This window comes from Amphiura filiformis, chromosome 5 (assembly GCF_039555335.1).
Source record: "Amphiura filiformis chromosome 5, Afil_fr2py, whole genome shotgun sequence".
In the NCBI taxonomy this organism is placed as follows: Eukaryota; Metazoa; Echinodermata; class Ophiuroidea; order Amphilepidida; family Amphiuridae; genus Amphiura; species Amphiura filiformis.
Genome location: NC_092632.1, coordinates 20,396,252 through 20,457,199, shown reverse-complemented (window position 1 = coordinate 20,457,199; position 60,948 = coordinate 20,396,252). Strand labels below are relative to the sequence as shown.

Genomic DNA, 60,948 nt, shown 5'->3' with positions numbered 1-60,948 from the left:
AGCAACTCTTCCTCTTTTTTGTTTTTAAAAACCCGGACTGTTGGGGATAAAACTACGATGTCCCATACCATGGCTGTCGAATTCCTGGCTACCGAAGCTTGTTACGATCACCACTCGTCACTGATATCGATGAATTACCTTCCTGATTTGAGCCTTAATTATGAGTAATACACTCACCACAGACGCCAATAACACTCTCAGATGAAACTTGGATCTATGTTCTTGCTCCTTTATATAAAAGTAACTCAAACGATTTACTTTAAACTTGATTTAACGATATGATGATGTACAAAAACTTTAGGCTTCCGAGGGAATCCGCAACCCCATTGCACACAAAAATATCACTCCATGTCACTCCAAAACATGTATGCTCACCACCACTGAGGGCGTACATCACAAATTGCAGTGGGAAGGCTGACTCAATGCCATCGGATTCCTAAAAATATCAATTAATCTACTCAATCCAATAATTATGAAACACTTGAGGAAATGGCACTAACATTCCGGGCGCCTTTAATTTATGCTGCCTGCATACAATTACCTGACAATAAACCTAAAGTGCCATTTACTCGGGCATTTACTATCTATCACATGAAACTCAATAATGAACTCAATTTTTAGATAACAACTCTACTTTTGAAAACTCTAAAAACTAAAGCAAATCTGACATTTCACCTGGAAGTGTCCATGAATCAACTTGAAATTTGACAAAAATATGTTAATTACTACAAAATTAGCCTGAACAATAATATTGAATCAATCAAGTTTGGAAAATTATCCACAAGCTTTGTACCAATTGGCTTATTTGGCTTCAAATACATGTAAAGTATATTGATCATGACTGAACGTGTAACTTAACGTACATGTAATTATCTCAGAACTGTCTGTGAAATAAAAACAAAACTAAGTGATAAATCTCACTGACCTTTCTTTTGTGTGTGAGACTACAAGTGTGTTTCTGAAATACTGAGCAACATCTCAAATTTTGAATTTCAAAACAACTTTGATGACTGAAAAGGCTAATAAAAGCACAATATGACTGTTTGAATGAAACAAACTTGACTTTTACAGCTTGAACTAAAATTCCTTTAAATGTGAACTTGTGAAGAAATATAGCACACACTAATGTTGTTTATCAGTTTAGCTCCTGATCAATACTGCAAATTATACTTGAAATTAAACAAATTTACACATAGAACTGCCTGGGTACAGCCATAGCAGCCTTATGGTCTCAAATACTAGTAACCATGGTCATTTATCCACTTGGAAAGTTGGCATGTGCAAATTGTGTTGGAATTTATCCAATAATGGCCCAAAACTGCAAAACATTAATTTTGGATTCCATGTGAAAGTGGTTGCTCACTCCTAATTGTAAAATGTCAAACCCTAAGGCAGGTCACATGGTAAATGTGGCACTTGATGTTCCTTCGTGGTGATGCAGGTACTAATAGATTGCAGCGCTTCCATGTTGGTCACATCCTGAACAGCACATTATCTGGGTACAACCATGATAATATATTTTGAAACTATTTTGGAGCGTATAAAATACTTAGTGTATCACCTGTGCACAACCATAGTGACACCTTTTCACAATGAAGCATACAATGCTAACAAAATTACCTGTGCACAACCATGGTAACTTTGAATTATCACCTGTGCACAACCATGATGATAAATTATTGCATTTAATTTCCAACTTTGCACATTTTGCCAACAAAATGGGCCTTTTTCATTTCACTTAAAATAATAATAGCTGATCCTTTTTTTCGCGTTTAGTTTCATGCAGTCACTTCTGCAAATATAAATCAGCTATGTCCTTGTGTTGAAAATCTTGGTTCGAATCCAGTTGTAACTACCAACGCTGAAAATTTCAGTTCCTGACACAATCTAGCCATGCTGGTCACTGCTACCCTCGATGCCGATCACACATGCTATCTGTTGAGCTACAGTTGAAATCTCTGGATTTCTCTTGGGGCTTCTGCACACGAGTGATTGATGCCTGATGAACCTCGATGACTGCTGGTTAACTGGAATCCAAACTGCTGGATGATAGCTTCAGATTTTGAGAATTTCATTTCTCCTTCCTGTGAGTCGGCCTTTTGCCAAGTGTGAAGTACTGCAAGTGTTTATGGGACATTTGCTTCCCAAAGGACATCCCGTCCAGGAGGTTACCAGGCGCCTCAGCTCGCCTTATCTTCAAAATCTAGAGCAGAAACTTCACAACTTAACATTTGGCTCCACTCACATAATTGGTAATTGTCATATAGTGTTCACTTCATTTGTGCATGAGTTTTGTCACAGTTGAGATTGTAACAATAAAATTGTCACATAGACTCTCTTTCAGTTCATCATCTCAACTTCATCTCGAACATGCTGTGACACTTATTTGCTTTCATTCGCTGTTTGCAGTGTCTTTGTTTCTGGGTACTCTGCTTCAAGTAACAGGCACAATTTAGCCACTGGTCTGACTAATGTTGTAGATCTTGTCTTAATTTCCACCTGTCTAACAAATCCATTCTTGTCTGGTCTGGTTGCTGTCACCTTTCCCATTGGCCACATATTCCTAGGTTTGGATCCATCTACTACTAGTACGATGTCACCGACCTTAAGATTGCTCTTTTGAAAGAGCCACTTCTGGCGCTCTTGCTGCTGTACAAGGTATTCTGATGTCCAACGCCCAAAACAAATCAGACATGTATTGTACTTGTCGCCATCTCTTTTGGCATACTGATCTGTTTTTTCTGTCAAAGTTGGTGGAAGTGTCGGTTTGCCTTTAAGCAAAAGCAGGTGATTGGGGGTAAGTGCTTCAAGATCTCCCGCATCACTTGAGACTTTAGTAATGGGTCTGCTGTTTACTACTGCTTCAGCTTCACAAAAGAGTGTTTGCAGAGCTTCATCAGTCAACATCTGCTCCTTGGACACAGACATCATCACCTTTCTGATGGTCCTGATCATCCTCTCCCAAACACCTCCAAAGTGAGACCCTGCGGGTGGATTAAATCTCCAATCTACATGATCTTGTAGAAGCTCACTGTGAATCTGTGCTTGATTCCACTTGCGTATTTGTTCTTGTAGCTCCCTTTTAGCACCTACTAAATTTGTGCCGTTGTCTGACCATACTTCCTTGACTTGGCCTCTCCTTGCAATAAAGCGGCGTATTGCACAGATACAAGAATCTGTTTCAAGTGTGTCAGCCTTTTCAATGTGGATAGCTCTAACAGCTAGGCAGGTGAAGACCATGCCGTATCTCTTGACTACACTTCGTCCTCTCTTTACTTCTACTGGTCCGAAATAATCAACACCAACTCTAGTAAATGGTGCTTCTTCTGGGTTCACTCTGTATCTTGGAAGATCTGCCATTTGTTGTTCGCGACCTTTGCTCTCTGTTTTCTGCAAGTAACACAACTTCCAATTATCCTTCTGGCAGTTGAATTTGCGCCACTATCCAGAACCTCCTTTGTAAGCGTGACAGCATATGATTACGCCCTCCATGTCCTGTAACTTCATGGATCTCACGCATTACCAGATCAGTTATACAGCTCTCCTTTGGCAAAATCACAGGGAATTTCTCATCTTCTGGCATAGCAGCTCTGGCAAGACGACCACCGACTCTTAGTAAGCCATCTTTCACAAAAGGGTTCAACTTGGATATTGAACTTATCTTCTTCAACTTCACACCGCCTTTACCTCTTCTGCTACCAGGACTACTAGTCTTGCTTTTCAAGATCGCTATCTCTTGTGGAAATGCTTTTCTCTGTGCAATTCCAATAGCTGCCTTTTCAGCGCCTTGCATGTCAGACACTGTGAGTGGCTGGATACAACCCTTTGAGTTTTCTGCTCCTGATCTTTGTCTGATGGTTGGCTGGCATTAGAGCCCTTTGTGCTCAAATGAGCTTTCTTTCTTTCTCTGCTCCTCTGAATGAGTTGTTTCTTTACCTTCAGAATCCAAGCGATTGCTTTCTTCAGGCGGTACCATGATGAAAAGTGTTTCATCAACATTTCCACTCCATTCATTTCATCTTCAACTCTATCCTTCACCTTCTTACCTTTCACTTCATCATCATCCTTCACGCTCACAACAGTCTCTTCCTTCTGACTCTTTGTCTCTTTGCCATCTTGTACCATCATCACATTCACCTTCTTCACTTCCATATCATCTTCCTGAACACCCTGGCCAATATCTTGACATGCTGGCCATTCTTCTTCTCCACTCCAGAGAAACTTAGGACCTTTCAACCAACGATCAGTTGTGAGGAGTTGGTCAATTGAGAGTCCTCTTGAACTATCATCAGCAGGGTTGTCTTTAGTGGGACATACCTCCACTGCGATGCATGTGAGCCATCATGGATCACTCCAAGTCTATTGGCTACAAATGTCTTGAAGCGTGCAGCCTCATTGTTGATGTATCTCAAAACTGTCATACTGTCAGTCCAGAAGACTGTCTTGTTGATTGGAATATCAAGTTCATGCTGGATCATAGTGTTCACTCTCACTGCAACTGTTGAAGCATTGAGTTCTAGCCTGGGTACTGTTACTTGTTTCACCGGTGCAACTCTTGCTTTGGCAATAACTAAAGCACAGTGAATATCGCCATCTTCATTCTCAGACCTCAAATAACTCACAGTACCATAGCCCTTCAAGCTGGCATCCATGAAGTGATGCAATTGTGTTGACTTCACCTTGCCAAAATGTGGTGGCTTATAACATCTGTCAACTGTTAGATGTTCCAACTTTGGTAACTCTGCTATCCACTGTTGCCACATTCTGAGGTGTGCTCCAGGAATTTCTTCATCCCATCCAATCTTGAGCTTGCATAATTCTTGCATCAGTTGCTTTGCTGGTAAGATTGCAGGACTGATGAATCCCAGCGGTCGCATACAGAACTGACCACTGATAGTATTCCTCTTCGAGTAGGTGGGCGGTCTTTCACTGTTATTTGATATCCATATTTTTTATCTTCAGTGGACCACAACATTCCTAGCACTCTTTCTGTGGGTAGATTTTCAGTGCCCAAGCCTACGAGTGCCATGTCCTTGGATCTATCTTCCTCAGGTATAGACTGAAGCACTGTGCGGCTGTTGCTTGTCCATTTAGTCAAGTTGAACCCGCCGCCTTTACAAGCCTTCTTTAGATCACTCACAAGATCAACAGCTTTTCTTCAGATTTAACTGATCTGAGCATGTCATCTACATAGAAATTATGTAGCATAGAACTTGCAACTACTTTGTCGTACTTGACTCCAGCTTCTTCTGCTGTTCTTCTGAGAGCATAGTTCGCACAAGATGGCGTACGAGGTGGCTCCAAATAAATGGACCTTCATGCGATAAGTCTGCAAGGGTTTATCTACTTCTCCTTCCGCCACCAAAGGAAACGCAGGTAAGTTGCGATCACTTTCCGGTACCTGAACCTGGTGAAACATACTTTCAATGTCTGCTGTCACCGCAATGCATTCTTGTCTAAATCGCAGCATCACTCCTACTAATGAACTAGTAAGATCGGGCCTTGTAACAACTCCTTGTTGAGTGAATGTCCCATATAGTTGACTGCACAATCATAAACAACACGCAATTTGTTCTTTCTGGGTGGTACACCCATGATGTGGAATGTACCACGTTCTGCCAGATTCACCTATTTCTTCTTCTTCAGGCACCTTCTGGGCGTATTCCTTGTTTATCATGTCATTTACTACAGACTTGTAATCCGCATGAAACTCAGGGTTCTTGGAAAACCTCTTCTTCAGATGCGCTGCTCTCACTTCTGCTTGCTGTCTATTGGTGGGAAAATTCTTGTTGTGATCTTTGAGGGGGAATCCTATCTGGTAGTGACCTTCAATGAGTCTAGTTGTGTTGTTTACATCAGCTAGAAACTGTTGGTCATTCAAACTCTTCTCTGGTAGGTCTTCAGTGATGCGCTCTGTGAAATCATGGTTGAATAACTTCACCAGCTGGTGGTCGAGCGTTTCTTCCACTCTTGTTCTTGTTATGGTAAGCGGTGACGATGATTTATTGTTCATCCCATACACCGTCCAGCCAAGCAAAGTTCTGCAGGCATATGGACCATCATTGCTGCTATGTATCACTTCCCAGGGTTCAAGACTTGTGGCACATTATTCCCGATGAGCAGACCTATGTGTGCATTTGCTTCATCTTCCAATCTGGTTAGACACACTTTCTCTAAATATGGCCAGCTTGAAATCTGCTCCTGAGTGACAACATGATCCATACGTGCAGGAATTTCCTCCTTGGTGTATACCTTTGGCAGCATCACACTGTTTTTCGTGTCCATGTCATAAATTTCCAGTCCCTGTAGGATTCTACTATTGACCTTCCTGCTTCCAGTCATGGTCTGAATATCTAACGTAGTAGACCTTCCTTTAAGATTGAGTTGCTGGCTTAAATTAAGTAGTACAAAATGTAGCATCGCTACCCAGTCTAAGTATGCATAAGTTTCCACAGTGATTCCTGTAGAACTTGATCTGATTTTTACAGGAATGATGCACGGCGATGAATTATCTCCGGCGCCTGTATGATGACAATGACATACACCAGCATTTGTCACCTTTTCTTCTTTATCCTTGGGTGCTGTGTCTTGCTTCTTGGATGCTGTGTCTAGCCTTTCTAGGTGAAGCACTGTTGGGTGATTTTATTACACTTGTTGCATGATAATTTATTCGGCATCGCTTTACTGATGTGCTTTGCCTTTTTAAGGCAGCCAAAGCACATACCTTGCTCTTTCAGATACTTCAGCTTTTGCTCGCTGGTAACTTCATTAATTTGAAGCAGTTGTCCAAATTATGGTTCTCTTTCTCACAGTAGTTGCAGGATTTTTATCTGCCTTCTGGTCTGCAGCAGTATTTGCAGCAAAACTTTCATCTGTACTTGTAGCAAAGTTCCTCTTCACTTTAGGCTTGCTATTTGCACCTTTATAATTATTATTACCTTCTCTATCACTTATTTTCCCAAATGCAGCATTGTTCTGGATTCTTGCTTGTTTCTCAACAAAGAGGGAAAAATCCTCAAACCTAACCGGACGACCCACATCTTCTTCAATATAGTCTACTCTTTGACGCCATCTGTCCTTCATCTTGTAAGGAAGTTTGCCAACAAGCAGTCTAATATTCGCAGTGCTGTGCAGCTCACTAGTATAGCCAAGAGACTCCATGGTATTTTTACATTCCATCAAAAACAAGGACATCTCTTGTAAGCCTGATGAGTCTTCATTGGTGATATTAGGCCACGCCTCATTTTGGAGAGATATGCTTCCGCAATGCGATGTACATTACCAAATCTCTTCTGAAGCAGCTTCTTAGCCTCTTGATATTCGGTATCATCTTTCATCTGCAAGCAACTTTTTACCAAACTGTTGGCTTCTCCTCTGGTAAACTGCTCCAGAAATAGTAAACAATCTTGACTGTTGGTTCCTCTGTTTTCAATAGTGTACTCAAAGTTCCTTATGAAGGAAGTGAACTGCAGGGGGTCGTTTGTAAACGGCTGCAATGTTCGTTTTGGAAGGCTAGATCTCACATGTTGTTCTAGCAGCATCTTGGTAACCACATTGTTGTCAACTTGACTGTCTATTGTCAAATCTTGCTTGCCAGAAATAGGCCTCAATTGCAATGGTGTTGAAGTAGCAATCGGTGATGCTGGCATTTCTTGTTGTTGACCTCTTATTGTCAGATCCGGCCTGCTTGGTGCTGGATTTATATGTTGTTTGCTTTTACTATACTGATTGCCAGTAAAAGGCCTTGCTTGCAATGGTCTTGTCGTTAAATTATCATGACGATTTCCATTGTCTGTTATTGAACCGTCAGTTTGCCTAGTGTTGGGTGGTGCTGACCGTACTGGATTTTCAAGTTGTTGACCTGGCTGGGGTGGTTGGTGTATTTCAACTTTTACCTCTTTCTTCGTGAGCGAGGGCTAGGTGCTGTATTATTTTCACTGCGGTTGCAATCCAACCATTCTTGTACCAAGTCCTTGGATTTCTTACCCTCATCCAGTGATTCTTCTAGACAACTACTACGTTTGTCCTCAGTTTCATATTTCTCCAACGCAAATAATTTGGCGTTTTCAACGTTTATTTCTGTAATGTTAACTCCAATACCTGACGTTGCTGTTCTAATTCTTTCATCTTAAGTCTTATACCCTCTTCATTTCTTTTGAATTTTCTCCTGCAGCTTGTATTCTTCCATCTCAAGTGCTAACCTTTTTTGCAATGCTTCTTCTCTAGCTTCCATTTCTGCTTTCCTGGTAGCTGCGGCAATAATAGCACTTTCCATACTTATTGCTCTGCTTTTTATTGATCTGGAAAATGTGCTCTTTGAGCCTTTTGAGCTCCTATTTGTTGCCATTTTGACTCTTGCTTTTTGTTGACGAGTCCTTTATTTTGTAAATTCAGATGATGTTACCACAGCAAATCGTGTCTGGTACCGTCTGGCTTATGTACTACATGACCTGTGACCTCACTCACAACGTGGGCAGCTGTAGGCTGCGTGACACATACGTGACAAAATGACACGAAGTTCTAAAATTGTTCTAATTTCACTTGGTGTGCTTCAAAGTTAAATCTAATCTGATACTCAGTTGCCTTATAGCTTATAGCTTCTTGTTGAATATCTTCGAGCATCCTATAACAGTTTTTTGTACTAAAATGTTGGGGATAAAACTACGATGTCCCATACCATGGCTGTCGAATTCCTGGCTACCGAAGCTTGTTACGATCACCACTCGTCACTGATATCGATGAATTACCTTCCTGATTTGAGCCTTAATTATGAGTAATACACTCACCACAGACGCCAATAACACTCTCAGATGAAACTTGGATCTATGTTCTTGCTCCTTTATATAAAAGTAACTCACACGACAACTTTAAACTGGATTTAACGATATGATGATGTACAAAAAACTTTAGGCTTCCGAGTGAATCCGCAACCCCATTGCACACAAAAATATCACTCCATGTCACTCCAAAACATGTATGCTCACCACCACTGAGGGCGTACATCACAAATTGCAGTGGGAAGGCTGACTCAATGCCATCGGATTCCTAAAAATATCAATTAATCTACTCAATCCAATAATTATGAAACACTTGAGGAAATGGCACTAACACGGACTATAGAGCCGAGGACGAGAGACATGTTTTTTTTTTTGGTTTTTTTTAATAATAGGCCTAGACCTAGTGGGCAATTATAGCAGGCAGCGTAGGAGCATAATATAATTATTTAGACTAATACTAAATACGACACCTTCGAAGTATCTTGAAAGCAGTTATGCTGAAGATCCCAATTAATAATCTACATTTCATTGGCAAACAGACATGAACAGTCCGCCATCAATGAATGGCAAAATATGCAATCAATGATGCGAACCGTGTGTGGAAGGATAATAAAATGTGAGTTAGCGCGAACACGGTGTATGCTAATATACGCAATTTGACGCTCATGTATCAGCGCCATGCGTAATGCCGTCGCGATAGCTGATGCGACCACGCTTCGCAAAAGTATTTTCTATTTACCTCTTCGGAATTAAACTTGCTCAAAGTTAGAATAAGTGCAATTTTCTAAGGCTTGTAATTTTTTTTGCCCAAAGCAGATTTTAGACGATTTTTGTTATACAATACTACAATATATTCTACACCCGCTGGTACAAAAATCGTCGATTGAGGAATTAATTCTACCTAAACTGCTCTCACTCCCTGACTAAAGAGCAACTCTGGTCTTAGAACTTTTCATGTTAAGGTGGTTCGAAAGGCAAGGTTTAGGGAAATCATGAATTCCAACATTTTTGCAAATATCTCCAAAACCTTTCATGATACAATCTCAAGTGAGTTTGTGCTTATGTAGGGATATGTTGGCCACGTTATGAAGGTAATAAAACCGTTGCCATGGTAACCAAGCAGTGCTATTGGCTTCTGACCAATCACTTTGAAAGTTTTTTTTTTTTCCTGTTTTTTTTCGCAAATGACTTCATTTGTCCCAATAGAAGTATACTCACATGTTGAGTCATGTTCCTGCACACCTCCACTGATTTTCCCGTAAAAAAAATCCCAGTGGAGGGGGGGTCAAAGTGAAATTTTTGTTTTTTGGCCAAAAATTCCATATTACTTACAAACTTTTTACGGGAAAATCAGTGGAGGTGTGCAGGAACATGACTCAACATGTGAGTATACTTATGTTGGGAAAAATGAAGTGATTTTTGAAAAACAGGAAAAACCAACTTTGAATGTGATTGGTCAGAAGCCAATAGCGACTGCTTGGTTACCATGGCAACGGTTTTATTACCTTCATAACATGGCCAACATATCCCTACATGAGCACAAACTCACTTGAGATTGTATCATGAAAGGTTTTGGAGATATTTGCACAAATGTTGGAATTCATGATTTCCCTAAACCTTGCCTTTCGAACCACCTTAAGAGCAGCTAATCTTTGGAATAACAGGGAGATTGGTCATTATGTAATCATATTTGTCATTGTATATTTACCAATTTCATTATGTACGTACTGTAAATGTTATTCCATTTTTAGCCTGTACTTTTATTTATATTCTTTTAAGAGTTATACCCTGTAACAGGCCCCCCTAGAATAGCAGTGCTTTGTTACTGAATAAGCTACCCTGTATAACAAAAGTGCAAAATAAATACCTCCACCAGCTCAAAGAGGATTTTACACAGATAAATTGGGACAATCGTTGCACTGCAGGGTTCAAAACCTCAACATCACACAATAAAACTTCAAAGTGCCTGCATTCAGTGCAATGGAATGAGCTAACCTTCCAATTTGATTGTAGAAATCTAGCAGTAGAAGGGTATCCCAGTACAGGACCCCTAGTGTATATATCATTTTAATACTCTGTTCCTACTTGGCAAATGTATTCTTATTTCTTAAAGATAAAAGATTAGCCTTCATCAAAATGCATTTCATCTCTTTGGCATAAACTTGTGACAAAATACTTTCAGTATAACATTTTCCTGCAAGAGTTTATGCTTGCAAGTGCAAATAAAACATAAAAGTATCAGACTGTATGTTTGTTGTTGTTGTCAAAGCAGAAACAAGCAGCTTGATGGTAATTTAAGGCCTCAATCATACAAGGGATTTTCCTTCATCCCTGGCCAGGTCATCTGGCTAAAATTTCATATGTGCAACAAGATCCAAGTTAGCACAATGGACTTAATTAATGGTAACTTCAACATAAATCCAAGGTATTACCTGTTGTTAATTTGCAAGTCTGAAATCTTGCAAAGCATCATAAATATGGACCATGTAATAAAAAACTGTGAAATTGCTGAATGCTCATAGATTTCAACCACAATGACCTGAACAACCCTCGATGATTTTGGCTTATTAACAACACTGTTTATGTCGTCATACAATTGCGGCACAATTGTAATTGACAGGAAGAACATCTTCATGTACAACCCTAGGCTTGGTCCATCAAAACCAGCTAAATTAGACTTCTTTGCTATTATCAATGTATAAACATCAACCTTACATTTCAAATATTCTAATCAACATTTTAAATGTTTATAGTCCATTCTTTTATGTATTTGCATAACCTCCACAACAGATACACACTATAAGAAGAACAGATATTTATTTTTTGTGGAATAAATAAAGCACCATCATTTCAAATTTCATTCAATTCTACATATTGCCTATTCCTTGTCTATTGCACAAGCAAACATTATTGATCCCAGAGTTGTTCTTCTTGACGACGCCCCAAAAGTCACTTTTTTAATTTCCATAGTCGAGGTGTTTCTGCATCAGAGTCCTAAAAAACAAACACAATTGGTATTGAACTGATTAGTAATAGCCTAAAAAATCCTTTGATTTTTACTTATCATGATTATTTGGGTTATATTTCATAAATTTTAAGTTCAAAAATATGAGAACACATAATTTGTGAGATTTTAATTAGAACTTTTGTTCAAGTAACTTGGAAAATTATGACAGTGGGCCTTTTCAAGTTTCCAGTTTTGCATAGCAATGCTTTTGGTTTCTGGTTTTGGTGTCCCTATAGTCCAGTTGCCATAAGTAATTTTCTTTTCTTGCTTGTTTGGATGTCTTAAGTATTGTTCTCAATACATACCCATTTTTAAAATAAGTTTATTGGTACTCTGTTAGTATCAGGAAATTTAAGATAAGGCCAGTTCATATCAAAGTCAAAATTTAAATTTACTCTAGTTTCATTTAAAAATACATCACCAAATTATTCTCAATGACAATTTGGTAAGATTTTTAATAATATTATAGCAATTTTTAATTTTGACCCATGATTTTTGACACTCTATCTTAAATTACCCAATGCTGACAGAGTTCTGTGCAATTTATCTTTTAACTAGGTAGTCTGAAGAAGCAATATCCATTATAAACACAGTATAAGACACCAAAAGAAGGTAAATATGGCCAGCAGCTGGACAACTTCTGTTAAGTTGTTTGTGGAAGTGTTTGTTTTAAGTGTTTTGGAATTCTTAGGTGAGTGGCATTGGAATCCACCCAGAAACTAAATTAAGAAATACAATTCTAATGTTCAATCCGACAAGAAATCAATGCAAACCAAAAATTTGAAAAGGGTCAGTACAATATACATATAATAACTATGGTGTTTAATGATTTCTTGCTTGCATTCTGACCAGGCATATATTTCCTTGTCATTCCATCTTTACTCAAGTATTAAATGGTTTAAACCCAAAACATTGTATTTCCACACCAGCATGTATCACATCAACATTGAACATTAACCAAACCAAAGTAATTCTAACGACATACATTATAGTGCATGTGTGCAGAAATGAAGACTGCAGCAAAACAAATATATTCATGTTTCAAGTGCTGCTGTCACTAAAATAACATAAACATTTTGAAATTATCATTGTTAGAGAAGAACACCATTTGCTAACCTTTTTAGAGAGTACATAGCATAAACACGGAATTGGGCTTCTGATTGGCTAATTCAATGGCCCACAATCTAACAACTGACAGATCAAATTTTCCAATAATCTGAATGACGGAACGCAAAGCCCCACCTATGTTGTTCATTAACAGGGCACATACATTGATCAGTACAAGAGGAGGCCTTTTTCTGCCAGGCAAAATATCTAATTCTTGATCATGAGAGCCAACTTGGGTACGCACAGATATCTGCATCGCGTGTACTATGCAAAGACCACACGCTTACGGAGCAAGCATAGCTTTTGAGAATTGACCAATCACACTTCCCATACGGTCGTCGCTAGGCAAGGTTGAGGTTTGGTCGCCCGATTGTTTTATTCCACGAAAAGTACGCTGGCGTAAAAGAACTAAGTAGGTACGTCCTCTCATGATCCAGAATTTAATATTTTGCCTGTAGTGTATTATCTTACATTTGTATGTTGTAATTTTGATTGCATCAATTTGATGTCCAATACAGGTATAAGAGATGGTCTGCCATGTGCACACTGGAAAGGTAGATTACACTGGGATAACTGACCAATTAACGTCACACATTCATCCGAGGCGAGCTTGTCACCAAACTTTATAGCTCCTGCAAAGAAATCACAAGTAAATGATATTACTTAGGAAAGAACTTGTATTTGGAACACATAGCATTTAATAACAGATTAATTTGAAACTTAATTGGTACCACAGAATTAGAGAAGGAGAACCGGGACTCCCTATACCGCCACATACAATCGCGCCGTCAGCTATGGGGAGAAAATCGGGGGTATTCGGGTCCTTGCCGCTCGTGCGCGTGGAGACGAACGAAAACAATTCTGCATCTCATCTGTAGCGTCTTGGTACTCGCGTGCAGGTCGCATCAAGTGCGTCTCTTAAATGCGCTCATTATCTATGTCACGCCTGCATGACAACGAATGCCTCGAGCGCATTCCGAGGGAAACCGAATACCCCCAATTTTAGCTCCATGCCTGTATCAAGATGGCGGTCGAGTCCTGGTTCTCTGGTTTTAATACTGTGATTGGTACAAAACAATCTGGTGCCAGTTTAAATTATTAAAAAAGTTGTGCATACTCAACAATTAGACATACTCAACTTCACTTCTAAGTGAAGTCGAGTATGTCTAATAAGCTATTGTGTGTATCACAACATTGTTGAATATTAACCCTAATGCCTAAGTTGCTTATTGGAGGGAGGGAGGAGGAAGGAAGGAAGGAAGGAAGGAAGGAAGGAAGGAAGGAAGGAAGGAAGGAAGGAAGGAAGGAAGGAAGGAAGGAAGGAAGGAAGGAAGGAAGGAAGGAAGGAAGGAAGGAAGGAAGGAAGGAAGGAAGGAAGGAAGGAAGAAAGAAAGAAAGAAAGAAAGAAAGAAAGAAAGAAAGAAAGAAAGAAAGAAAGAAAGAAAGAAAGAAAGAAAGAAAGAAAGAAAGAAAGAAAGAAAGAAAGAAAAAAGGAAGAAAGAAAGAAAGAAAGAAAAAAAGTCAGGTGCGGTTTTGAACCACCGACTCCTCGAGTGCCAGAGTCGTTGCAGTGGCCTACCTTGCCACAGAGGTGTAGCTTAATTGGAAATACATTTGGATTTTCCTTACAATATTACTTGCAATAGATATATGGTTCAAAATAGTAAACTTACCATGACAAGCTTGTGAGTTGAGCAGTTTGGTGATAGTCTTTGGTAACACAGCACTTGCTCCTGATGTGTCTTGTAACAAATCCAGCTGCTCTTTAATAAGGGACTATTCAAAATAAAGACAAATCAAATGAGTGAACTGGTAACTTTGTAAATATATGAATCTGTATTTTATGAAATTAAGAACTGGGAACTGCTGTTGGTTCAATCATGTGATTAATGTCTATTATTTCCTGTTACATTTGAAAGAAAATTAGAGCATTTTTACAATGTTGATCCCTGTAGAACCCAAAATATGACATTTGACCTTTTTGCTTATAGCTTATAACTTTAGAATGGTGCATCATAGATAGGTCAAACTATACTTTTATGAATCCATATTATTAAAGGAATATGTTGAAATTTGACTTCTGTATTGGGTACTGTTCCTTTTAAAATGAGAACTTGGTAAATTGACCCCAACTTGAAATTTTTACATGTAGCAGATTTGAACCCAGCACCTCTCAGATCTTTAAATAGTGTATCTTGTATATGGTTTGATAATATATGTCATCTGTGGGTCCCCTACTATTTTAAAATCATATTGCTTATCACTCGAACCATACTTAACCCTAACCCTAATCTTCTTACAATAACCACTTCTCCTAAGGCCAATGCCTAAACCTAATCTTAACTTAACTAACCTATCTCTGCAAGTGACAGAAGTTATTCAAAATCCAAGTTTGTTTGGTTTTTATTAGGCGGAAATTATTAGGCTTTTGTTACTGCGCGCGTCAATAAAGTTCCAACTCACGATCGCGTAGAATTCACATAAGCGTCGTCAGTCACGCATTACATAACGCTTACAACTAGCGTAAGCATTGTGCCCAACCGCGTGCATGCTATTCTATATCAATACACGGTGTTATGAGTCTTGTTTTTTCCGCCTTATATAAACCAAACAAACTTTAGCCTAAATAATCAAATTTGAATCAACTAAACAAAACAATAATATTTAGGATTAAGGTTTTTAACACAAGTCTTCACATACATAAATGAGAGCCTATGACAAAATTCACTGACCATCCAGGATTTGAACCTGGGTACTTCAGATCACCGGACCGATGCTCTACCAATTGAGCTAATGAGTTAGATGGGAGAAGAGCAGTGATGTTATTATTTATATAGGCATACAGTTCAATACCTGACCTCTATCATCTTCTCTTCCAAGAAGCTTAGAAAGAGGTTTTGGAAATCATTCTAAAATCATATTAGAGATGGAGAAATAATAATATTTAAACCTACCTCTACCATAGTTATGGCTACTGACTGTCTTCCTCTTCTCAGTTCATGAGCTTCCCTCTCAACCATACATGCAGGTAAATGTGTGATCTCTACATCCCTACACCCCTTTCCTTTATTGTCACTATCAGGGAGATCAATACCAACACCTAGCCTATGCAGCTTGAGTTTGAAGGTTTTAATGAGACGTATATCCTCTGCACTCAGGGTAAGCTGGACTGGTGGTATGATGATGGAGGTCTTTAAGACTGGAAGATAATCTTCACTCTCCTCACTATCTACATCGCTGCTGTCTGGTTCTTTTTCATAGGCATCTTAAAACACAATAATACATATCACATAAAAACACTCAAAATCTATTCAAAATGTTAAATATTATGTTAGATGTAAAGTTGTAATATGCAAACAGTTGTTCAGATATTGTTGATGGTATTTGGTGTCTATCTGATCACTATGACATCTCACAAGTTTTTTACTTGATATGAATCAGCAGAATTGCCACTTCTTGATGAACCTGATCACAATCACTGGAAGAGTATGCATATTTGCTTCCAGTTTTTGACCACTGTAACCGAACAATTTTGTCTATTACTGGGTGTGAATGCTCATATGAAACAAGTTTGAACAACTTTTATATACATAAACTGTTTTACAAAAATTCTTCAATTGTCAGGAACAAAGGTTGATTTCAACACAGATATCATATCCCTACTTAATCCTTTTTTCCTAGACCATTAATTGTCCTACCTATTGTGAGTTGTTCCAGACGCACCCTCTCGTGTGCAGCATGCTGGTCAATCAGTACCAGTAGGTTAGGTTCGCCAGATGAGTCTTCTGTATTTACCATACATGCAATGAACTTATTATCCACCTGCCCAATTACCTGAAATGAGAAAAATGGAAGAACTATATTAATTTTTTCACTCCATCAACTAAACTGAACTATGATCGAAGAAGAGGGCAAAGAAAAGTTGTCTGAAATAGGATTCAAACCAGGAACCTCTGGATTGGATTGTGCTACACCATCTGATTGATAAAAATAACACAATTTAAAGTTTCACCTTATCTTGGTACAGGTAGATCAGCTTTTATATTTGTATTATGAAAATACAACTGTCTGAAGTTGGACATCACAAGCCATTAACGCGGCTGTGTACTCTAGCCATTGTTTCTTTCTCAAAATTGAGTTTTTATGATATGTTTGTACCTTGTTATGTTTTTTATAAATACAAGGAATGAAAATCCAGATTTGTAAACTCCAACTGCAATATTTTAAGGATTTTATTTCACTATTCCACTCGTGTTTGAAATTGAAAAGGAAAGAAAATCTTTGTTGTACCAGCAAGGTACACGCTAGCAACAACTCATCGCGTTGCGTATCGCGCAATTTGTTAACGCACAAATACGCTGACGCTTATCTGCATCTTGTGCACATCTTATGGAAACACCACGGAAGCACTGATTTCACAAAAACCTAGCGGTCAAATGGCTCCGTTTTAGCTGATAAAATGTGGGGAAGATTGAAGTTCTTTGCCCCGATTTAAATATCAAGTTATGAATGGATTTCGCTCAAACTTCGCAAGGGGCTGTGGATTTACCCGATGTTCACGTAATATAAGTTACAAAAACAAAAACTGTCGCATTCTCCTGTGAGATTCGACGAAAGTGCAAAATGTGACCACTTTAAACTTCAACAGCCATTATTTCAATGTTCATTTTCTCGGTAAAATGACGATTTATCGTAAAAAGCATGATCGACTCAAGAAACGGTTTTCTAATTTTTTATATTTTGGTCTATTTCCGATTTTGGGCATCATTTTGTGCAAATAGGCGTTTTGAATTTTAAAAGTTCATTTTGATGCCTTATATGGTGAATATCTCAAAAATGAGGCCAATATCAAAAAATTTAAAAAACGTTTTTGGAATGGAGCCTCAAGATTGAGCTAAAAACAAAATAAAATATTTTGGAAAGAGTGTTTTTTGTTATGATGTACCTAACAAATATTGCCAAAAACTCACTTTTTGTGATTTTCTTCAAAATTGTTGTTTTACCCCAAATCTGTATTTATATTAAGATTTATTGATGTCTTGCCTTCATAAAAATGTATACTTTTATATGTTTTATGTGAATAATTACAAAGTTATTGCACTTTTACTACATGCATGTCTGAGAGTACACAGCCACCTTAATTACATGTGTATCTATGCTATGATCAAACTTGTAATCAGAGTGTATCTCCTTTTTCTTTTCAACTGCATCCACAAATGAAATCTTGATAGATGGTTGAATTAGAGGGTGATGATATTCATTTTTAATAATAACAAGAGAGGGATTATCAGGCATATTGAAAGAAATACACATCATAGCCACTCCATTGTGTCTGTCCTGTTTCAAACAGACTCAAACCAAATTTACTATCTTTTCAACAAAAATGTTCAAGATAAACGTGAATAAAAGGGTTTTCATGAGCCAGAATATATTACTTACCTTTATATGTTGAAACATTGATTTAGTGAACTTGTATGGATGTAATGTGCCATGAATCCTGATAGCAGTATTGGATGTCTGGTTGGACCTGATGTCTAAGATGCTGCTTTCTATATTACTGTGAGTTGGGTTACTCCAGGTGCTCAATAGTTCCTGAAGACCATCATCATCATCATTGCTGGCACCTAAAATAAAAGATCAATACAGTTTAACAGAATTCAAGCTTAAACTGAACCATATTTTGTTCAAATGATGTACTCAAATGCATTTATCTTATCTAATGAGAAAGGGTTCTTGGTTGTTGGTGAAAATGATCCTTATTATGCAGCGTCTAAATTAAGATGACAAAAATAACCACAGTTTCTAGCCTTTAAAGAAATCTCTTTCTTTGACACTTGGACTTGGAATTTCTTGAAAACAATTGGAAAATCAGTACCCTTTCCTTTACTTTAGTGAAAAGTGGTGATTTTGATGATATAACCAATCCAGCAGTCCCCTTTTCTGCCAGTCCTACCTTAGTCCAGCCATAGATTAATATTAATAACACATATATTGGAATATTCCATGCCTGTGAATTCAAAGCGTATGAATTCAGCTAATGCCAGTACAGCATTCGCACCCGGTTACCTCACTCTTCAGAGCGTACACAGAGTGCTCAACTTGTCAGCGCTTACGCATAGACTCTCTTTTGTGCATGCTCGTGCTATTTGCACTATTCTAGATTTTGCTAATGCATCATTTACTTATCGTTGATACCCATAGGCAACATACCTATCTTCCGCGGTATGAGTTCAGCATACACATAGGAACCAAACAGAAATCCAAGAGTGCATCCCCCAGGTTATTTTCATGAATGATGTAAGTAAAAATTCATTTCATTTAACACAAGGATATAAACTTGTGATTATATATAACATATGCATTTTCTAATGAAAATATACCTGGATCCAATTAATAGCCTAAGCTAAGGCCAAAAAAAATTGCTTGCTTGTCCTCCAAAACTTTTTCAGAATTGGGTTGGTCAGTCAGGATTTTTTTTAAAGGTCACAGCCTAAACATGACTGTAGCTTAATAAATAGCCCAAATAGTTGTGAATTGGGATGTTTCTCTACTGTATACCAGTATGTTTTTAAAACAGTTTAGAAGTTTGTAGAAACTGTAAAAAAACTTTTCAGGATGCCAAAAATTTTGAAAGAAAAAAGAACTTTTTCTGTAATTTCCAAAATTAGGGTCGGTATTCATAATTGTACAGTAAAACAAAAAAAAACATTTTTTTCCAGATTTTCCAAATTAGGGTGGGTCGGTGCAGGACAAGCAAACAATCTCTTTTTTTTTTGGCCTAACGTCAATTTGCTAGGCCATTCAGCTCAGTTTGGAAAGGTAAAATATAATAAAATGGTACCTAAAATATGATACCAGCTTCACAAGTTTGATTACCTGGTTCATCTTGCTCCTTGGGATCATCTCGCCACTTGGAAGCAATATCTTCACCTTCTTTTTCAATATGCTTATCTACCATGTTCACAACAGTGTTACTTGTTCCTCTACACTTTTTCCCATCACTCAACTGATCAGAGTCCTGATTACCAAAGCGTTGTCTCTTGGTACGTGGAAGAAATGGAGTTGCATTATGGGACAGGTGGGGATGAACTTGTCCTGCAGAAAGAAAAATATACTGGTGGTTTAGTAACTAATCCAAAGGTAATTTTTGAAACTGATAATGAAATCCTCTAGGTAAAATGCAAAATTCCTTTTAACACATTTGCATATTACTAAGCATCCAGTGCAAATTATTTATGTCAGATGGCACAAGCTTGACCTTGCGAGTGTACTATGTGAGAACTATATACATCTAAAAGGAATCTTGCTTGTTAGTTTTAAGCTTGAAGTATGAACAAATAGACAATAATATGAATCAAATTCTGGACTCACCAACGATTTTTAGTAACGTCGCCACACGTTCACCGGGTCTTCATCAGACTGTGCAGACACTTGACTGATGGTTTGGTCATGCCATGGTAATCGGCGAGAAAGTCGTTTCACAGTGGGGTCCCAGGTGTGTGATAGCAGAAAATGGAGACCCCTTCTTATTGAGTGCTGGCTGCTCAGCTCTTTCCCGAATGGCTTCTTTCACTCCTCTCTTAAAACACTTCTCCTCCTTGTTGAAGATTATGATGTTGTCGGCATTAAATTGGTGGCCATCAGTCAAGTCTCTGCGCAGTCTGATGAAGACCAGGTGAACAGGTCGCAACATTACCAAAAAATCGTTGGTGAGTCCAGAATTTGATTCATATTATTGTCTATTTTATACTACTGGATGACTCAAAACATTCATAACCAAGTATGCACAAAACAAGTGGAGAAAATTGTGCATCATTTGAAGCGAAATCATATGCATTACACAAACATGCAATGTATAGCACTAGCAGTGCAAAAACTTGCATGCAACATCTTACCATCCTAGTGTAATTATTTCCAACCATACTGGTTCAATAACTATTTACTTTTGGAAAATTTAACACAATATTTGTCCAGATGAAATGCTGTAATTATTCACTTTTAGTATTCCTTGGAAGTTGTAGACCTTTTGATTCAGTAAGAGCCACCACTCATAGCTAAACTAGCATTGTTGTGCTTTCCTGGGCAGCTTCAGCAGCTTGCACTTTCAAATGCTCATAATTTGAAAGTCTTACAATAAGTGAGAACTGATCAAATTCTAGTAATAGATATTGTGAGCACAGCATTAAGGGATCTAAAATGAGCGTTTATTGCGTTTTGACAGTATTTTTTATGGGACATGAGAGCACCTCAGACCTATCGAATTGCATTCTGAATACTGAAGCATGTCTTTCTGATATCAAATAATTTTCATTTTTGAAAATTATAATATAATACAAATTTTATGACAAATTATAAAAATTTGATATTTTTCAAATTTTTGATATATAACAGTCCTCGAAGTAAATTATATAAATCTAATGATATATTCTTAAAGTGTATGTAGCTGGGAGGAAAAGCCGACGGTCAATTGAAAATGTTGACCTTTCATATTGAAGATATGGATTTTTTTCCCAAAAGACCTTATTTTTTTGGTGTTTTGGGAAAAAAATCCATATCTTCAATACTGAAAGGTCAAATTTTCAATTGATCGTCGGGCTTTTCACCCCACCTACATACACTTTAAGTATAAATCATCAGATTTATAAAGTGTACTTCGAGTACTGTTAAATATCAAAAATATATTTTTAATGATTTGCCATAATATGTGTATTAAATTGCGAATTTCAAAAAATCAAAATTATTTGATATCAGAATGACATTCTTCGTATTCAGAATGCAATTCGATAAGTCTGATGTGCTCTAATGTCCCAAAATAAATACTGTCCAAACGTTCATACCCCAGCCCTTAATTGAGACATCGTGATAAAAATGTATGCTTTACAATAGACCTGGTTGATGGAAAATTAGTAACGGAAATGCTTTATTCCAACTTACCTGTGACTGTCATGAAGGCATTGACACTGCTACTTGTACTAGCACCATCCTTAAAATCTTTCCTGGTCTCTCCATCTCTTTGCTCATCACCTTGATCAGGCTTCTCCGAGGTACAGTTGCCAGTCTGAATATTTACATAAACTGTTTGACCTTTCTTTGGATCGTAGTGAGCAACCCAGTCCTGATTGGTAGAATCGCTGACCAAATTTCTCCTCTCTTTAATCACATCATCAGTCACTTTTGTCGTCTGATCATCAGGAATTCCACAAGCAGCAATTTTCGCTTCTGAATCATTTAATTTGTCTGAAACAGTTTCCACAAGTTGAGACTGAACTTTTGAAATGTCAGAACTTTCACTGTCTTGATCATATTTCTTCTTGACATAGCTATCCAAACCGCAACTTGATACCAGAGCTTTGGCTAGGTTTATGTTGTCCTGTGATCCGGTAACAATGTTCTCACTACTTTTCATTGCAGTAGTATCAAGTGGAAGTTCAGATTGTGATCTCATTCTACCTGATGATTTCTTTTCTTGTGAACCTATCTCCTGGATATCCTTTTCAGATTCTCCACCTGACATCTCAGCTTCAACTAAGATGTCTCTGAAACTGGGAGTAAACTTTTGAGTACTTTCCACTGGTGCATTGTCTGTACTCCGTTTGATTTCCGGTGTAACACCTTTGTCAGCATCTTCTCTGTTAGATTTGTCATCAGGGCTGGAATCACCCATTGTTGACTCAGGTTGGATATCAACAGAACCAGGAGAAAATCCCAGAGAACACACACTTTGTGCAGTGGCATTATTTTGAGGTCTTGTCACATATATTCTGTCACTTTCTTCAGGGTTTTCATCCGTTAGTCTGTTGTCATATTTAGATCTAGGTGTCACAATCTTGGTATCATTACTGCAATTACTGACTTCATCTGAATCTGCTGAACTGTTATTACATCTGCTGGATGACTCTATAGGTTTGGAGGCATATCTTTCATCTACCTCCGTGAAGGCATTTTGTTTTAAACTCAGAGTTCTAATACAATCAGGGTTATCAGCCGTCACTTGTTCACAGCCTTGACTCACACTATGGGGGTGTTTCTCAAAATCATCAATGATGTTACTCTCCTGCACTTTTTCCCCACATCCTCCAAATCTTGAAGATGACCTGGTACTTGCACTTGCTTGATGGTGAAGTGAGACATTTTCAGTTAGCATTTCAGAATTTATATCTTTGTGACTCCTAACATTTGCCAATTGCTTAGTATTAAGCAGACTGTTGACATCATGATCATCACATCCATCAACATGCTTGTTGAGTATTTGGCTATATTCTGTTTGACCGAAGAGTCCAACAACATTTAGTTCAGTTCTGTAATTGCAACTTGATTTTCTTTCAGCTTGATTACTTGTTGATGAGTTCTGTGTTAGTGACCTTGACACCCTGTCTTCACCCTCTGTTGATAATGCTGATGTTGAACGTGCACGGTTAATTTTTCTACAATCTTCTTCAATAACAGACCAAATATCATCAGCTCGCCTACTGTATCTATCCTCCTTACTTAACAGCCTGTCAGTATCCCCTTCCACCTTGTTGCTTCTCTGTGCTGAAGCTGAAGATGGAATCCCCAGGATATCATGGGCTGATACTAAGAAACTCTCTGATGTTAAAAACTTCCTCTCCACAGGAGTCTTACATTTTTCCTGCTCAACAATCCTGTTGTTCATTTCCAAAGGAGTGTCTCTGGACGAGTTGTACTGATTTCTTAACCTCTTCAGATTTGGTTTCTTTTGCCATTGTATGGCATTGGTGCTTGATGTGGAAATTCCACTGAAACTCTCACAGTGACCAGTCTCTTTGTGCTGATCATCTTGATCTAATTCATTAATCTTATTGCACCTTTGGGATAGAAATTCTTGTTTTTTGTTAAAGTCATCAGTATATCCTTGGACTTCAGGATACTGGGGATGAGACCTTGCAGGAACCACTGGATCTTGGACTTTTTGACAAGGCACTGCTGAGGAGACTACACATGCTGATCCTCCAGTATTTCCTAGTTGAGGTATATTGCGATCACCAACAAAGGTCGGTTTAGATGAGGCAGAGTTTGATTTGTGTTCTAACATTTGTGTGTTCTTTTCTTTCACTGTAATCTTTGGTTTTACAGATTGTTTGAACATCTGCAAAGAGCTCCGATAGTGATATGGTGTCACATCTTGCTCGTTTATCATTTCATCTGTCTCGGTGCTTCTATTTGATGCCTTCAATGCCTTCTCTGTGGATTTCCTATAGCGAAATGATCTCAAAGTACTAACAGTGTGTGTGAGACTAATCTTTCTAGTGATATCTGGTGGAAGACATCCAACAGGGTTTTGTACATATCATCAGCAGAGTCTTGTGTGGATTCCACTGCAGCCCTCATGATGGCTGGTGGATGATGTCCAACAGGGGTTTTGTACATATCATCCTCTAAGTCTTGTGTGGACTCTATTTGTCTACATTCTGTCATCCTGGTCTGATCAGGTGCATTACTATTGCAACCCACTGAAATCTCCCCACTAGATTCAGAAGAATCGGCTTCAAGACTTTTATCTCTTTGTCTAGAAAGTTTTCTTGGTATAATCAGTGTATCAAGTGTTCCATAAGACTGATGCAACCTTTTCTGTCCAAGTTTCAAATATGTTGCAGTACATGCATTCTCTCCAGTTTCAGATGATTTCTCTCTATTAACAGTTATGTTGACTAGATCTTCACTGCTACTGCCAAGCCTTGATTGGAATGAACTAATGCCAGCATCTGATGCTGATGAAATTTCTGTTACACCAACACTCGAGTCTTGATTTGAAAAAGAATCATCAGATTGACTAGGGTGTTTTGTTCTATCATCTTTGAGTGTAGCACCAATTTCAGAATATACAGTGGGAGAGGTTCTGTCATCTGTTACAGATATGATGGAAGTTTGTATTTCTCGAACTCTACCATCCTCATCAGTTGGTATTTCAGCAGTTACAGTAGTTTCTTTGAGAGTTGACTCTTCTGAATCAGGAATTACCCAAACCTCTGTGGCTACTGCATCTGTAGCATGAGGACTGTCACTTCCCATAACATCTGACTGGACTATGTCAGAACTACACCTCTCTTCATTCTCTGCTTTATATTGAGTTGCTCCATCTCTTACTCTTCCCTGCTTTTGCACATTATCAACAACAACAACTGTGTCTTCACCCTGAGAATCTTCTTCAATTTCAGTGCTGCCCATGCTATTATTCTGCACAGCACCTCTTCTTACAGTTAAGCCTTGTAGATTATTTGAGCAGTTTGATGTGTGAATACCTCGTCCATACTTCTCTGATAAATCTGCTATGCGTTCATTTACTTCATCAGCAACACCTATGTCATTCTCTTGACTGTCTTCATCTCCCTCTTGAGAATGATCAACATCTTTCACTACTGAGACAGAAGAGAGTTTATCTAACTTCATGGTCAGATTTTCCCTATTCAAGAAATCTGTAATTAACTCCTCCAAACACTGCAAAATGCTAGTCCAATTCTTGAATTCCACTAAGGTTTTTCCTGGATCCAAGGTGATGTCATAATCTGACAAAGAGCAGTCAATGTTAAGCACAAACATACCATACAGCTCCTGTGATCTTCCTGGGCTTGACAAATCTGAATAAGATCCATCTTTCCCTTCTGCTGTAACTTTACGTTTAGCAATCAAGGACCTCCCAAGCAAGATATTTGCCAGTCTGTGCAATTTTGTTTTCAGGACAATTCTTTTATTCACATAAATAAACTGCAGCTTCTTGTTGAAATGTCCCTCTGTACCAATAAATCCATCCACTGTAAAACCATCCTTGCAATGTTGCACTGTCTTTAATACTTTTGCATATTCCTGACCAAAAATACATCCAAAAGTATTAGCAATTGATGAAGTGCAATGTGTCTGAATAGCAATGGAACCTGTACTGTCATCTCTTAGAGTGATGGATACTCCAGGCTGTATGATAGCAAGACCTTGTATCCTCTTTCTAACCCTCTCATAATCTAAACTCGGAGACAGCATCTTTCTCCTCACTGGTAGATTTTGAAATATGCTGTGAACTGTGATGGTTGTACCTGGACTTGGCCGCTGCTTGCTTGACTCAAAGACATTCAAAGGCTTTCCATTTCTAAATAGTTTAGAGTATGTAACATCTGAACCTCTCTTCTTTGATACAATTTCAAGTACACCAGATATGTGACTGATACTGGCAAGTGCCTCACCTCTGTATCCAAAGAAGGAGAGATTATCCAAGTCTTTAACATCATGGCACTTGCTGGTGGCATACCTTTCCCCTACAATGTCCATTTCATCTTTGTTGAGTCCGCATCCATTGTCTACAACTTGGATCTTATAGTTGGCAAGATCCACCCTAACTGCCACACAAGTGGCACCAGCATCGATGCTATTAAGAACCAGTTCCTCCACACATTGTGCTACATTTGGGGTTGTAATTCCAGATCGCAGACGAGAACGTACCTCTGGCGCAAGAGGGCGAATCATTGCTCTTCACTCCTGTGGAGAAATATAAGATTTGAATAAAATATCATTACACACACAGCAAATCAAATTTAAATTTACTTTCAGTTTCAGGCCCTGTTTTAAAGAATTGGCACTGTCTGGTACGATACAAAAAAGTTGTATGGTTGCCCACCACAGCCTACATCTGGGGGTGTGGCACTTCAGTTTCACAGTGAAGCCATGTGCGACCAGATATTTTTAAAACATTCCTTAAACGTGATTTGTCATTTTGAGCAAAAAATAACCCAAAACAGGCAATACATGTAAGCTTGGTTTTGCAACAAATGTTACCCACTAGCGTCAACAGGATTGTATTTGAAAGGTACCCCTAAGCTATGTACCTTTCTGAACAACTTAGAAAACAGGAGAAGAAAAAAAGGAAAAATGCTAATTTGCATAAAACAAAAATGGCTGCTTTATATTACACAAGGCTCAAATTTCAAAATTGGGTTATTCTGGGTAAAAACCATACAAATGTAATTGTCTCATTATTAGGATTCAGAAATAGTCTAGTTTGACCATCTCCGATGTATAAGCATAAATGTCATTCAAAATAATGTTAAATTTTGGTCTCCACAGAGGGGTAAGAAATCAAATATGCTCTGATTTTGATCAAATTGGTCTCAAATTGTTCAGCTGGGTAAAACATTTAAAACAAAGGACAGTTTGCCATATCTCATGTGTTTCGTTACCTGGGTAACAGGGTAATAAAGTTGACGCCAATTGAATCATAACCTTGACTTACTTTGTGATGTTACCCAGATAATGAAACACCCGAGATGTGGCAAACTAATCTCTGTTTTTGAAATGATACCTTTCCTTACAGTTCACTTTTAAGCATGATACTCACTTTAAAGGAAACTTGAGTCAAACCAACTTTGCTCTTTTTGAGCCACCATGGAATATTTATGCAGGTAACAGAACTTTTCATTCACATCTTGCCAAGATTCCCGCCACAGCGAGTGCCCGCTACAACGAGTTTTGGGGTCTTTTAGCACAGTGAACTCATGAGGGACTCCATATTTGTCAAATTTTGAAAATTGTGGGGTCCACCTGGACCCCTAGAATTTCAGACTAAAATGTGATTTACCATGTGGGCGACTTAAAAAAAAATGACTCCATTTACTTTTCCCCTTATATCTGTAAAGTAAAATGATTTTTAAAGCAGGTAATTATTATAAAATATGTGTTATGATGCCCACCACTCTTTACCAGAAAATGTTTACTATGGCTGCTGCAGAAAAAAATTATGACAGTATTTGATGCCCAAAATGGTCAGAAGTGTAACATTTTTTTGGACATTGAAATTCAACATTAAAATTTCTATATGCTATTTTAAAAGTAAGACCTTTTCAAATTGACTCCTGATATATGTTTCAGTAACATGTGTCCTCCTACTTTAATTTAACCAAGTATTGGTGGATTTTCACCTTTTGTAGGTAACTAAAAATGTGTCATTCACCAATGAAATCAGCATTTTCAAAAAAAGGGGTCAAATTCTAATTTTGCAACAAAGGCCCTCAAGAAAGAATATTTATCAACAGCTAAAAATCAAAGTTTCCATATTTTAAATAGGTGTCCTGTTACCTTTCATTCAATGCTAAATTGATGTTTGTAAATTACAATTTCTTATCATAAATGAGTTCAAACTGTGTACCCTAAAAATGTCAGGAGTGTAACATTGAGCAATCATATTTTTCTGTTGTTGTATCTAGTGCAAATAAACTAATAATGATGGAAATAGACATGCTATGTTGCATGTGTCTGCTTCAGAGTGCATTCAGTTGGTTGTCAGGAGTGTAACACCATTTTATAGTTACACTCCTGACAACAAAACAACATCAATGCACAATTGTAAAGTGAAATTTATGGCAATATTATCAATAATATATCATGTAATCATATAAACTAAAGTATAAATAACCAACAAAAATAAAAATCATGGCAATGTTAATGTGTTCTGTTCAAAAACAGGACTTCACCTTGCCAAAGTACCATAACAGGCACTATGTTTAGCCACATATTTGTACTTTTTATAACAAATTTAAACAAACTATAAAAAGTTGATTCATAGGCCTACATACTATTCAGAACATGCATTGATAAATAGTATGAGCATAAATACTACTCGGTAAATATGAAGTGTCTAAAGTAAAAAAAAATCAACAGACAAGTGTTATTAAAATAATAAATTTATATTTGATATCAGGGCTATGTCTTTGTGAAGCAGCAAGACGGCAACTGTTATGTAATTGCGTCGATCGATTATAGAGTGATTGAGTCGAGAGCAGGGTTGCGACTTTTGACAATTTCCTGTCCCATAGAAACCAATTATTAAGAAAAAATTTGGGTGACTTTTCAACATTGGCTCCCGCGACTTCCGATAGTTTCCTGCCCCATAGAAACCAATGGTAAAGTCTAAGAGAAAAATTGGGTGACTTTTCAATTATTTGACCCGCGATTCGGGCTAAAATCTTTTGGCAACCCTGGTCGAGAGTCATCCAGCTAGAACAGTCAGTGGGAGAATGTGCTTCCTTTAGTTAGGTATGTGACAAAAAAATTCAACAGCAAATAACGTGCACAGGGGGACCAACGGCTTTACGTGACTTCCGAATCACATGCTAAGCAGTGTATGGTGGCGAGAAGAAATTGAAATTCTACAATTAAATTCATTCTGTGATGGAACTAACTTAATTGAAGGATTCCTGACCATATAGGAACTTTTTGGGAGGGAAGAGAATTTTCACCTAAGGCAAGCCCAAGGCTTGAACCCTCGCCGATCATATCTCCCGGCCGACAGCGCAACGCCTTAACCGCTCGGCCATCTCGCCCTCATTCTCCTGACCTTGTGATGTTTCTACACTGTGATGTAGAGAGGGTCTACAGCATCTCTACTCTGAGGTAAAACTGACAAATACAAGGTATATTTCTTGATGCTTGAAGTTTGGATTTCTTAAATGTACAGTGCATCCCTATGTACCGCTGCAAGACTTCAGGTCCGTGCGTAGATGTCATTATGTAGGTATGCCAGGTGAATTCAAATTTGCCATCAAACTGCATCATTTTATATATCAAATTAAAGCCCTTGAGTAAAGAAAGCCAACACTGAAAACCTTTTTGTCATAGCACTTTCCGTAACAAAGTTACATCTAGTCAAAGATTGACTTTCATCAAAAAGATTCAGCTAGCAAAATTCCCAAAAAAAGCATTTTGGGAGTGTTTCTAGATCTTAGTCTCATGACGATAGCAGCTTTTTTTAATGGAACTGCAATCAAAATCCCTCTGAAATTCCATGTGCGAGTCTCTCATCACCAAACAAAATCATATATTTGGGTCAAGTGAAGTATAGACAACATATTTATGTAGGTTTCCTTGAGCAAGCGGTTCTTTTAAATTACAATGTAAATTTGTATTGCCGGTTTAGGCCATTTTGGCTGACTAGCAAATGTGTTAAAGTCATAATGTACGATCTTATAATATGAATTTGGTTAATTTTTTTCAAACCTGATTTTTTGGCATATTTGTAATGTTTATACATGTCACAGCTTGCCTCTAAATGGAATCAGCCAAATTTGTTGTGTTTGTAGGTAAACAGAGCCAAGTTAGACATAAAGTCATAATTCAAGAAATTATGACTTTATGTCCTCCCATAGTCATAGAACTGCGTGTTAAACGGCCAAAATAACAAGCAGTGTTTCTTTCACATTACCTCGTTATTTCAGCTCTTCTTCTTCTTCTTCTTTGGAATACTCTTCAACGTTCCACAAGGAATTACACGAAGAGGGTGTGAGTGCGCCAGTAAATGCTATTTAGTCTCTGATATTGTTGCTTATGTCTTGTTTTCTGAAGAATTCAGATGAGCTTTTCTTGAATTGGGTTACTTCTTTGATTGGTTGGAGATCTGGTGGTAATGAGTTCCAGTCAACGATGGTGCGTGGTACAAATGAGTTCTTAAAGCAGTTTGTTCTTGAGTGATATGGAATGTATGCATTGGTGTTAGATCGTCTTGTGAAGCGACTGGCCGGGCGCAGGTAGTCCGACACTGGTAGGGCCAGGTGGCCCCTATGGCTTTGTGTAGAAACGTTGACCCTTGTGATCTTTCTCCTAGTACTTAACATGTCCCAATCCAGCGATCTTATCAGGCCTGAAGCACTAGTGGTTTGTTGGTAATCATTGCACACCATGCGGGCTGCTCTTCTCTGTATTTTACCGATCTCATGTATATGTTCATTTGTATATGGATCCCACACACTGGCACAATATTCCACTGTCGGTCTGACAAGTGCGGTGTAGGCTGTTGCTTTTGTTTCCTTATTACATGAACTCAGGTTTCTTCTAATGAAACCAAGTGTTTTGTTTGCAGAAGCGGTAACCTTTGATATGTGTGTGTCCCATTTGAGGTCTTGTGATATCTCCACACCAAGGTATGAGTGAGAGGTTGTTTCAACAAGACTGGAATTTCCCAAGTTATAATTTGTCATGATGGGTGACCTAGAGCCGGTGATTCTAAGGAGAAAGCATTTTTGGGCATTGAACCTTAAGAGCCAATTGCTTTCCCATTCTGATAAACTATCAAGATCCTCTTGGAGGATTTTAGCATCATTAAGGTTTCTCAAAATTGGCAGAAACCATCCCCGATAATTATTCCTAGTATTAATGAATCCTTAATAATGAATAATTAATTATTGAATCCTTCTTGCAGCTCATGACCACCACTGGCCTTGAACAGATGGTCGATTTTCCTACCAGAGGTGACAACACCCTTGATATCATCTTGACTAACAGGCCCTCACTCACCACATACATGTGCGGGTCTTCCTGGCCTGAGCGACCACGACATCGTCTATATGGATGCTAATGTTAGAGCAAACAGAAGGAAACCAGTCCAGCGGAAAATTCTCCTGTGGAAGAAAGCTGATCTTGTGGATATTCGTCTGAGAGCAAGCACAGTGTCAGATAACTTCACGGCTGAATACAACACCTCAACACCTGCGGAGAAACTGGCTAGCGTACTCCAGGAAGAATTGGACAAGATCATAGTAGACTGCGTACCATCCAAGCTTAGTAGCACCAGAGTGAATCAACCATGGTTCAATGCTGAAACCAAGCGAGCTCTGAGGCGCAAGGGTCGCGCCTTCACAAAAGCCAGGCGTACCAACAAAGAACGCGACTGGACTCGTTACAACGCCTTAAAGGCATTACCCAAAGGACCTGTAGGAGAGTCTACAACAAATATGTCCATGACATCATCAGTAGTGAGCCAGGCAACAGGAACAAGAAGCTGGGAGCCTTAGTGAAATCTAAGAGATGCGACAGCTCTGGCATTGCCCCCTTGAAGGATGGCGGATACTTGCATCCCGACCCCAAGACCAAGGCGAACATCCTCAACAGACAGTTCACATCTGTGTTCTCCAGAGATAACGGCGCTCCAATCCCAGACCTGGGAGACAGCCAGCATCCCTCTATGGATGACATCGATGTAAGTCTCAACGGAGTTATCAAGCTTCTAAGAAATTTGAAGCCTCACTCTGCATCCGGACCTGATGGAATTCCAAACATGCTACTGAAGGAAGCAGCTGAAGAGATCGCACCAGCAGTTACTTTGCTATTCCAGGCGTCGATCAACCAAGGTAGTGTTCCATCCAGTTGGAAGAAGGCGCATATTGTCCCCCTCTATAAGAAGGGAAGTCGTTCAGATGCTGCTAACTATCGCCCAATCTCCTTAACGTCTGTGCTGTGCAAATTATGTGAGCACGTAATTCACTGTGCCATAATCCGCCACTTTTCTGCTAACAACATCTTATCTGATGCTCAACATGGGTTTCGTCAGCGAAGATCATGCGAGACACAGCTGATTGTCACTCTAGAGGATTTAGCCAAGGGGCTGGACAACAAGGCACAAATTGACCTAGTACTGCTCGATTATGAGAAGGCATTTGATAAAGTGTCGCATCGCCACCTTCTGAGAGAAGATCGACCATTATGGTGTTAGAGGCCGGACCCTGAAGTGGATCACCAACTTCCTTCAGAATCGCACTCAATCAGTTCGTGTCGATGGCCAGAGTAGTACTGAATCCACCGTCTCATCAGGTGTGCCTCAGGGCAGCGTTCTTGGGCCCCTCCTCTTCTTGGCTTACATTAATGACCTACCTGACTGTGTCTCCTCATCAACCACCAGACTCTTTGCTGATGACAGTGTTGTTTATCGCTGCATATCTACTACAGATGACTCTGCTAGTCTACAGCAAGATCTAGATGCCCTGCAGGAATGGGAGCGTAAGTGGCTCATGAGTTTCAATGCCTCCAAGTGTCAGGTTCTACAGATCACCAATAAGCATAAACCAATCCCAGCCAATTACACCATCCATGGCCAGAATCTTGAAGTTGTCAACTCTGCCAAGTATCTTGGAGTCAGTCTAGATTCTCGGTTGAGCTTCAATACCCATGTTAACACAATCACAAAAAAGCTAACAGCACTAGAGCCTTCTTTTCAAGAAACCTGAGTCACAGCAGACACAAGGTTAAAGAAGCTGTGTACACTTCCTTCATCCGCCCAACAGTCGAATATGCTGCCACCTCATGGGACCCCCACACACAGAGGAATACAAGCAAATTGGAGCAAGTCCAACGTAGCTCAGCTCGGTATGTCATGGGTGATTACAGCAAGTACAGTAGTGTCACCACCATGCTGAAACATATTAGCTGGACTTCACTTCAGGAACTCCGCCGCAATAGTAGACTTCACATGATGTAAAAAATCCGGTTCAACCTGGTCGACATCCCCTGGAACCTCTACATGTCTCAGCTTACATCAACCACTAGAGGCCACAGCTCTAGGTTCTTTATTCCACGCACCCACTCTACAACGTATGCCAGCTCGTTCTTCCCTCGCACCATCCGGGAATGGAACCGTCTACCAGTAGACCCTGCTGCATGCCCATCCCTCAACTGTTTCAAGACTGCCCTGAGGGATGTCCGTCTGAAGTAGGCGCCACCAGACTTTTTACTTGCACATGTTTGTATTCGCACCTGTTTTTCAATTTTCTTGTCGTCTTACGCGACGCATGCCCACAACATGTTGTGCGTTTATTCTCGACCAAATGAGAGCTGCACAGTATTGGAAGGAAGGAAGGAAGGAAATTATTTCAGCGTTTTGAGTATATAATGACAAATTTAAAATTTGAAGGCAATCGTACATTAAGCCTTTAACTGACGTTTCCCTCTCATACCTACATTAATTTATGTTTAATTTGTTTATGATAAAGACTGAAGACGTCTGACATTTCGACCTGACCTAAGTAATTCCACCAAAGTTGGCGATAGTACGACTTTTGCTAGTTGAAGCTGCCGACCCGAGAAAAAAAAGATAGAGAAGCGACACTCTGTACAAACTGCCTATACCATGCTATACAGCAGTTGAAGACATGCAATTGCATAAGCGTCGTCGCCGCCAAGTCTTACTACGATCGTGTAATGAGAAGATACCATAGAGTCCTACATATAGAGATCTGAGGAAGAGCGGTCGAATTGACCTAGTGACCTATAATTTATCTGAGAATCACATTTTTAGAGTATAAGTCCGCCCACCGCTGTCAATCATTCTAATGAACAAATAAACAAGCTCTGGCAATGACGTAATCCTAATTATAAATGAGAGAATCACATTGTACATGTACTGTCTGCTGTACTAGATGTCTTCCAACAAGTGCCGGAGTGTCGGGGTCCTGTGCCGACTCAACCATATCCAGATCCAGATCCAGACGTCTTGGTAGGTATGCCCACATTGCCTATCATAGAGGGCTCCTTCAACATCCAACTTATGACCACAGAAATGGCTTAACTGTGTAATCCCCATAGGGAAGTACAAAAATTTGAAATTTGGACACCAGAAAGTTTACGTAGAAAGTCAAAAACTGTCAATTGGTATACCTGGATACAAAAGTTATCATACAGTGAAAGTAAGATTTTTTCAAATAAAATCGCTTTTGTGTAAAATGGATCGCCGTGCTGAAAAATGCTGCATTACTTGCTTTTTTGTACAGTAATTCATTATAAAGGTACATTGTTAGTACAGTCGATGATAGTCACAGAATTTGGAAAAAGACATTTGCCCATAACTTTGCTAATTTTTGTCCTACATACATGGTTGACCCCTCATTTTTTAAGTTAAATAATCACCTTTCCAAATAAAACAATTTCCATGTGAAATATCCTACTTGAAAATTTGATGATCATACCTAGTCTTGGCTTGCGGGAGCTGGCAGGACTAGTGTCAGGTTGCATGGGTCAGGTGTAGGTTTCGACTGAGCAATTCATATTCTTGCCCAGACTGGGTATACAGGGGGGCAAGCAATTTTGGCATGCCACTTGAAAATAGGGGCAACCAATGGTGTGTAATCAGGTAAACTTACAAGTTTGAGGGCGCTGTTCGTGAGGAGAGGTTGCTCTTCGAGATCGCGGTGATTGTGGAATATTCCATCTAAAAATTCCACATTTTAGTTCAGGCATCGTTAATTATTTTCCTATACCACCGAAAATATATATCCTTGTGATTGTTTTTGGATGGTTTTTGCGAGTTTTTCTGATTTTATTCCATCTTAAATCCAACTTTTTGTGTGTACATACATGTGTCTCATCTGGAACTTCAAGATGGCGACCGGTGTATTTACAATGATGTGCTAGCTACCCATGGGAGCAGTTCGGCTGGTTGTGAGTAAAACAAGTAGCGCTGGTGTGGCGCCTGGCCCCTTGGTGGTTTATTTCATCGATGTTTCAATCACCAGGAAACATGAAGCTAACCATTACTACAGCTACGCTTTACTTGCTGCTTAAACTTGTATTTTGAAAACTAAATTCAATGTTTATGATGCCTTATCTGCTGAAAGTCAAGGTGTGAATCATCCCAATAGGTCACACCCATTAAACGCCTACAATGCATTTCATACATGTTCATTATCAATGTTTGATATCCCTCTAGGTTCTCACCTGGAGCATTACAACCAATATGCACTTCCAAGGTCAACCTGGCACTCTATTTCGTTCAATGAAAGTGCGGTGTCAATGGTGTTGGCCAAACAAGTTACATTGCGTGCAGCACATCTTACACGCAATTTCAGTGTTGTTAAGCACTCTCCACAGTACATAAATACCAATAATAAACTTGTACTTTCGTATTTACATATCTTGCTTATGATAAATGCTCATGATGTTGAAGTGAACCCAGGTCCATATAAACCTAAGTTCCCTTGCCAGGTTTGCTCGTTAGCGGTAAAGTGGGGTCAAAAAGGTATTAGGTGTGACAGCTGTATGTGCTGGTACCATACTGCATGTATGGGGATGTCGACCCACACTTATGAAAACCTGGACAACTCTAAGGTTATATGGATTTGTGAAGCTTGTGGGGTGCCAAACTACTCCGAGTGTCATCTATTCAGCACCTCGAGTTCTGGTATTGAGACTTCAAATAGTTTCAGTAGTTTAGCGTCTGAATGATGATGGTACTCTGTTGATTGGCTCGCCAAAAGCGACTTCCTCACCTGTTAAAAATGTTAAATCTCCACGTGCTGGTAATACCAAAAAAAGCGAAAAGGTAGGTTCGCTAAGAGTCCTTGTTGTTAACTGCCAAAGTATAAAGGTTAAGCGTGGCGTTGTAACGCCTGTATTGATCTGCTACAAACCCCACGTAATAATTGGCTCTGAGTCATGGCTCAATGAAACCATTAGCAACAATGAAGTTTTTCCACCAAACTTCACAGCCGTCAGGAAAGATAGAGACTCAAACGATGAGAGAGGTGGAGTATTTGTGGCTCTTAGGAATGATTTAATCGGAACCCACCAGATTGAATTGGACACTGAGTGCGAAATTGTCTGGGTTCGCATCCAGCTCATCGGATGCAAAGATATGCTCATAGGAGCATTTTATAGAGTTCCCCAAACCAATGACCCAAATTATCTTGAGGCTCTAAGATCTTCTTTAGCCGAATTAGCACCAAAAATGGGGCGACAATTTGCCTAGGGGGTGACTTTAATCTGGGCGATATCGATTGGCCATCAAATTCTGTCATTTCAGGAGGTAGAGAGGTCGCTATATCTAAACAACTCCTTGAGATAGCAGACCAGTTTAATCTCACTCAGGTTGTTACTGAGCCCACCAGAGAAGACAGACTGCTTGATCTGTTTTTAACCTCCAATCCCACGCTGATTGAAAGGGTTATCTCAACCCCTGGCATTAGTGATCATGATGCCATTCCTATGATCGACATGTTTACCTCTCCAAAACTGATTAAAACCAAACCAAGGAAAGTTTATAAGTATCATAAAGCAAACAATAATGGGCTTAAAGAAGATCTTATTAAGCTTAGCACAAACATCACTGCTAATGAATCATCCACAGTGGAAGATGATTGGAATGAGTTCAAAAATGGTATCTCCCAAGCTATGGATGATCACATACCCTTTAAATTTTCATCTAAAAAGAACCTCCCTCCTTGGATTTCACAAGACATTAGAAGGAAACTCAGGAGAAAACAGAGGATCTTTAACAGGGCTAAAAAAACAGGCAGTGTAGTTGACAGACAAAAATTTAGAGCAATTAGAAAAGAAATCCAAAAAGAAACTAAGATCGCATACTGGAGATGGGTGCGCAGCTCTTGTATTGAGTCACAAAAACAATTCTGGAGTTTCAGTCAAGAAACTGCGTAAAGACACTACGGGTATTCAAGCCCTTAGAAAGAACGGTGAGTTGATATCCGATAGTGGTGGTAAGGCAGAGATTTTAAATAGTCAATTTGAATCAGTGTTTACGAATGAAGAGCCAATGGTGGATTTACCAAGCCAGCGTAAGTACCGCCAATGACAGATTTTGAAATACACCAAGATGGCGTTCAAAAGCTGCTCAGTGACCTAGATGAAAACAAGGCACCGGGCCGGATGGTGTTGCTGCAAAAATTTTGAAAACATTTGCTCAAGAACTCACACGGTAGCTTACCCATATCTTTAAAAATCACTGTCTACTGGCTCACTGCCCGCTGATTGGCTAACCGCCAACATATCACCCATATTCAAAAAGGGCGATAGAGCCACTGCCTCTAACTACCGCCCTGTGTCACTAACTCCTATATGTTGCAAGATACTGGAACATATCCTGCACAGCAACATCATACAACACTTTAATAAGCATCATATTCTTACCAGTAAGCAACACGGCTTTCGCCAGCACCACTCTTGTGAAAGCCAATTACTTCTCACAGTCGACGACCTTGCTAAAGCCCTTGATGACCAAATCCCTGTTGACATGGTCATCATGGACTTTAGCAAGGCGTTCACTACTATACCCACAGGAGGTTGTTACACAAACTTGAAAATTATGGCGTTGTTGGAAGGACTCATACATGGGTATCAAATTTCCTTACAAGGCGAAAACAGAGAGTTGTCGTGGATGGCGACCATTCGCAGTGGGTGCCAGTTAGATCGGGTGTTCCCCAAGGCACCGTCCTCGGACCGTTATTGTTCTTAGCGTATATAAACGACCTCCCGAATAACATCTCGTCGGAGGTCCGTTTATTTCATGACGACTGTGTAATGTACCGCCCCATCCACGACAACTCTGATGTTGAAACCCTCCAGCAAGATCTGGATAAACTGGATGTCTGGCAAAAGACCTGGCAGATGCAGTTTAACGTGCAGAAATGTTATACTTTAAAAATAACTCATTCTAGACAAAAACCAGACCATCAATACAAACTTGGTCAAAACATACTTCAAGAAACTGAGACTCATACTTATCTGGGTGTACACCTTACAAAAGACCTAAAATGGGATGTTCATGTTAACCAAGCTGTAGCCAAAGCAAAGAGAGTGCTTGGAGTTGTGTGTAGAAACTTACACCCTGTACAACTACTCTAAAAGCCACAGCATATAAAGCTTTGTACGCCCACACCTTGAGTATAGCTGTTGCGTTTGGGACCCCGCTAATAAAGAACTCATACAGAAGGTGGAAGCTGTCCAGCATAAAGCAGCAAGATTAAGCTTGCAGAGATTACGGCAGAACAAGCAGCGTCACAGAGATGATGAAATCATTACAATGGGATTCTCTCCAAATGCGTCGGCAGGCAACAAGGTTGACTATGCTTCACAAAGTCAACTCTGGCCAGGTTGCCATACCGGCGCAAACGTTTCTCACACCAGTCGTCCGTCCCACTCGTCATAACAACAGCCTAGCATATCTCAGACCAAGAGCAAAGAAAAACTGCTACAGAGACTCGTACTTCCCAAGAACAATTCAAGAGTGGAATGTACTGCCTGAACATATAGTTAACATACCAATCACCTCAACATTCAAGACCGAAGTTACAGATCACCTAAGAAGAAAGCAACTACAACAAGCATAAGCAACCTACGCGCCCTCACATCCCTTCGCGCTTGACTTCATGTATGGAAGCGTTGCGAAGTATTCTTCAAAGTCAAAGTCAAAAAGTTATTTACACATACTTTTTTTATAGGTGCTGAATTCGGCACCCACGGCTACGGCCGCTTTTTAATTTTATCAGTATTTCAATTTGTCTCTTTATTACATCCCAAGGATAAACAAACAAACCTTACCTAGCTTTGAGGAGTATCACTTCTACTATAAACTATTATATTGTAAACTCTTTCTTCTTGAAAGGTTGATTCATTGCAAGATTTTCAGTCTGCCATGGAACAGAGCAGAAGACAAAATGGTGATTTTTGTGACGGCAATTTATTAACCTCATAACTAACGACTCCTGTCCAATCATCACATGTCCAGAAAGTACAAAATGGGAAGATTGGTATTATGAGGAGGCTATATAGCTAGGCTATATTTAAGTATAAATTATTAAAACAAATATTCATCAACTTAAAGTTCATTTTGTCAAATAAATCAACTAGTAATAGTTTATTATTATAAATAAGTGAAATAAGTGTGCAATTTGAAGTTTTATGGGATTTGAGAATAAAATGCTGCATTTTAAATCTACTACTTTTGATATCTAGGTGTCTGATGTCATGGTAACTATTTTGAGAAATATCAATACGCAGTATTTTTTATGGCAATATCATTGGTTCAAACTCCAAGAAAATTAAAAACATTTATTAAAATTATTTTTTTGTTGAAACAAAAATTTAAAGAATCCTGTGTAAGCATTCTACAAACATTTTTCAAAGGGTTATTTTTTTCAGTGGATTACTTCGAGCGTCGTGATTGATGCAGTTCGGTTGTTTACCATACGTCAATAATCTTGTTAACGAGCATGCATGAGCATTTCCAATCGATTTGACACAGTCAATACTGCAAGTATGTGCAGATTTGCTTAACTTCCCATTGATCGTTACTTGCAAATGTGTAATGTTAAACTAGCTTCGTAACATGACCAAGAAGTCGGATGTATTTTCCTGCATTTCTACACGTGAGGAGAAGGATTGAAGAGGTAAGAAATTTTTCGGCTTCACAATTTTCAAATTGTGAATGTGATGTTTGCATGTTTATTGTAATTTGTAAAGCTTACTACTATAGGCTTTGCTCGAGAAACACTAGCCACGAATGCTCGAGGCATTCGTGGCTAGTGTTTCTCGAGCAATATAGGCTATATCATGGAGTACGTCCATGGCTATATAAAATACTAATTTTTATCACATGAGCAGAAATAATATAGGCATGATAGGTATTAGTCCTGCCAGCAAGACTTCAGTCTTTATCATAAATATAACTTTATCATAAATATGATCAGTCTTTATCATAAATATAGGTATACTACTTACTAGGTGAATTCAAATTTGACATCAAATTGCATCGTTTTATATATCAAATTAAAGCCCTTGAGTAAACTAAGCCAAAACTGAAAACCTTTTTTTCATAGCACTTTCCGTAGCAAAGTTACATCTTGTCAAAGATTGACTTTCATCAAAAAGATTCAGCTAGCAAAATTCCCCAAAATGGCATTTCGGGGTGTTTCTAGATCTTAGTCTCATGGCGATAGCAGCTTTTTTAATGGAACTGCTATCAAAATCCTCTAAAATTCCATGTATGACTTGATTATCACCATAAAAAATCATATATTTGGGTCAAGTGAAGTATAGAAAACATATTTATGTAGGTTTCCTTCACCCACCTATTCTCGAAAAAATTCAAATTTCTATGTAAATATGCATTGTGTTGGGGCCCGGTCTCGGCGAATTCAGCTGACTAGTAAATGTGTTAACTAAGGTTTGCCTAGGTTACCTAATAAATATATGACTGGTGTCGACACCAGTCATTACCAATCCAAAGTTCAAGGGGTCACCACAAGAAAACAAGCTTCCACTGCATTTGTCAAAATACCTGCGCTTTAAGACTGTTACAAATATTCGCTATTCCCAAGAACATCTGCTGAATGGAATAGATTATCACCCGATGTTCGGGAGGCACCATCTTTAGGAACTTTCAAGACAAAACTTCAGGCAGTCAATATTATTATGGGGACGTCATCAAGGGGGCACATTTCAAAAACTAATCGTCATCTGCTCAGTCGCGCCTGCATTATACATCCCACGATTGAGGAGATTATGCAGTAACCACCAGAAGCAGAAGAAGCAGAATTCTAATTTTCTAATAAATTCTTCAGTCTTTATCATAAATCCAAAAGTAAAAATTAAAATTTAATGCAAGCATCATTCAGAGGTTTATACACAGTTGATCTTGATGTCTTGATGTTGATACTGTCTAACACTCCTTGCGGAGTCACACGGATAGGTTGATATGTGCATGCATGGCAGCGGTTCATGTATTTAGTCTCTATTTGCTTTCTTGTTTTCTTGTAGGTGTTTTGTTGCATTGGTTTTAAATTGAGTGGGGTCTTGAATGTCTACCAAATGATTTGGTAGCTCGTTCCACTCTCTAACAGTTCTGGGTAGGAAGGCGTATTTGTAGACGTCTTTGTTGGCGTAGAGTTGTTGATATGCTGAATGGTTGTGGAGCCGTGATTGACGCAGAGGAGGCTGAAGCAGATTTCCGACGGGTACTACGGTAGTGATAGGTGACCGGATGCAGCTTTATGGAGAACTGTGAGACGATGGCTGGTTCTTCTGGTTTCAAGTGAAGTGAGATCAAGGTCATCTGTCATTTTTGTGACACATCCTTTAGAGCGAAAGTGGTAATCACTCTGAATGAACCTCACTGCTCTCTTTTGAATCATTTCAATTTGATTTTTGGCTTTCTTAGTGTGTGGATCCCAACATGATGGAGCATATTCTACCAGTGGTCTGACAATGGTCTTATATGCCAGCTCTTTGGTGCTTTTAGGACAAGAGTGTAAGTTCCTTTTAATGAATCCAAGCGACCTGTTTGCTGATGCTGTGATGTTATTTATATGCTTGGACCATGTTAGGTTGTTGGTAAATTCCACACCTAAGTATGAATGACTAGTTGTTTCCTTTAGCACTGAATCACCTAGCTTGTAGCTAAATATTTTGGGTGAACGTGCGTGTGTGAGTCTCATAAGGAAACATTTGCTTGGGTTAAAATGCATTTGCCATTTTGATTCCCAGCTCATGAGTGTGTTCAAATCATTGTGGAGTTCTGATGCATCAAAATCATTTTTGACTTCTCTATATAAAACGCAATCATCTGCGAATAAACGCACTGTGGATGATATGTTATTGGGAAGGTCGTTAATGTAAGCAAGGAATAATAGCGGCCCAAGTACCGTGCCCTGGGGCACACCAGAGATAACTTTATTCCAGCTTGAGTGCTCACCATTAACCACTACCCGCTGGTCACGGCACTTGAGAAAGCTAGAAATCCAAGCATGAGTTTTGTTTTTGATACCATAGTTGTCAAGTTTAAGTAATAATCTGTTATGTGGGACAGTGTCAAATGCCTTGCTAAAATCCATGATGATCATGTCAACTTGTGACCGATCATCAAGGCTTTTAGCAAGGTCATTTACTGTCAAAATAAGTTGCGATTCACATGAATGATGCCTAAAACCATGTTGTTTATCTGAAAGGACTGAAAATCTGTCAAAATGAGCCATAATATTGGAGTGAATGATATGCTCCAGTGTCTTACAACAAATAGAAGTGAGGGACACAGGGCGATAATTAGCAGCATCAGCTCTATCTCCCTTTTTGAAAATGGGAGAAAATTTAAGGTTTGAAAATAAAGAAATACTAAATGTGCTGTGTGGGACCCACATACAACAACAGATGTCCAAAGATTGGAAATGATACAGCACAGGGCTGCTCGGTTTGTCACCAAAAATTACAGTAGAGCCAAGGGTTCCATGACAGAAATTCTCAAAAAATTAAAATGGGCAACACTGGAACAACGTAGAAAGCAATCTCGTTTAACCACCATGTTTAAGATACAAAATGAAACCATTGCCATACCCATACCGGATTGTATTACTCGCCAATCAATGAAAATCACAAGGCAATACCATCCTGCCAAATTCAGAGTTGTCAAAACCAACAGTAACATTTATAAATACAGCTTTTATCCTCGTACAATACAGGACTGGAACGACCTCCTTCAAATATCCTCAACATATAACCAGCACTGAAAGTTTCAAGACAGCTATTTCCGACCACATTATGAAGTAACCCATTTTCTTTCTTTTTTGTATGTGTTTTGTTCATCCAAATCCATCATTCCTATCTCAATTAGATATTGCTTTTTGCAACGTTATTGAGTATTTTGTAGATGTAGATGTAAATGTTCACAAATTGAAGGGAAATCCTGTCTTGGAGGGAAATTTGAGTAAATATATTCACAGGAAATTTAAATCTTTTGCAACTCTACCGCTAATGTTGATTACATCATTTAAGAAATTAATACTTAATGGGTTCTTCCCAGGGGTTTCTTGTGACTCTTACCATAAATGTGACATCTGTCACAATTTGGATTGCGACAGATGCAACATTAATTTCCCGCCAGCATCAGCAGCTGCTTAAATTTGCCTCCTTCCACCTCAAAAATATCAAAAAGGAGAACAAAGCTCTGAACAAAGCTTAAACTTGAGCAGAAAATCAAGGCAGAGAAGCGAAAGTCGCTGAGGAGGACTGAAAATGTGATGTCCGGATGTTGGACTATTATATATCAGCCCGAGGGGTCACTCCCATTGTGGCCTGTTCACCATCCGCGATAATAAAAATGCGTAAAAAGGATAGTTTTTCGTGGATAGGCACAATACTTGTGTATCGTGTTTAGGGTGTCGAAAACATGAAAAATTTGGGGGAAAAGGTAGCAAAATTGCAATGTGGTAATACAATTTTTAGGATACCGGTATGAAATTTGATGCAAGAAATAAAATCCCTGTTTTGGGTGTGAAAACAGGCGCGTGTTACCTGTTTCGGGTATTGTTTTAGCCAAGGGTTATTAAATCCTTGTTTAGGGTGCTTTATTATCGCGGATGGTGTAAAGGCCACAATGGGAATGACACCTCCCCCTCCCCCAGATCTCAGCCTTTTAAAAATACCTTTGAATTGTGCTATATTTTCTTTGAACTATATATTTGTTCTGAGAAGGTTGCTCTAGTGATTGATCACCCATTGGGAGAAACAATGGATCCTTCAGCTGAGGTTCTTGTGGAGTGTTGGCTTCACTAACTTTTTTACAAAAGCCTATCTCGCTTGTTTCTTGGTTGCGTAGTTTGTTGGATTGCTGTTTTGAACTATCCTGGGTGATGATTTTTTTGTATGCTTGATAATGGTTTCTAAGGCAATTGAATATGATGCAGATGGAATTTAAAATTAGAATTATGTGAATCATAATTAATTAGAATTATGCGAATCGTAATAATATAAGCCCCACATTACGCGAATCGTAATAATATAAGTGTGGGCCAAAAATTGAAATGTGATGCTTAATGAAAAATCTAAAACAAATGCCTTGAACAATAATTATATGCTGAGGGGCTTTTCGTCTATGCCCTTTTAAGCAAAATGTCCAGTTTTTTTCATTTTACCCCAATAACTAACTGATGCACAGTCATTTAACCTCATAAATCATAAATTTGATTTTTATGTAATTTTAATTCTATTGTCTAGCTTTCCTTTCATTCTGGAGAATGAAGTGAGCAACATCTTTGTCATGATTGTTTTTGTTACACAATTTTTAACTAGTTTTTCTTTTTCTTTTTCAGAGAGAGCCTGAAGTTAACTTCTACAATGGCTACTCTAAATTCTGCACATTCATACTCAGCGGCACATAACAGAATGCGTGACATGGAAATGCGGCGCACAGCTCCACCAGTTGGTTCTCGCATACCAGTCGCTCAAGCTGGCCAAAGAAAGACTTACAACCGGCATCAGAGTGCTCCAACAGCAGCAGTAACAGATCAGCCAACACGTTTGCAAATGATGCAGCAAGACTACCAACAGAAACTTATGAAAGAAAAGGAGCAGAAAATGATCAATATGTATGAACAAAATCAGCAAAATGCTCTGAGAAAAGTGTCTGGGAAAAGCCAACGTGGTAGTGGTGTGGTCAGGGACTTTTTCAGAGAGCGTAGAGCAATGGAGCAAAGTGGTGGTCAAAATTTGCCTTCCATGGATGCCCATTTTAAGAAAAAGAAGGAACAGCATAGCAAGCAGTTAGAGATGGAAGAAGCTAAAAATAAGCAGATGATGGAATATCAGCAAAAACTTGCCTTACAGCAGCAAGCTCAGTTTCATCAGCAGCAACAACAGCAACAGCAGCAATACCAACAGCAACAGCAATATCAGCAATCACAGCAGCAGCAGCAACAGCAATATCAGAAACAACAGCTTGCTCAGCAACAGCAATATCAGAAACAACAGCATGCTCAGCAACAGCAAAATCAAAAGCAACAGCAGCAGCAACGTCTGAGACAGCAACAGCAGCAGCAATATATGCTGCAACAGCAACGTCTCAAGGAGCAGCAGCAACAACCACCGCTGAAAAAACCAACCAAAACAAAACCTCTAGCTCCGATTAAACGGGATTCGTCATCAAGTATACGTCATCAAGGACCACCAAGTCCAGATGGCATGTATGAAACTACTGACAGATTTTCAGTTGCCGATGACACAGATGGTGAAACAGGAAGCGAACCCAGTCCTCATCTAATGGGAAAGAACCGTAAACCTGTAAGAGCCCCTGCAAGACAGCCATTGAAACCGATTGGATCGAAGACAAAGGTAGAATTGCAAAGAGGTGATCACATGGATCAAAGAGAGCAAAGACCAACTCAAAGAAATAAGATGGAAGCAATACCTACTCAAAAGAAAGTTTTAGTTGCACAACGAAAGCCATCTGGTTATCAGAAAGAGGAGAAGCTTTCCGATTTCCAGAAATGGCAAATGGAACAAGATCAACAGCGGAAAGAGAGACTAGAGAAGCACAGAGAGAAACAAGCGCCAAAACCTATGGACACTGACTTTGAATATGATCGCGAAAGGCAGGAACAAAAAGCAGTTCATCAAAGAAGAGAAAAGGAATATGATGATATTAAAAGGAAAGAGGCTGAATTAGAGGCTCTTATATCAAAGCATCAAGCAGAATTACAGCGAATTAAATGCAAAGATGATGACCAGGGTCAATCACAGAATGAGTCCAGTCAGCAGACATCAAGAAGCAGTAAATCAACCAAACAGAATCGTGTAGGTTATGCTTCCCCTCATTTACAAAGATCATCAGCCATGTCCCATTCTTCCGCTACTGAAATCCATCAACCAACTGCTAAAGTTGAAGAAAATCCACCTGAAATGTTCTCTAAGAAACCATTGAAAGGTCCTCAGAGAAAACCATCAGAAAGACAACCTGTTGTGAAACAGCAGCCCCAGTCTCAAAAGAGAAAACCTGTGCCAGCTCCTAGGACTGGTAGTCCTCCTGTATACAATACAGATGTTTCATTGTATGCACAAGCTGTTGATAATAGTGAACCTATTGCTGATGCCAATCTCAAAGGTTGTTCCATTTGTGGTCGTATGTTTGCTGAGGACAGAATTGCTAAACACACTAATGTTTGCAAGAAACAGGAAGCAGCTGCCAAAAAGAGAAAAACTTATGATATGTCCAAGAAGCGCACAGCGGGTACTGAGATGGCAGAATATGTAAGACGAGGGGAGCACCTGAAGGATAAATCACCTGTAAGTATCAAGCCAAATCCATCAAACGTACCATACATGGTGTAACAATAAAATTTGTACAATTGCATTTTGACTTCTCAGGAGAAAACTTAAAAAGTTACGGCAAAAATGTTATATGCAATAGAATCAGTAATACATATGTATCTTGGCTAAAAGAAGACGTTTAGTTGGTTTCTTTACTAGCTTGGGTTCAAAAGTTATGTCCGATTAATTAAATCGTCCAGAAAACGTGTTGGGCCACTTTTGCCATGTTAGCGTATATCAAGTTGGAACCGCGTAGATTGTGCTTATCGTACATTAAACATCAAAGAACTGACATAAAAGAATTATATATATAAGTGGTGTATTTTCATATAATTAACATGAACTTAATAATAATATGGTATTTCTTTCAAATCTATAAATGAAGTCATGAAATTTCTTTCAAATTATCTTATAAATAAAGTAATATCTCATATCCCTATTTCTGAGATATCATTGGCAAAACTGAGAACAGTTTTTGCACCCATAATTAAGTTCAGTTCAGCTGGGCTTCTAGCTGTTCTGGGGTGACCACTATTGCCAGCATTTCTGTCAACAAATTTTACATATTTCTCATAGTTATATGTAATTATATGCCTTGTTGGAAGAGGTGAGTTTGGAAAATGAGCTATAAACAATCTGATGGTTTCTGCTTGACTCCATGCGCACCGAATGTCACAACTATAAAATATGCTCTTCCAACGTGAATTGGGATTGAAGGTGTTGAGCTGCAGCCACAATTTCTAGTAAATGAGGTTGTTATGTCAGTGCTTAGTTGTGACTTTCAAAAACTCAAGGAGATATTCTATTAATTAATCATTTCTACCACTTCGAATACCTCATTGTTTAAATCGACCTTTCATAAGAGCACCGTCCAACTGGTCCATGGTTCAACTCTATTCAGTCACTTTTCTAACACTTAGACAAAAGTGGCCCAAGCGGTTTTAAGACTAGGTTACATAATTGGCCATATCTTCACTTGTCTACGATTTTATTGGAATAAAGCTTATCTGGTGGCTAAAGAAATTATCTTGATAGACATATAAATATCAAACCAAAAAATAGACAGCATACTTGTGTCATTCTATTTTCAAAATTGTACAAATTTTATTGTTACACCCTGTATATAATTGACACCCCTTCCCTAATGGGGCAAATCCATTTAAAGTCCACACTCCTCCTGTGGAAAATGTTGGGAATATCTTCCACAAAGGTAGTAAAAATTTCAAATGGAATTAGCACAGTTACCAACTCTATTTTAAACTTACCCGCCCTCTGTAAAAGATTAATGTCAAATCTTTCTCGGAGGGCGAATGAAATTCAAGTGGAGCTACCTATGTGTTTATTCCATTCCCAAATTTTCCACAACAGGAAGTCCCAAAACCTACCTGTAACCCAAGCCTAATCCATTCAAATGACAACCTACGATTCTTTCCGTGTTAAATTTTAACCAGGTTTTTATGTTCAGTGGTACAGCATGATTAATTTGATTTTATGACATTACCCCTTGTGTGCCCCTTGGCGTCTGTACATTTTACATGTATTACCATCATTCACTATGTTCTGCATAACTATGCCCACATTATTTTTCATTCTGTATTTGTTTCAATAATTAATAGGCTAAGAAGTCCAACTGGAGAAAGAAGCATGAAGAATTCATACGCACTGTGAAGAATGCACGTATAACCCAAGATTATGTCAACAAGGGTGGCAACCTCGCGGATCTTCCACCTCCTCCACCGTCAGAAAACCCTGACTACAAACAATGTCCATGGTGTAGCCGTAGGTTTAATCCAGGCACAGCAGAGAGGCATATTTCCAAGATGTAAAGGCATTAAGAGTAGGCCAGCTCCACCACCTAAGAAAAGATAACCAATTATGGTGTGGTATTTGGTACAATGGATGAGAGTAACATTATATGTGCTGAGGTTGCCATTTATGATTGCTTGTAATACTAGGCTACTCTTCAATAAACCAGATGAGGCCAAATGAGTTTCAAACAGATATATAGCCTTTAAGGGCAGAGTAATGGGAGAGAACACGGACCTTTTCGACCATCATTATTTTTGAATTGTATGTCCAAAGTATATAAAACTATACATTTTTGGAAAGGAAATGAGTCAAGGAATCCCATGGTGATGTCAGATTTGTTCACAAATCTCGAGTTTTTGAAAAATTACAAAATGCACTTTTTACCCCAATTTTTTTGTGACAACTTAAAAAAAAATCCGTTCGAGTAAAAAAAAATGAGTTAGTTTTACATGGAGAAGAGACATGAACTTACGGAAGGTTTTTTTATTTTTTTGAAATTAGTCTTATTTTTCGAAATATTGCAAAAAACATGTGAAAAAAGCAATTTTGTCACTCTATTAAGCTAAAAATTGCACATAATGGTGTATATTTTTGTTCAAAACAAATATTTTGAAAAAATGAGAAAACCTTCCCTAGACTTTGATGTGCTCTAAACGATAGTGCAAAAGTTTTACCATTTGCTTGCATATTTTTCGAGTTATCTTGTCACAAAAATCGCACAATATTGTTAAAAATGAACTCTGAGAAATCGACGTTTTAGTAAAAAAATGTCAAAATTATGCACAAAACGTCCTTATATTTTAAAACGGCAAGACTTTCACGCTTGTAAAAGCTGTATCTGGTGCATGGTCTAAATATGCATCTTTTTGCACCAATGACTCTATAATGTCTGTTTTTAGTGCGCCTAAATCCAAAATAATTAAAAAATCTAAATGGCTTCTTCACTGCAAATTTTTGTTTTGTTTACATCACATTTGCTGGCGTTAACAACATACCGAATGCGCCTTGACTGCGTTGGACTATACGCGCAGAGTTGCGCTTGGCGTCACGCTTGACGCAAATCACGCAGCGTAATCACAATATTTTCGATTCAGCGTATTGCCGACTCATTATTTCCGCCAATTTACTAAGCTCCCTTGAGCCATGTGACTTTTAGAGTTGAAAAGAGTGAAATAAATCAAGCAAAAATACGAGTAAATATTAGGAAGTTGTATTTTATCAGTTTCAAGTGAAAGAATACATCTTAGTGTTGATAAATATCAAGAAATCTCAAATTCGGGTGTGGACGAATGTGTCTCCCCTTACTCTGGCCTTAAGCAGGTGGTGCCACAAGTGATTATTTGGGTACTAGTCAGGGTTGTAGCTAGGACATTTTTAGTGGTGGGTGACTGACATTTGATGAAAATCTTGCATATTTGGCCATTTTTTGCCAAAATGGACCAAATTCTTGACTAATTCAATAAATTGGTGCAATTTTGGCATGAGTGTGAGCTCCGGTGCTAAAATTGCAGCTGAGTGGTGGGCTCCAAAACTGAGTGGTGGGCTCTGCCGCCGCTACAACCCTGGTACCAGTGCTGGTACCAGTGATAGACAATTTAAAATAGTTGTCCTCGTGGGGCACACACAAATATAAAAGTGCTACCTTTGCTCAGTAACCGATGGAAGAAACCCTAAATTACATAAAGTACATTTAGCACCCTAATCAACAAAAATAACTACTATCATTTACTGTGAAATACCGCTAGTAATATATATATTGTGGACTCAATTTATAAAATATGATGTGAGTAAGAGTTTCTTACTTGGTTGAAAAACATCACTCATTTATTTTGGCACACTTGTATACAGAGTACTTTTTGAGTGACCCTCCTAATAATTAATGTAAGTGGGATAAGAAATACTGGAGTTATGCCAAAGTGCGACAAGCGGCAAAAGTGATATTACAATCATTGCGAAAATGAAATGTGCAACAGTATTTTGTCCATGTTCTTGCAATTATCTATTTACCTGTTTAGTTTAAATTACGTCATCAAATGGACAGTAATGATGTGCTCAATAATATTATTATTTTCCATGTTATTTTTCGTATACACCTTGACTCAATGCATCTAATATTCTGTCCATTGTCAAGGTCGTTAAAATGCTGCAATGTTGTTAAGCATCATACTTATGTTAAAAAAGTAGTTTTAACAATTAAATTGTTATATATCTCAAAATAAATAAATTGTACATTATATATTTTAGTATTTTAAATTATAAATATTTTGTATTTACACTGTGTATACTAATCTAAAGGTTAAGTTAACTAGCAGGTAGCTGTGGTTGCTAGTGTGAAATGGATGCTGGTCTTCCTGTCAGGTGGTATGCATCTATATTGATCAATGTACTTGGCATACAGGTATCCCATGGTTGCTACCTGTTCTTGCTAGATCTCTAATGCCATACAATGGTAAAAGGAAGCATGGGACAAATTTGTTTTAATTGTAATTAATGGGCAGTTGTTTAGGAACACAAGAGGTGTATTTATAACTTAATATAAGTACTTACTGTGGCGCTGGCAAACTAATTGTAGCCATAATAAATTGAGAGAGCGGAAAAATCAGGACTCAGTGGGGATTGAACCCCAGGCCTCACGATTACCGGTCGAGAGAGTCATACAACTGTACTACCTGAGTTGTTTGGTTACAATATTTGTATGGTATAAATTTAGTACGGACTGTTTCAATGGGCTATTCCTGTTGATATCCGAACACCCCCTGTGGAAGACATTACCTTAATCTTCCACACAGAACGTACCAGAACGTAATTCACATTTCATGATATTTTTGCTAAACAAATTTGTAAGAAATGTTTCGTACCTAAACATAATAATGGCAGAGGTTTCCAGTGTTATAAAAATCTAAACTTTTTAGGCCAAATGAAAAGCAATAATTTTCATTTTTTCAGTAAATATCAGAAGAAAACTATAATGCTCGATGCTCTATTTTTTTTTTAATCCTTGATGTTAAAATTAGGCATGAAAATGTGTCTTTTGGTGTAGGATTTTTGATTTTTACAGACCTGAACTTTGTCTGTGCCGTGAGCTTTTTTTGGGTGGGAGGGGGGGGGGTAAGTTTTTAGTGTTTCAAGCTAATTGTATTTGTAGTTTGCTGAAGAAAGATTTTTCCCAACTCTATAAGGAACATTTTATATATCATAGTTTTGTCAGAATATCCGTTTTGATTGCACCAATTTTCAATTTTGACTGCCAATTTTTCAAAATGAACATGTGAATATACTCATTAATTGATGATTTTGCATGCCACAGTAGAAATATCAATTGTATTCAAAAATTAAGTGCTGAGTTGGACATTTTGGCAGTTGGAAGTGAAAAATGTGAAATCTAAACAAAAATTCTGACAAAACTTTCTTCAGCAAACTATATTAAGTTTGAAATGCTAAAAAGTTAACAACAAAAAAAGGCTCACAGGCGAAGTTCAGGTCTGTAAAAATCAAACACTAAAAGACACAATAATCATGCCTAATTTTAACACCAGGATTTTTTTAAAAGAGTATATATCCAAGTACTATGGTTTTATCTGACATAACTGAAAAAAAATACAATTATTGATTTTTATTTGACAGAGAAAATTAATTTCAAAGCAAAAAGGTATATCTCGGAATTGTGTTGATTTCAAAATGTATCAATCGACTTCCAGCACGACAACAATAGGTGGTGGTCAGTAGTGCTGTGAGTGTTACTAACAGCACAGATGGATCCCCAATGTAAATTCATTGTACTTTGTTGCTTGTGATGATGAATATGGAGCCAATCTAAACTACTGGATCTTATATCAATACAAATAATTCACATCTTGACACATACCAATGAATTTATATACCGGAACTTCATCAATCTCGCAAATTCAATGTTTTGATTGTATCTCTTCCTTTTGTTATGGTGAGATAGTAACTGCAAACGGAAATGGTTTTCTTAGTGATAAATGCCAAGGGTTACATGTCAATATTGTTGTATGTATGTCTATGTTTACCTTTTTCTTTTTTATTATTAAAAAAACTGATGTAATGTTGCTTTTAGAAAGTGTGCTACAGAACTGAACAGTTTTGATTTTTTTTAATTCCATTGTTTTTAAATGTAGTACAAATCAGAAGTATTTTGTGGATTGTTGAAAATAAATTGAGTTTTAAAATTCAGTAGTTCAATTGTACCACTTTCAGGCCACACACCACATATGATCCTATGATAATAGCTTCACTGCTAACTTGCCTATGTGATGACACCATTACATGTATTGATTTTTGTTTCATTGATCTTGTCATGTAATCAGAAATTTCCGCTGTAATTAGGACATTTGTTTAGTAGAATGTGCCCATTACCTGCCCTAATGTCTTGGTCAATATTATAAAAATAATGTGTGTGTGTATGTTGACACAAAGTTTGCATAATATCGCTAATTGAATTGCATGTCTAAACAAATATATTGTATTTTGTAAAATTTTACATTTTCAAAATTTTTTTTTTTTTCAAATGGGGTGTTGAAAATTTGTTGCCAATTGTTTTTAAATGTTTTTTTCTTTCTAGAATATTTTATGATTCAAAATGAACTTATATTTTATGTATGGATGTATGTCAAAAGATTATTTAAAAGCATGTTTGTATGTCCTCTCTCAGAATTTAAATCTTTTTCAATGTATTTAATTTTATATTGGGCAGACAAATTTTATTTAAGAAACCTGTTTAACACCATATTGGTATGGTTCATTCAGATAAAATGTCAAAACAAAATAAAACAGGAAAGAAACAAAATCTTTTGACCAAGTGTTTCTGAGACATAATGCGTGCATTATTTTCCAATAAATGAGCATAACACAGTGTCAATACCAAATTAAGTAATCAACATCACAAGTAATATACTTTCATTAAATTGCCAAGTGTTGTTTTGCCTATGGGGACTGATTTCATTAAAGACAATGAATTTGAGCTTACAGTCTAGTAGGTGATAGTGGACACATTTTCTAACAATTGTTATCATGAACAGTGTTTAATAAACAATCTTTGAAAATAAGGTACTATATAAAAATCAGAAGATACTGTATATGAAGCTTTTCTGCCATCCAAATGTGTGGGGATATGGAATTTCATGTATCTGTTTGAAGTCCAATCTTTCAAAAACAATTTCTGCTAATTAAATGGACCAAGATTACAAGCTTCACAAGTTGAACCTACATCATGAACTTGACCAAAGTGCATTGCAAATCAATTTCGCAATAAACAGTTCCTTCATTGTGATGTGATCAAGCTAAATAAGGCTGATGTCATTAAAATTTTATTTAGAGAACCAACCACAGAAGGCATGCATATCTTACATAGATGGTGGAAGCAGGGTGGGGCACCCCTTACATTTTTCCATTGGGGATGCTTTCCCCCCCCCCCCCTCAAAATCCTAATAGAAAAAACAAATTAATTGCCTTTTTAGCCCCCAAAACACCATTTTGGTAAAATTCCATTTTGCATAATGGTCTGAAATAAAAACCTTTTTCCATGTTTGCAAAAAAGGCACAAAATATGCCTGCCCCCCCAAATGTCAATGCTGATATATTTGGAAAATCAAATTCTTTAAAACTTACATATCATAAAATGTTGTCCCTTCAAGCATTCATGCAAAAAGAGCACCTAAATGTTTCTTGTTAATGTGACCAATTCCTTATGGAATTACTGATATTTTTACAGCTTGATACTGCTTGTCTACAGTGTTTTTATTAATGATCCTCGTGATCATATAATATATTGATATCAAATGAAAGACAATATTTGTCTCATTAACATAGGAATTAGGAGTTCCAAATTGGTGTATTTCCAAAGACTAATTCAACAACTTTTTGATGATTTCTTAGGAAATAATACCGATATGGAACACCTAATTTCAATATGTTAATGAGAACAATATGAGCTCATCTGCAATTTAATGGGGTAAAGTGGGGAGATTACTCTGTCAATCAGGTCACCCATCTTTAAAAAATGGAAACAGAATAAGGTTGACATCCAAGTCGGACTCATTAATTTTGAGTAAATTAAGTAATAGCATTACAGTTTTACATAACAAGGGAACTCAAGTCTGTTGTTTTACCTTGGATGCTAACGTCCACATCTTGTTTATTATTATGTATTGCTTGGTTACAAAGAGTACAACGAAGTCAATACTAATATTGGAGTATTTTCATAATAAATAGAAACCGAGATGCAATTTGTTGGAGTGGAAAGAAAACAAAGGCCAAAGCCATTAGTTTTATTAGTTTGATTTTATTAATTTTATTTGCTTTGCCCTTTTAAGAGGTCTCGCTGATAATCGATACATTTTCTTTGATTTAAATGTAAAAGGTAAAGCTTTCATATATGAAAAAGGTTTTTTAAAGGCATTGTTATAGTTTGTTTAGCTTATATATAGTTGGCGGAAAAAATGAGCTCATTACATTTTGTGATATAGAATAGTGTGCACGCAGTTAGGTTCAGCACTTACTTGTAATACTAGTTGTGTGTTGTGTAATGCATATCTGGCGTGCGCTTACGTAAGTTTACGATGGCACGAGTGGACTTAATTGATGCACACAGTCACAAAAACCGAAAGTTTGTCAATTATAAGCTGAGGAAACCAAGTGATAAGCCGAGTGATAAGGATTTAATTAAACAGCTGTTCTCAATGTAGTACAAAATTACAAAACACAGGCTTTTAGAAGAGAAATTATTGTCACCTAAGGGTCCGGGATTTGAAAATCTGGTAAATTCAAATGGTGCTGATAAGCGGAAATTTGCTGGTATTACTCAAAAGAAATATAGAATGATTTAGTACAGTGTAGGCCGACTTTGTAGATTTATAAAGGTTTTATGCCCCTGAGCTTTTCCGCTAGTATGGCCACCTGTTGCACATGTATGTATATCAATTGAATATTTGAATTTCTGTTTTAATTTCCCCCATTTGAGTTATTAGCCCCAAGTAGAAATAGCTTAGTACAGTGCCAGCGGAAACATTAACTTTTAGGGGATGCATATTTTGGTCAAGTTTTACTGGGCCATTTGTGCACAAAATATTTCAATTTTAGATTATGTTAGCCCCAAGGTAAATTATGCAATTTGATGGGCTAGTGCTTGCAAAATTACTCTATTTTAATCAAATTATGGTGTTTTTAGGCTAAAGGGAGGTGCAAAGGCAATCTCTGAGTTTTTTCTTCTATTAAGATTTTAGGGGAAATGTAGGGGAGGTACCCCCCCCCCCCTACACACACACACACCTTTTGCCTATGGCTTAGAATGCCTTTATTGTGTCCCTACTTTGCATGTAAATTAGGACCTTGACCATTTTATGGTACATTTAATATCTTCAATACCAAGTCTTCCCTTTATCCATCTACATGTAGACAGTATTACATGTATAAAAACACTGACATGCAGAGATTGTTGTATAAAATGTCATATTTTTGTTTGACAGCCAATAAAAATAGAGATTTATTAGTGTTCAGTTGCATGTACCACATAATGGCTTGGACTGCTATTTTAATAAATGATAAAAGAAAATATTTATTGAAGTGTTGTGAATGTGTTGATTGAGTAATTAACTTGGTTAATGTTTTGTTTTACTAAATTATTTAATCACTTAAGGCAGCATGAAATTAAAAGGACATTACTTGCCAAAGAAAGTTACATCTGCTGCTATCTACTTACAGGGGTCAAGACAGCAAAGAGTATTGTAACATTGAAAATAGCTGAACCCGCTATCTACGCTATCTACAGAAGATTGATTCACTGCCTGAGAAATCCTGCTATCTACTGAAGATAGGACAATGTACCATAGATATAAATTATTTTGAGCAAGTTTTCTAACTACTGGCTAACTATTGACTGAAATTAACTTGAGCAATAATTATACTATCTACTGAAGATTGAAATTAGCTCAAGAGCAAAATAATGTACTACTGACTGAATGCTTGAGCAATTCTATCTACAGAAGAAAGCGAAATGTACTACCGGTATTGACTGAAATTAGCTACTGAAGATAGCATTCCGTTATCTACTGAAGATAGTAGAATATTTATTGAAATTAGCTTGAACAGTTTTTTCTATCTACTGAAAATAGCACAATGAACTATTGGCTGAAATTAACTTGAGCAATTTTGCTATCTACTGATGATAGCACAATGAACTATTGACTGAGCAATTCTGCCATCTAATTAAGATAGCACACCACTGTATTATTTACTGATTGCTTGAGCAATTCTGCTATCTACTAAAGATAACACAATGAATGTACAATTGACTGAAATTAGCTTCAACAATATTTTACTATCTAACTGAAGATATCTAAATTGATTGAAATTAGTTTGAGCAATTAACTCGAGCAATCAATTGTCTGCCTAAGCTTACAATAGACTGGTTCTAACTTCTATTTTAGAAATATGTGCTTATTTAAGCATCTAGCGGCAAGTTCGCGTAAAAGCTGACAACCAAATAATTTCGGTTAATTTGGGTATGCTGAATTCAAATATTTTGTATGCCAAATTATATTGGAAGACCCCAAACCCCTACATGCTCATATAGGGGGCAAAAATTAAACATGCTCCAAATTCACTAAAAACATGTCAAATTATTCGTTTGGGTTTAAGTATCACAAAAATGTAACATTGTGCGTAGGACATAGTTACCAAGTTATGAGGCTCAACAAGTCGAAGGTCAGTTTGCATGTTATACAGTTGCTCCGATTTTTGTAAAATTGGATGCAAGCTGTTCCTCACGTTCAAGGGATTCAGGAAAAGAATAGTTTTTACTATCTGCGATGTCAAGTTCAGAAGATAGATGATAAATAAATACAAATTCCATTGAATCCTATGCAATCCTACATATCTTTTGACTCTTTGCTGTGTAACATGCTAAGGAGATAGTGCAAACTATTCTTTTTCTGAAACCTAAGCTAGGCGAACAATTTGCATCAACTTTTATGAAAATTGGAGCAACTTTGACTTTTGACCCACACACAACATGCAACTCGACATGTGACCTTTTGTGCCCCATAACTTCTTAAGGCCGTATAAAATTAATGTTTTGGTTCTCGTCCAGAGGATTTTCATGAATTGATGAGGGAGGGAGGTTTTTTTTGTTTTTTGTTTTTTTCAATGTAAAATTAGCATTGTCAGTAGTTTTCGGTCTTCTCCAACAGTGCTCGAGGAAACGATGAGGCCCTTTTTTTTTTTTTTTTTCAAATGTGAGATTCTGAGGATAAAGCCCTAGAGTACCACAAAAGACTTGGAAGTGATGCTTGTTCTCTAATAAACTTATTTATATGTATGAAGATTTCATAAATCATTCCAAAGTCTAAAAAATTGAAAAATCTAAAAAAAAAAAAAAAAAAAATCTGACAAATCCCAGAAATTGAGGAGGGAGGGACGAGAACCAAAATATTAATTTTACACGGCCTAACGATAGGTCGTACACACACAAACATTGCATTTCTGGGATCCGTGGGGCCAGACGCATAATTTGACATGTTTGAAAGTGTAATTGGAATAAAATTAATTTTTGCCCCATATACGATCCTATGGGGTCTTTTTGAGGGTCACGGTCTCAAAATATTGTTTGGCAGACAGCAGATTCGAGTTCAGCATGCCCAAATTAACAAAAATAAGCTGGTTGCCAACCTTTACGCACACTTGCCGCTAGGAATGTGATTTTTCCAAAATTGAACCAGTCTACAATGACGGGATTCAGAACTTGATATTTTTTGTGTTATTAGTATATAAAACAGAAATCAACTGCTCTTTATTCGTGAAATGGTTCAAAATACCTATTCTCCTTGACTGGGGACCGTGAACCAACTATTTTCCCTCAATATTTGCTCTCGGAGAAAATAGCAGGCCCACGGTCCCCAGTCACCTCGAGTAGGTTTTTTGTTTTTGCACCATTTCCCCCATGACCAGTCAATATTTTTTATAAACTTGACTGCAGTATCTTGTCCAAAATCTAATGAAGATAGCACAATGTACTATTGACTGAAGTTAGCTTAACCAATTATTCTGCTGAAGATAACACAATGTACTGCTGACTGATATTAGCTACAGCAATCACTATCTACAGAAGATAGCAAAATGTATTGACTGAAATTAGCTTGAACAATTCTGCTATCTACTGATGGTATATAGCACAATGTGCTATTGACTGAAATTAGCATGACCAATTATGATCTTTTGTACTTGGCATTGACTGAAATTAGCTTGACTAATTTTGCTATGTACTGAAGATAGAACATTGAACTATTGATTGAAATTAGCTTGACCATTACCATTCTGCTGAAGATAGCACAATGTACTGCTGACTGATATTAGCTGCAGCAATTCTGCTATCTACAGACTCTACAGAGGATAGCTAAATGTACTATTGACTGAAATTAGTTGGAGCAATTCTGCTATCTACTGAAGATAGCACAATGTACTATTGGCATTGACTGAAATTAGCATGACCAATTCTGCTATATTAACTGTACTTGACATTGAAATTAGCTTGACTAATTTTGCTATGTACTGAAGATAGCACATTGAACTATTGATTGAAATTAGCTTGACCATTACCATTCTGCTGAAGATAGAGCACAATGTACTGCTGACTGATATTAGCTGCAGCAATTCTGCTATCTACAGAAGATAGCTAAATGTACTATTGACTGAAATTAGTTGGAGCAATTCTGCTGGTACTGAAGATAGCACAATGTACTATTGGCATTGACTGAGATGACTCAAATTAGCTGGAGCAATTCTGCTATCTACTGAAGATAGCACGATGTATTGACATTGACTGAAATTAGCTTGACCAATTTTGCTATGTTCTGAAGATAGCACAATATATACCCCTGAAATTAGCACGACCAATTCTTCTATATATCTACTGAAGATAACACAATATACTATTGACAGTATAAAAGATTTCATTGGAACAAAACCAAAAATTGAAACTCACTATTGACGGTTTTGCCTATCATGGTCGGTAGGCATCATCAGAATGATGGTAGTAGATCCTTACTATTGACATTGATTGAAATTAGCTTGACCAATTTTGCTACGTTCTGAAGATAGCACAATGTACTACTGCTTGAAATTAGCTTGAACAATTCTATATGTTCTGAAGATAGCACAATATATTATTGACTGAACTTAGCTGGAGCAATTCTGCTATCTACTGAAGACAGCACTATGGATTGAAATAAGCTTGAGCATACAAATTATTCTGCTGTCTACTGAAGATAGCACAATGACTGATCAATTTCTTCTCTGTCTCTCTCCTGTCAATTCCAATCCTCTTCTGAATGTTTAACTACTTCACCCCCTCCCCACCCAGGTCACCCTGTCAAAAGATTTTCAAAGTCTGCAAAGGAAATACGTATACCATCTGATCATCATCACTAATTATTGCTACCCTGGTCAGGGTGCCACGAATTTGCCTCGCGGCTATAGCCCCTCGATCGGGATCCAGGACTGGAGCGCCAAAGGCGCGACGGTATACTAAGGGGTGTGGTTTTCAAGAAATAGCACCCCATGCAACGCTCTTGCATCAATCCATTAGGCCTACATAATCTTGTCTATCGTGTGTTTATTGTCATATTTTCAACTGAAGTGATTATTCATAGTTCTTTCAATAATTGGCTCGATACGGTTGCTAGTCATATTAATTGTTATCACGGTTATAAATACTCGCGACTCCATATGTGTGTTTCCTGAAAGTACCTATAAACACCTGCCGAGGAAGACGCAACTTACAGCCAACATTGCCGATGGTTAAGTCTGCTTAGGTGCTATTTTCTGTTTTCTATAATGTAATGGCTATTAATTATATATATTTGACGCGGGTGCGACAGGTTAATTGATTTATAATTGACTGGTCACAGGAGAATGATCGCACCTCTCCAATATCAGTATCCTTCGAGTGACGGACGTTAGTTGACTAAGCGAATTGGAAACAAAAACTTAGTAGATGTCAGGACATTTTGGGAAATTATGCTCAGAGTTCATTTTCAGGAAATTTGGGAATGATGAAAACACTAGTCCTAAACCAAAACGGAGCTTAGTCCAACTAAATAGGTCCCTTTTTTCTGTTAAAAAAACAAATTCCAAACCCCCATCTGATCAGACTAACACACATTCTATAGTCCTTGGCCATCTATCATGGTGAACCGATGGTGAATCCTTAAGAGTATGTTATTCTATTAAACAGGGCTGAAAAAGAAACTTTTAATTTATCAACATGAACCAAAATTACACACAGGATTACTTCAATATTCTACTCTAATGATATGTTAATAGCCAAACGGTTGCCTTACTGACACAACTGAAAAGTACGCTGTCGTGGAACCGCTTGCTGTATTACATGTCACAGCCAGGATCTAGTTCGACAACGAAGGTATTCGTGAGAGAGGGTGTTGGGGCGCACAGGACGTATTTTTGTGAGGCAATCCCGAGACAGGAAAGTCCACATTGCTGTTACAATGCTTTACACACACATCAAATGGGCTGTGGCGTGGTCCAGGAAGCTGTTCTATAATCAGTGCATTTTGCTGTTGCGTCAGTTGGGCAACTGCTTGGTTACACATG

At 38.0% G+C, this 60,948-nt stretch overlaps 5 protein-coding genes across 5 annotated transcripts; 1 reads left to right on the top strand and 4 right to left on the bottom strand.

Moving 5' to 3' along the window:
- Positions 1-2,382: 2,382 nt before the first annotated feature.
- On the bottom strand, positions 2,383-3,360 carry LOC140152053 (uncharacterized). The gene has a single exon (XM_072174353.1). It carries the CDS (start codon positions 3,358-3,360, stop codon positions 2,383-2,385), a length of 978 nt encoding a protein of 325 aa, XP_072030454.1.
- Positions 3,361-3,412: 52 nt separating this feature from the next.
- On the bottom strand, positions 3,413-6,013 carry LOC140152052 (uncharacterized). Its single transcript, XM_072174352.1, has 4 exons — positions 5,610-6,013; positions 4,318-4,929; positions 4,047-4,282; positions 3,413-3,801 (listed from the first exon to the last, which is right to left on the bottom strand). Exons 1-4 carry the CDS (start codon positions 6,011-6,013, stop codon positions 3,413-3,415), a joined length of 1,641 nt encoding a protein of 546 aa, XP_072030453.1.
- Positions 6,014-10,762: 4,749 nt separating this feature from the next.
- LOC140152781 (DNA mismatch repair protein Mlh3-like) lies at positions 10,763-39,104 on the bottom strand. The gene is given in 10 exon segments (XM_072175273.1): positions 10,763-11,771; positions 13,363-13,523; positions 14,565-14,667; positions 15,846-16,156; positions 16,590-16,725; positions 18,331-18,515; positions 19,768-19,986; positions 21,826-24,119; positions 24,122-26,376; positions 38,983-39,104. Coding segments are annotated over 9 exon segments (5,697 nt in total). The 5' UTR covers positions 26,365-26,376; positions 38,983-39,104; the 3' UTR covers positions 10,763-11,726.
- On the bottom strand, positions 30,192-30,863 carry LOC140152051 (uncharacterized). Its single transcript, XM_072174351.1, has one exon. It carries the CDS (start codon positions 30,861-30,863, stop codon positions 30,192-30,194), a length of 672 nt encoding a protein of 223 aa, XP_072030452.1.
- Positions 39,105-39,644: 540 nt separating the features above from the next.
- On the top strand, positions 39,645-48,682 carry LOC140152780 (uncharacterized). Its single transcript, XM_072175272.1, is given in 4 exon segments — positions 39,645-39,830; positions 44,523-46,491; positions 48,132-48,329; positions 48,331-48,682. Coding segments are annotated over 3 exon segments (2,196 nt in total). The 5' UTR covers positions 39,645-39,830; positions 44,523-44,547; the 3' UTR covers positions 48,385-48,682.
- Positions 48,683-60,948: the final 12,266 nt, after the last annotated feature.

Bases quoted from the DNA above. Each gene is read 5' to 3' on its own strand.
- LOC140152053 (XM_072174353.1), bottom strand. From the start codon at position 3,360: ATGGCAGATCTTCCAAGATACAGAGTGAACCCAGAAGAAGCACCATTT.
- LOC140152052 (XM_072174352.1), bottom strand. From the start codon at position 6,013: ATGAACAATAAATCATCGTCACCGCTTACCATAACAAGAACAAGAGTG. The intron at 4,930-5,609 runs GTACATTCCACA...ATCAAATAACAG, and splicing joins GGTGAATCTGGCAGAACGTG to TGAAAGACCGCCCACCTACT. The intron at 3,802-4,046 runs GTAAGAAGGTGA...AGCCACTCACAG, and splicing joins GGATGATGATGAAGTGAAAG to TGTCTGACATGCAAGGCGCT.
- LOC140152051 (XM_072174351.1), bottom strand. From the start codon at position 30,863: ATGACAAATTATAACTTGGGAAATTCCAGTCTTGTTGAAACAACCTCT.